This window comes from Egretta garzetta, unplaced genomic scaffold (assembly GCF_000687185.1).
Source record: "Egretta garzetta isolate BGI_Z169 unplaced genomic scaffold, ASM68718v1 scaffold207, whole genome shotgun sequence".
Lineage (NCBI taxonomy): Eukaryota > Metazoa > Chordata > Aves > Pelecaniformes > Ardeidae > Egretta > Egretta garzetta.
Window position 1 is genome coordinate 1,758,319 of NW_009260185.1, and position 72,089 is coordinate 1,830,407.

Consider the following 72,089-nt stretch of genomic DNA (forward strand, 5'->3'; position numbering starts at 1 on the left):
AAGCCCGGTATCTCAGAAATGAAAACTCTCCCCCAGTCCCTTCTTCTGGGATGGTTTTGATCGACGTACGTAGGCATGAGCAGAGCTGATTTTTAGAATGAAAAAAACAAGAGAAACTGCTTGAGCACAAGGCTGTAGCAGCCTCCCCCAGACTAAGTCAAGCGGCAGTGCAAGTAATTCAGCGCTCAGGAAAGAAGAGAAGAGAAAGATGTTCACACCTAAGCTCCCGGGGGCCCCGGGCAGAGGCACGTTACCAGCTCTGGGTGCTGTAACTGCATCAAAAAATCAACCCAATGTACAGCAAAGCAGTGATTATAACACCAGATTTAGCACAGGCACACACAGCTTTAAGCTATTCTTCCTGAGTGTCCTACATAACAAACCCAAACAAATTAAGGAATGAGTAATGAAAAGGTAGGAGGTGGCAAGGCTTGTTTTGGTTCAGGAAAGGATTCCCATCCCATGCTTGGAATCTAAATTAGATTCAATTTAGATTAGAGTGAGGCAAGGCCAAATTCCCTTGATGAACGAGTGGCTGCAGTAGATCACTTGGATTTTGCAGCCATTCTTTAATAAATGTATTTTTCATTTCCTACTTCTACTTTTGTTTCTGATCTTGTCAGCTTCGTACCATGCCCTTCCCTGTTCCTCCGGGTAAGGATATCCCTTATTATCTGTCTCGGTAAGGAAAGAACTAATTTGTTGTCTAGTAGAGACACAATGTACTCTTGGCCTGATAAATGGATTACCTCCATAAACATGCTTTCTAATGCAACACCCCCCCACATTCTCACAAAACCAAAGGAATTATTCACAACCAACGGCGTGACATCCGAAAGTGAAGGCTCCCTCTCCTGCCCAATATGCTAGTGTTGCAGCCTTTTTTTTTTTTTTTTTTTTTCACTAAAGGACAAATCCAGGAAAAATGGACTTCATGCTTACGACAACTGCAAAAGGATCTCTGTCCACCTAATAGACAGCACTCGCGTGTCCAAGGCTGATCTACAATTGCAAGCAACAGGTTTTACACAGGCAGCACTTCCACGGGTTTGACAACCAAATCACACGACGGGCAGTTTCAAAGATTCAGAACCTACCTTCAGATTGTAAATAACGACTGATAGACCGGTATGAATTGCATTGCATGAACAGAGCACTTCACAAAGCAAAACCTCCAGCTAAAGGGTGTTTAACAAGCTGGAAATATAAAAAGAGAAATGATGGCAGGAAGCGCAGTACGGAGAACTCCGAAGGGACGGGAGCGGTGCCAGCCGCAGGGGAAGCGGAGCCCGCCTACCCCCAGCACCTGGGCAATGTTTAGCCATTACTTGGTTGGCTTGCTGCAGCCTGGGCTTGTGATTGTCACTCTCCTGATACTCTCCATCCCACGGATTATCATTTGGGATGTCAGTGATACCAGGTAAGATGTTCCCTCTGACTCACGTCCAGGAGGAAGACAAGCATATGCAAATCATACGTTGATCCAGAACAGGGTATGTGATAGACCTTTATGTGCCACCTGCTTCAAGAGAAAACAGATGAATTCCTTTCATCCTTCTCCAGTCCTGATTTATAAATTGCTCTTCCAGGGTAGTAAGGTTTGTGCAAATCAAAAGGCCATCGACTGACACGTCCTGCAGGAGGCTGGAGTCCTGACAAGCATCTGTGTGACTTAAAAGCACCACCTACAGCAAAGCTGATGGGAATTGGGTTGATTCACCTAGAAACTCTGGACGCACGCCTGGCTTTCCTCTCTCACACACCGAACGTTTTAGCAGTGCTACTCCCACATATGCCAAAGGGGAATCAGCCTTCAGAATTTTTAACTGGCAAACAGTACATCCAAATATTGGGTAGGACAAATCATCTCCAGCTGACAAACTAGATGTTATACTAGATTAAAGCTTTTCTTGCAACGGGCACAATCATACAGCATGTTATCACGAAAGCATGCGAGGCAGCTGATAACAAACAGGGATGTGTCCGAAGGCAGACAGTATTTTTGTCAGCAGAAATGGGTGCTGACCAGCAGCACGTTCAAGCCACTACGAGGGAAAAGCTTACCCTGTTGCTACAGCAGGTTTCATTGAGCCCATGGAGAAAGACACCACCTGACGGGGCAATTCAGAGCAGGAGACTGAATCCAGCAGGTCAAATCTCTGCTTAGAGGGAAAACCTGCAGTGGCTTGGCTCTGGATTTTAATTCCACAGTCAAGTGACCAAGGCAGCTGAGATAATTCACCTGGAGTACTGCGTCCAGCTCTGGAGCCCTCAGCACAAGAAGGACATGGAACTGTTGGAACGGGTCCAGAGGAGGGCTACAAAAATGATCCGAGGGCTGGAGCACCTCTCCTATGAGGACAGGCTGAGAGAGTTGGGCTTGTTCAGTCTGGAGAAAAGAAGGCTACGGGGAGACCTGATTGCGGCCTTCCAGTACCTAAAGGGGGCCTATAGGAAAGATGGGGAACGTCTTTTTAGTAGGGCCAGCTGTGTTAGGACAAGGGGAAATGGTTTTAAACTAGAACAGGGTAGGTTCAGGCTAGAGGTAAGGAAGAAATTTTTTACAATGAGGGTGGTAAAACACTGGAACAGGTTGCCCAGAGAGGTAGTGGAGGCCCCATCCCTGGAAACATTCAAGGCCAGGTTGGATGGGGCTCTGAGCAACCTGATCTAGTTAGCGGTGTCCCTGCTCACTGCAGGGGGGTTGGACTAGATGACCACTAGTGGTCCCTTCCAACCCTAAACATTCTATGATTCTATGATTCTATGATTCTATAATTTTGGGGGAGAGGGCATAAGCAAGGAACTGATCTAGGGATCTTTCTGATGTGCTTCCAGTTTCCTCTGACGGATCAAAATCAAGCTGCTTTATTTCATTGCTCCAGCTTCCTTCGCAAGTATTCTAAATTTTGCCTCTTCCTTAGAAAACCCAATTTCACGATGGGCAGCTGCAAAACCACTAAGCTTTCATTTTTAGCGCTTATTTTTTTGCTTAAACATGTTACCTTTGGCAGAATCAGCCCATTAATCATTCTGGTGAGAAGGAAAACACAGAACTACTTTCCAGAGTACAAGAGAATTTCCACAGGACTGGTAATTTATTAAGACGGATTTTCTTTAGGATGTTATTTTTGCTTTTTTGAACTTTGGTGGCCTTTGCAAAACTGTTTCACTATTGTATTTTAGTCTGTTTCCTACAAGCACAGCACGTAATCCTTCCTTTCTGATGTTTGGTTTCACATGCATTCACTTTGTGATAAAATGATGCTCATTTTGTAGTATCACTTCAGCAGCTGGGTAGTATACTTTTGGATGATACTGCAAGACAGTAATGGTTGAATGCAATGCTGATTTTGCACAGTAACTCGATAAAAATAGACATTGTTCCAAGGAGCTGCTCTCTTGAATGGATGCTCGGAAACTTCTGAAATTATTAACCTTAAAATACATTATCTTAGAGTAATCTATTTCCAAATGATGTAGTAGCCTGAACACCTACACTCTATGGATACGAAGCCTCATTTTTCCAAGCAGTGTAAATCTGCAGGGTTCTGAAATATTTCTTTTTAGAAAGTATTATTATGTGCATGTGAAATATCAAAGTAGCTGACTTCACTTCCAAGGAAGGAAATACTAACTCATGTATTTTAATTTGCCATCGTTACAGTTTCCATAGGAGGGAGAAGTAACACGCGTTTTGCAATTTTTCCAGTCATCCCAATGCATTATCTGTGTATTCTGTGCTGCCTGCCCAAAATGCACTGCAATTTTGAACAATTACATGTAAAGACAAAGATGGAGTTTACTATTACTAAAAAGCATGTGGCTAGCATCCAATAAAGCCCCAAGCCAGTAACTACGCTATGCACATTCCCAAATTTAAATTTTATCCAAGAAGGATGAAAACTTCTCACGTAAATTTAGCATCATGGCACTAAGCACTGTAAACCTCATCACACAACGGCTCACGTTAAGTAAACCAGAGCACGGCTTTTTCCGTGGCTTTTAGGGCACCTCGTGGAATCAAGATCCCCAAACGCTGCACATTACTAACAGTTCTCTAAGCTCAAACGGTTTCACAGCCCGTCTACACATTCGGAGAGGAATAAGCACGTCTAGTCAGAACCAAACTGCAAAAGAGATATTTGATTCAATCCTTTACATTCATACCAAGTGCCTAACTGCCTAATTAGCTGAGCGGGCAAGCTATACAGACAGGCTGGAAGCCGGGCAAGCTATACAGACAGGCTGGAAGCCAACCTATTTATCATTTGCATTTAAGCAATGCTTTCATATTTGCAAAATGCTATGCAAATACCAATTACTGTCATGATGCAGCAGAGCTTATTAACACAAGCACAGCGCTGATGTGATTACGCTGCTTCCAGCTCTGGAGCTCGCTCATCTGCCAGCGCTCCCTGCCCGCCTCCTGTTGCAGGGTATGGTTATGCTGTGACACCCCCATCTCCCTCGCGCTGTCCTGGAAAGGGCCTGGAATAAGAGTATCACAATCCATGAAAAATTGACTTCCGAAGCATAAAGCTCAGGTTCAACCCTTCGCTGCAAGGACAGCTCTGCAGACCGGCTACACAGCCGCAAGGAAGAAGTAATAAACTCATTCGACAGGCTGTCCCAGTTATCCCCTGCTTCGTCCATCTTTTCACAAGGTTATCGAGAGCACGAGCATACCTTGTACTTCACGGCCCTTTCCCTTATTAAATTCAGAGCATCTCCTACAGCTGTGTTCACTTTTGACCCCTCTCTTCCACTTCCAGAGAAACACACGGAGCACACGGCATTTGTCCCAGGAGAGGAACAACCTCCTGCGTCCTAGGAACCCCTTGGGTCAGATCCAGCACCAAAAGGACTCAATTCGTTTTCCCTCTTGTCAAAAGCACAGGCTACTGCCCGGCTATTCCAGCTCATTCGCTTGCTCATCCTAGCACTGTGCTTACCTGCGTGCAACTCACGACAGACCTCAGCCACCACCTACTTACTCGTCACAGAACTTTCCATACTGAGCATGGATTTGGTGACACAGGGAGCCTTTGATTCCTAGTTAGCTTTTTCACAAATCATCTCACCCCAGATGCATTCAAAATAATTGACTCTTGAAGCGAAACTTGATGGGACTTGCAAGACCCTCTTTTGGGAAGAGCATACACAGCAAATATTTCTCCATGGCAAATCAGTGTGACCGACTGAAGCTCAGCTCCTAGCAACATGTGTTAAAAGGAAGCCCCAGGACTACGCATGCTCACGTCTGTGACTGGTTCAGACATGTCTGTGCACAAAAGCCAAATCCAAACAGTGCAAGCTTGGAAAATGCTTGTTTTAATATTCAAACCATGTCACCTAGACTCATCTATATGCATTTGTTCCTAAGGACAGGATTCATCTCCCCTAAAAGCTAAGTATTTCACCAGAAGCATTCTTCCAGGCTGCTCCTTTATTCAGGCAGAGAACAGCATGCCTCTACGGGGTATTCTCTCGCATACGCCTAATGCAAATGAGACAAATTGCTGTCTGGAGGTGCTTCTTTTTTCCTTTTGGCTATAAAGACAACCTGACTCGTGTAGCCTCAGAGCTAAATTAGATGAGCTGTATCCCATCGTAGGCAATTTTGTACTAGGAGATCTTATTATGTTTTGCAGCTATCAAGCAAATTATACCGGGAAGGGACACACACAAATCAAGCAAGCAGAAAACTCAGGTCTCATCCTTCCACTGGGACCTTGCTGCTGCTATTGATTTTACTATGGAAGCGCTCAGATTGCGGGGACCACCAGCTGTAAAAAGCCCTGGAAAAGACTGATGCCCCCAGCAAACTGTGGTCCTCCCTGCACGGCTTTACACAGTGATGCCGCGAGTCCGCCCTATTCCATCAGCGCTTCAGGTGGCAGCCAGTAACCAGAATTGGCAAAACCACTTTGCAGGGGGCTGCGACACCGTTCCAACGTCACTCAGCTAGGACCCCAGATTTATGGGCTGATCTTCTACAAGTCACTGCCTCTCCGTGACTCAGTTTCCCCATCTGTAAAGTGGAGATGATGCTCCTGACCTCCTTTGCCAATTATTATTAGATCTACTGATGAAAAAAACCCAACCCTTAACACAGAGGTGTTACTACTCACTAACTAGGGGCGTTTTACAACTGCCTTTAGGTATGGTACTGAAAAGGCCCAGTTCTGTGACCTTCCTCAAGCTGAGCACAGTAAAACCAGATACCACAGACATGACTTATAAAAGGAGAAGAGCTACAGGGAAACACGCTATCCTGAGCCACTTCCAAAGTCAGACTGTGAAAACTGGTGAATTCATTGCTAGCCAAGCTCCAGTCCTGGAACTTTCTATATTTCTTACTTAACTGACTTTATTCTAATTTGCATCGAACGAGCAGTTGGACTGGTTCTCCACAGCAGTCAAACAATATCCACAGTAAATCAAAGTCAAGGGCATTTTCCCAAGAGGAAAGTAGGTGAAAGGTAAGGCTGGATTTTCCTACGGCATTAACTGCCCCACGACTGAAAGCCCAAGGTGAAACTCGGGACACGCTCAGCGTTGGTGTAGGGGGAGGCAATGGCAACGGTGCAGGCAGAGGCAGAGCACCACACTCACGCCGGCTTCGTGGAAGGCTCCGAGGAGAACGCAAAGGCTCCTTCCTCTATGGCCATTGCTCCCTTCACGGCCACCGCTCCACGCGTACGGGCCGACAGCATGTAAGCCTTTCGCTGGATGGAGCTAAGCGGCAGGGGAGGGTTTTCATCGTGGTTTTCTGTATCACGGCAGAAGCACACGTTAACTTATATTAGCGATCAAAATAGCTGGGCTTTTAGAAACTGGTGAGAATCTGCACTATGACTTTTCTTGTGCTCATCGTGCAAAGGCCCTGTGCCACGGCACCCACACTTTCTCTTCTTCTGCATTTTAGCTTTCACATCCCTCCTGTAACACCTCCGACTGCCTGCGTGACTCCGAAGCCCTGAGTTACCAGTACAAAGGATGGTGTGGGCCCAAAGCAGAGGCACTGGTGGTGAGGGCACGGAGTCTCCGCCAAGCCCCTTCACGTGACTTTGACAAATACGAAACAAGTTTTTCTTGACCCTAAGTATTTTCTGTACAAGGCCGAGTGCAAGGTCTGTAGGGGTAAGATTTCACACTGCTCTGGGCTGTGTATTAACCCACGTGATTTTCAAATTCCACAGGTGAAATGCTGTTTGCAACTTCACATCACAGCACAAACATCCCAGTTGGGTAACACCTTGAACTATTCCAAGACCATTTTCTCTCACCCCAGAAGCCTTCTCTGAATTTTGCTCAAGGACACAAATGTGACCATTGTTGCTAGAGGACAGAGTTTCAGAAGGAAATACAAATGAAAAATTAAATACATACAGCATCTCTGAAATATATATATATATATATATATGAAATATATTCTGAAAAAGGTATAAGGAATTGAACAGAGAATGCTCTCCCTCCATTCCCACCTTTTAAAGCGGCCAACAGAATTCCCCTGCAATGAATTACACTGCAAGTAAATGAAAAAAAAAAAAAAGAAAAAGAAGAAAAAGAAGCGGGAGGGACACAGTATCCTCTATTAAATGCTTCGATAGATGCCTACCACCTTGCCTGTTCTGGTAGCAGCTCTCCACAATCCATCCACTTTTCTGGGAATGGAAAAGTGCGAAGGCAAAATGAAAAAATAGCTTAAACCCAGTCATTTTTAAACAGGGTTTACTCTTTTTTTCCCACTAAGCTGCTGAAGCCCACAGGTTTCAATATCCTTTTCAACTATTGGCCATTTAAACTGCTTCCTGCTGGCAAATCTGCCGGCGTTGTTACAGAGGGGAATACCAAACACAGAGGTCAGTCTGTATGGGAGCAATGGTCGCCGGCTGTCAGCTCTTGTAAACCATGAGCCATCACTTTGTCAGTCTCAGCCTTCGGCTTTGCAAGCTGTGACTAAAGATCCTGACTTGCTCTGCTAGCAGCTGTTGCAAGCTGTGAGCCAGCATCTTGGCATTCTCAGCTGAAACACTCACCGCTCCCGTGTTCACAAACTGCCATTTTCAGTTAGCAGAACCCTCAGGTGACACGGCAGCAATGCAAAGGCACCACAGGGTACAGAAAGGATCGTCTGCCTGAACGCCCCACATCCAACCAACTGACTCATTTTTAATCATTTTCCAATAGAGGTCACCCAGACAGTAAACATCTGGCTGTGGCACCACAGCCATCTTCCAATGAGAATTCTCTTGCTAGTCAACATCTAGCCTCGCTGTATCAGTTGTCAATTACTTGTGCAGTCACATTAGTGCAATGACCTCCTTTTCATCCTTAAAAAACCCAAAAGCCACAGAACCAGAATTTTCTAAGCAAAAGAGCATCTTTGCCAAGTAACGCTTACTTGGTTTCCACATGAAATTAGGAAATATTTCTTGCCCAAAGGGACTTTTGACGAATAATGGACAACACCCTTCCAGAGGCTGTGTCCAAAGGCAAACTGCTGTTTCCAGGCAGCATTACTTACAAACATATAGCGTGCATACCATGTATTTTACAAGCAAGTCTACCCCAAAGCTTCCTCACCTACATTTGCATAGGTGCTTTGGGGTTAACATACCTCTGCATTACTTCCATTTTATCTTCCCTTGTGCCCAGCTTTAGCACAGGCCTGTACTCGCATCCCTCTCTTAACTGTCTCTTTTTCATCCCGCCTTCATCCTGAAGAGTTAGCTTGCCTCTGACACCCAACAGGCTGCGATGCCTGTCAGGAATGAGGTTGGGTACGTTATCCCAGAGGATTGGATTCAGACTGCAAACTACAGGTTGGCTCTGCAAGCTGTAGATGCACCCGTTTGGCACATGAACCAGCACACCAGGTAACATTTTAAAAGGAAAAATGTATTGGTTTGCCTGAAAATGATGAAAGCATCAAGACAGCAGCTGTTTGAAAGAAAGACTCGAATTTACAAATTCCTATGAATCATTAATGATTGCAAATGAAACGTTGGAAATATCACCACTTCTGAAGAAGAAATTACACTGTGTTTCCACACCACATTCTAGTCCTGACTGTAGCTTTGCACAGCCCCAGAAGCTGCAAAGAAGAAGATCAATTTTCCTTACTGTTTTTATACAGCGTTCAATATGAATTCAGTAATGGTTCGTATTAATAGCACTAGGAAGCAGGAAAATAAAAATACCAAGAAGAATCAGAAAGCCCTAGATACTGTGTCTTGCTTGTGGCTTCTGTTTTCTTCCTCATGGACAGAAAATTTCAACAAAAGATTGCTTGTAAGTAATATTCCCCTCCTCCCAAGAAATCTGCAAGTTTTACTGCTTATCTTTTCAACCTTTCTTTGGGCTGGGAGCAGCTAGCTCAGCAGTTGATAGATACCCTGACAGACACACCTGGGTAGCTCAGTATTTCAAGTAATCCAGGATTACTTTCGATATTATTAGAGACAGTCACGGCCTCTTGATGACCCATGTGAAAATGTTTTGAATGAGCAGGCCTCCACAGCAAAAAGTGACAGAACACAAGTGACATTATTGTTGTAGAGATTTAAGCAGAAACTCTGGAAACAAGGGCTAAGGGTGAGACCAGTCCCTGCCCCCACGTCTAACTAGCTCTTCTTCAGATAATGAAGATAAAGATATTAAAATATATATATGAAATTATGTATTTCATCCATGTTTTCTCGTTGTGGATATACAAAACTGACCTCAGCAGCACCCTTCCAAAGGGTGAGGGTAGGCCAAATCTTTTTGTGAACTCAAGATAAAACGTTCACCAAAACGAACTACAGCTGCGGCGACTGCCAAGTCCCACGGGCTCTCAGGTCAGCATGGCTCTTACAAGCGAGGCACACCACAGTTCACCATTTAACACGCCGTCTTAAAAGCTAGGAAGCAAGCCTATTACTCCTCATAATTTCCTACTCGCCTTTGGTTAACAAGAAAGGAAGATGAGAAAAAAGCACAGAAATATAGCTTTCCATGAACCCCGTACAGTTCCACGTAAAACAGAGTGTGCAGTTCCCCGATCACGGGAAGGTGAATGCTGTAGGCGCTCAGACAAGGACTGGTTTGCAACCAATGCCTAAATTACCAGAGTCAAAATAGTGCCTAAGCCTTTGTTTTAATTTGGCTCCTGAGAGCTCTATACAAGTAGTTGGTTCATTACTTGTGGCTTGTGAATTATGGTTTAACATCTTTGGGTTAAATTAAGAAGGAAAAAAAAGGTAAGGTTTAGCAATAGCTTTTCACTCTTCTGCTGAGAGGGGTGTCTCCGCTGAGTAAGGAAACAAGGAATCCTCAAACTTCCCACCTTCGCTTAAGGGACGGGCCCAGAACACATTCTGAGCCCCTTCTGCTTGCCTTCATTAATAGGCTGTCTGCTACTGGAGACAGCTGGCTGCAAGCCTTGTTTTAAAGGCTACTTAAAGCACAAGGAGACGATACAGCTCATGTACCCACCTGCCAGCATGTGCCTAGCTCACCTGCAGTTCTACCCCACCTTTGAAGGAGGATTTCAGCACCACAAACCTATCACCTGAAGTTCAGGGTTTGCTTTACACTTGGCCTCAAAGGAAGAAAACCAAACCCCTTCTTTATCGCCGGAGATAGGCCCGTGCTAGGACACCAAGACAGACACACATTCTGCTCTCGGAAATCTTATTTTTGCTGGTGTGAAAGCAATGAATGAACAAGGAAAGCACTAAGCACAGAGGCTGCTGCGCTCCCTCTGCTGGCTCTCCCCAAGGCAGCACGCCTGCACCATGCCTCGTAAAAGCAAATTAAAGTATAGATCTACCACCCATTCCTGCATCTTCAGGTACTTCTAAAGCTGCACGCTGCCGTTTTGGCTAATGCAGACCCTGCTTCCTACAAGATAGGAGGCATATAAATAACACAAAGTTCAACAGGCAAATTGCAGGCAAATACAATACGTCCTCCTTACTCCAAAAGCCCTTACAAACATTTACACCTTTGCTTCACAACCTGAACACATTTGAGAATCTGAGCACAGGTATCAGCCAACACCAGTCTCCACGCACTACAGGTTACACAATGCGGTCTTTGTGCGTGAAATAACAGCAAAGCATCCTCCTGGCTGCCTTCTTACAGGACTTATATGCAGACATAGGATCAAAATACGTCTGAATTCCGGTGACGAAGTGCGAGAGACAATAATTCAGAAGGCACACGTTATTTTTCTAGACCGGTATTTAGAAATCAGAACAATACTCATTTATTTTACCTTCTAAACAGGGCTCAGCTATGAATGTTGAGACACACTGGAAACACACATGACGACTACAGCTCTCTGGCACGGACCCAAGTATATTCCTCTCTACCTATGCTACGTCTTGCCAAACCAAGGCACGAGTGCTTCCCTGGCAGGGTTCAGTTGTGTACAAGCACTTGTCCAGAACTGCAGCCCAGGTTCTCACGTATTTCTGGTACCTTTTCAGCAGGGCCAAATGACAAAACACGGATCAGTGGCAAGGATACTGTTAACAAGGATAATTCCTCCCAGCAGTGGGATATTACACCGTCCAGCCATAGTATGTCGGTTCATGGGGATCAAGAGATTTGTCTTTTTACAGTGCTTCCCATCTTCGTAACTCACAGGAAAACAATCCCTTCAGTGGGCAAAATTAATGAAACTTCTTCGCACTTTGAACTTGAGTGCTCAATACAGATCGTTTGTCAGCAGCAAACCCGGCTCAATACTTTGTAAATATCGTTAAGCTATGTTACCGTCTATTGGGCTTTCTCACGTTAATTAATTTGCTACAAAAAAAATACCCTTAAGAAGCCAGATGCGTCAGTGCAAATATTGCAGGCGGACCAAGGTGTATGGGGCGCTCTGTTGCCAAACTATTTTCTGATTTGCATTTCTAAGGTTTGTCCCCAGGCAAAAGCATTCGTGATTTATAGAAGACAAATGCAAACACTGCCCAGGTGACCCAGATAACATTCAAAATCACAAACCATTACTAAAAAGTACAGAGTAGTTGTTTTTACAACTCTGTGAATAGCAGTATATAACGAGACACAGTCTTGTTTTCCATCTTCCAGCTCTTCCTTGCCACTGGATTGGAACTCCCAGTTCCCAGTTAAAAACTGTAAATGAACAAGATAAAGTATGCTAGCCCTGTTTTCACATTTTCCAGTCCACTGTCTTTACCAACAGATCTGATGGACAACACAACTGCATTCCTGGAAGGTGTTTCCCTATTTCCAAGTCCATGCTTCCTTCCACATATCCCCCCATTTCACCCTCAAAGTCGAGTTTGATGTCAAATACACTCTCTGTACCTCTCAATCCTCTTGCTCTAGTGTCTTTTCCAGCAAGAGAAGGGACAATCCCAGTAATGGGTAAGACATGACAGCTGCAGATTTACTGGATAGAGTCAATATACTACTGCTCTTGCGTACAGCACATATTGTGAAATCTCCAATACTCACATGCATATGAAAAGGTTTTATATTAAAGCCCCAGGCCACAATCCAGTTCTCAATACAACAAACAGCAGAAACTGAACGTGAAACCTTTCCAGATACACTTCTGTATCTTGCATAACCTTCCAAGATTAAAGAATTCCATGGAAAAAGACCAAAACACATAAACTGAGAAGGGGAAAAAGCTTTGCTTTTTAATATAAGCAATGTTCAAGATGTAATATTTAAGATATGATACTTGAATCACTGGAAACCTGTCCATGAATTGAACATGAATTTATTCATGCTTCTGTTGAAGTAGTAATGGACATTTCTTGGTTGTCTTCGCTACACTAACAGCTTCTACATACAGCTTGAAACGGTCAACGTTAGTTATCTCCATTAACACGCTGTATCTCTCACCACAGTTTGAGTCATCTGCTATTGACTGTGGTACCTCACAGCATCCCAAATGATGCAATTTGAAGCTCATGAATTATATAATGTAAAAGACCAACGGCTCAAATGCTATGTTGTTGAGTGTGACCAGTTCTGTCAGACAGACGAAAAACAGTCTTCCCCCAAAATTGGGCTAAATTATAGAAAATTTTTCACCATCTTTGACTTGGTTTTTCTCTGTTAAATTTCAGGGGCGAAGAAGAACTTTAACTTCCCTTTTGAGCGACGAGATATGCCAGATATCAAAAGTGTCATAAATCTCAGTATCACTCCTTTATGGAAGCTAGTAATTGGTGCAAGACAAACAATTTAAATAAGCTGCTCAGGTAAGTGCTCTTGCTGAAAATGCACCACAAAGCGCTTTTTTTCAGCTAAGCATGAAGGTTAAAACCGTTATCAAATGCAATGCAAGAATTAAAAGTGAAGTCCAAGCTATGAGGCTTGAAGGTGTACCACTCCACTAAATCCCTATTGGTACCTGAACAAGGCAGGGATCTGACTTTCGGGGACCCTAGGCAGCAGCAAACAGGGGAGACAAAATGTGCCCAGCCTTCCTTTACTCCGCCGTATGTTGCCACAACAGCTGGAAATCGTAAGGGGAATCCAGTGCTGGAAAGCCTCTGAAGGAAATTCTTTGCTTCTAGCAAGATGAATAATATACCTGTTCCCTAGTTGTGAGCAAACACTACAAAGGAATAATTAGAAACTATCTGACCTGAAACCCACATGCCCATTACTGTGGTATTTTTCCACCTACTACAGGTGAAACAGAAGATGGGCTGGACCTGGAAGGGGAGGGGTGGAGTGGCAGCACAAGATGCTGATTTATAAAGCACTAGCAAACAGTGCTCTTTCTCCACAGGCTTTGGACAACGAACTCGTCCTGCCTGAAGGATGCCAAAGTGCAAGCAGGATTCCAGCTAACGTCTGCTTGCCAACTACAACCTGTCAGCTTTTGCACTCCAGTAGCCAAAACTGCTCTGAGCTACTTCATTCTCCAGTTGGGCTTTTGCTTTTCATCCAGAGCCTTTAGCTTGGGCTGTTTCACTCCATCAGGAAAGGAATAAACTCACCAAGATGGTAAAGGTGAGTACACTGTTCAGAGAATTGCTGCTACTGCATATGCGTTTCTTCTTAACAACAAGCATTAATTTAAGTTTTAATATACATACTTATATTATAAATATGAGCTAAGTGAAAAATGGAACGAATACTAGACACTGTGGGGCATCCAGCATGATGACTAAAATTTTCACTGTAGACAGGTATGCACCTCTAATCCTAAAAAGCAAAGAGATTGGATTGGGTAGGGAAGAATTCTAGGACTGGCTAGTTTCATAAGCAGCAGTTGCAGGAACACTATGCAAACACCAAAATCTCAGATTTTACAAAAATTTGCAGGTTAAAGGTTATAGATAGGACATAGATCTGTAGAGGGATATAGATCATGCATAGAAGTGATCAATAGGTTTTACTAACTTCATTAATTTTCATTATTATTCTCCTCTATCTGCTAAGATCTCACAACAGATAGTTGTTTTCTTTCTCTCCTGGTCTCTCTACTTCGTGGGGATTCAAAAAGCTGAACAGATTTTTGGGTGGGATAGTTAAAAGAGAGGAGGAAGAGGAGAAAGAGGAGGAGGAGGAAGGTGAAGGAAAAATCCCAAGAGATAAACCAGATTGTGAATCTTCGGCAAGCTAGAAAAAATAGAACTTCTTGTAACAGACATGTCCTTTATCTGGGATATGCATCACCAAGCAAATTCAAGTGCTTTAGGAAAAGGATTTCAGACTTTTAACTCCCCAAACTACTCCCCAGCTCTTAGCTTTTCCCCTCCTCAAGATACAATGTCAAGACTTCAACATTCCTTTAATTAAAGGGCATCTGAGGATAAGATGCCACTTTTGAGTTCAGCATAGTATTAAGATGTCCCAATCATTTATTTTTTTTTCTTGTTGTTTCCATTACTTGAGCTCTCTGGTTTAGCGTGTAGTTAATTAAGATATGCCTGCTCTCAACTCATCTGAAATATCACCTCTGCAGGAGTCCAAACATTGACAAATGCCCTGCAGAACGTGTATGTACTCATTAGATGGCCAACAGCAGCAGCAGCCTACAAGCTCATCTGTCCCACTAGTAAAGCACACCATCAGATAAGATCCAGTATGACTCTCATGACGGTTAATCTGTAAGGAAGTCTCTGAAATGGGGTCAACCAATAGTTCGTCCAAGGCATGGCATGTAGTTTACAAGATAATTAGGATCTGGAACGTTATGATTATAGAAGCTGGTAAATTAGCAACACAGGAAGTTTTGCCCTTCGGACTACAGTATTAACTTAAAGTTAGGAAACAGCACAACCCCCAAGCTGTCAAATAAAAGCAAAAATTGCCAGAAGTTTAGCAGCTTCCCTAAGTTAACAGTTCCCTGTACCTGACACTGGACTGGCAAAAATGCTTGAAGAGCTTGCTAACTCCCTGTCAGCTCTGAGCCCTACGTGGAAAGACAGACTTGCTTCTCCTTGGCTACCAGTATGCTGTTTGCTCCATTTTTCACTATGAGATTGAGTGTAAATGTGTAAATATACAAGTTAATTAAACAAGAAAAGTAAATCTTGAAGTCATGTATCTGAGAAGCTCCAGGAACAGGCAAGTTCTCAATGAATACTTCTTCCCCTCCCCTTTCCTTTTAAAAATCTTTTCTTTTACACTAACCTCTTCTTGGAGCTGATAAATGACTTAATGGTTTTCACTAGCAATGCTGAGATCCTGGGCAGTATTCCTACACTTTATGTTAGACCATAAACTACTAAAAGCGTTGCACATCTATAAAGGAATCACTGTAATTCACATCTGCTGAAGAGCTGACCATGGTCACTGTAAGACACGCTGGAGAGACCTCAGGATAAGACAGAACTAGTACTTGAAGCTGCCAGGAGAAAGAGACAGTAGGAATCTGCAGCTTGTCTAAACAAAGTAGATTTGTCAGAGTTTGGCTTGTTTGTGGTATTTTTTACTGCTTCCTTCAAGTCCCAGCAGACATTCACAACAATGCCAAAACCTTATTTCTTTTACAGAAAAAGTCTGATGTTTACTCAGTTGAGATCTACGGGACAAAAGATCTAGGAAAAACAGATACTGGAGATGAAGGGGAGAAGTACAAAGACTTGAAAGGCAACAAGGAAAAGAAGAAGACAGAAGACCTTAAGAAAGAACTGGACCTGGTGAGTGTTGCTAAGCTCCCATTACACCTGGCAGGACAGCCTCTACCCACGGTCTGAACGAAGTCTGGTGAAGGGCAGCGAAATGCCGATGCGCTATCGTTTTAAGAGAAGACCTAATGCACTGAAAACCCTAAGGCAGGGAAGGATTCGCTTCCTCACGCCCCTGAAGTGTGCCAGAAAAAAGTTGTGCAGGATTAATACCTATAATCAAAGAATGATTCTGGCTTAATTAAGCCACCAATGGTACAGAATTTTATCTCCCCAAAGAGGAGTTATTCCCCAGATGGAATAACTGCAATCAGTATTTCCTCTGAACTGCCACTTGCACAGTCAGCCAGGAAACAGGGGGGAAGGTAGAAGCACAACATTTTGCTCTGTAGATTTCTAGTAGATCTAAAAGCATGCTTCAGCTTTATGCAGTTTTTCCCCCCAAACTGCACTGTACTTCAAGGACAGCGCACTAAGCTCAAGAAACCTGTATTTTACTTCTGGCTTGCTACTGACCTGCTGGCTGATCTTGGAAAAGTTGCTTCCTCTCTACACGTTTCAGTTTCCCAATCTGAAAAATGAAGGTAATTATACTGACCTCTTTTCTGAATTGCTTTGAGAGCAACTCAAAGGAGAGGCTATTTCAAAGGTAAGGAAACCCCAAAATGGGCCATCAGTTTACCCATCAGGCTTCCAAGATCTACCCAGTACCACCTAAAAATTTCTCAGCGTATCTGATCTTTGCTACCAGGGGATGTAACATTACTCTCATGTTTCTAAAGAGAAACCAAAGCACAGGCAAGTTAATTGACTCATGCAAGTACCAATGAATCATTCTATGAAAACAACTGTGAGATCTCTCAAATTCTTGGCTTCTAAATCTCAGTTTGGCACAAGATATAATTAGGTCAACGATACCACAGAGGTGTCACTTCAGGGAAAGGAGAAGAGCCTTGAGATTTCCTTCTCCCACACCCTTTTTAACTGTGGTTAGAACCTGCTGCTTCTTTCCACAAGACTGTGGCGAATAATTTCACATACCCTACCTTGTCAGTCAAGTGCCAAGACTGTTGTCACGCATACTCCAACACCACACCCTCTCTTCTGCCAACATATTGCCTATGGTACTGAATGCCTGAGTCCCGTAGCCTATAGAGAGGAACTTTTTATCTAAAAGCAGCACAGACATTTGTGGCGAGCACTATTAACACAAAACCACCGCTCTGTTCTTGTGACAGATTTGCTGGAGGAGGGAGCTGTTTACAAAAGTACTCTCAAAATCAAGAGAGAAGACCATCTTCCAGTGGAAGATATTTTGCTTATCAATATGCAAATTGCACATTGTCTGTTCATGAAAGTGGGACCCATGGTCCCAGATCCAGGCTGCTTGAACATTCTCCAGATCCTGAAATAAAAATTTCAACAGTCTGACATTCTGCTCATGGCTATTTTCTCTTTCTTTTGGAATCCAGGAGGACCACAAACTCAGCACTTCAGAACTGGAGGAAAAGTATGGTACAAGCATCGATAAAGTAAGTCCATAGGGCATCATTAAGAAACTGCCTGAATCAGCTGCCTTACTTTGCCTCTGACTTCCCCAAAGCTTCCCAGAAGCAGTAGGCAAACATTCAAATCAACAGGCTCATACGTGGATGTATGTGTGGATGCACGCATGCACAAGTATGATGCACTAACTCCCAGTAAAGCCTAAACCAGCAAGTCAATGTGCAGCAGTGACCTGGATTTAGACTGGAGTTTCTCTCAAGTCTGAAGAAGTCTGATCTACGGTTTTGGAATCAAAATCCCTGCACAAAACGCGACCTCAGAGTTTGCACCAGGACCTCAGCTTTTCTGAAGTTTTTATCGGAGATTTCAATTTTGCTACGATTCATTTTTCACTGGCAGTGCCTGTAACAATCTTTAGCAAGAGAGCGCACTGACAATTATTTTACCTTGAAGAAAACACTAGATTTGAGAAACTACACACCAAGGTCCCTTTGACACCTAGCATTTGAACATCAAAGCACTGCAACATGGCCAGGGTACAGACAAGAATTTCAAGGAACCCATGAACTACAAACATCTTGGTGGAAACACAGAAAGAGCAGCAAAAGAACTGATGTCTCTTTTTTTCCCCAGCTTTCCAAAGACTTAGTACAGGTATTCTTGACAGATAACCAACAAAATGAAAACTCCCGATGGACACAGCCCCAGATTCAATGCTCCAGTAAAGAAATACCTGTTTCTTCATAGGAGATAACTAACAGTAGTCAACTTGAAATCAAAAAGGTTGGAAATCAAAGATGCAGGTTACTGCAGCTGATCTGTGACACAAACGTTTAAGGCAAAAGCCAGCATGCCAGTTGTGTTCTGAGTTGAGACAAAAGTCTGTTTTCGGTGACTTAATTTTAAACATGTCATTTACTTTTGCAGGGTCTCTCTAGCGCAAGAGCAGCAGAGATTTTGGCTCGGGATGGTCCCAACTCACTCACTCCTCCCAAAGCCACTCCAGAAATCATTAAATTACTCAGGCAGATGGTGGGAGGGTTTTCCATCCTCCTCTGGATAGGAGCTGTCTTCTCCTGGATTTCATTTGGCATTCAGCTTGCTCAGGGAGCTGAATCACCCTTTGACAATGTAAGTATTTGAATAACCACAAAGTGAGTATTTAACCCTTTGACAATCTAAGTAACTGAAATACTATTTCACAGTTATTAGCTACAAGGAGGCCTTTTATTCTTTCAGGACTCTCCCTCTGCTACCAAATATTTCTGATAAATGATCAAATACCTGATATACCACTTCTGTCTAAGAGTGCCTATCCAAAGGTTTTATAACCACTACCCATAATTGTAATACTTGAGTACCCTCAAGAGCAATACTGAAGTCCACAAAGTCCTCTGGAGTCTTTCACTCAGATTCCCTTGTGAGTTACACCCTGCTGGGACTATAATTTGCTTAGGTTTGTGTCAGGTTTAGTTTAGAGAAGGCTTTTGGAGAGATGGGACACTTGCAATTAAAAGCCCTTTTCATAATCAGAGAGCTTTACTTGATCACTAGCAGGGCAAAACTTGAAAGTTCTTTTCTTAAACTGTCTTTTAACCTGACCAATACCTCATTTAAGAGTCTCCTGAAACAATATTGAACTATGATTTATTCTAGCAGAGGAATTGCTGAACACTTGTTTTAATTAACCGATTATGTCTGTTATTAATTAGCTCTACCTTGGAGTAGTCCTGGCACTGGTTGTCATCCTCACTGGTATCTTCGCTTACTATCAAGAAGCTAAAAGCACAAACATCATGGCCAGCTTCAGTAAAATGATTCCACAGGTAAGAATAAGCAAGGCACTTCGTTTGAGACGAAAGTTCGTTCTAATCACGCACCGTGAAATGACAAAAGCACAATAAGCCCCACTTGAATTTACCTCTTGCTAGGCAGTTTAGAAGATGACACAACGCTCATTTTTGTCACACTTCCATCTTTCAGCATGCTCTTGTCATCAGAGACGCAGAAAAGAAGGAACTGCCAGCAGACCAGCTGGTGGTTGGAGACATCGTGGAAATAAAGGGCGGAGATAGGATCCCAGCGGACATTCGCCTGATCTTTACTCAGGGTTGCAAGGTAAACAGCACTTTGCAGAGCACGGGGGAAAAGGAAAAAGATGGTTTAGAGATTTTTGTTACATATAAAGAATTTCTGTGCACCCACTATAAATTAGAGCTTTAATTAGACATAATTTAATTAAACCATAAGACTGTAGCAGCTATACTGTGATGCTCAGCTCATCTAGGACTAACATCTCCACTCCCTGTACATTAAAAGAAGCCATTAGGTCCACACCATGTTCTAGCAATGCTCTTTGCCAGGACAGGGGCAGAAATACCAATACAGTATTAAGAGTTTCCACAGACCTGGAGGCAGATCTCCAAACCATGTTTTCCTTCAGGCTGCTACTGAAAATCCTATTGGCAGACACACGACGTTGACTGAACTGAATTTCTCACAGAAATAGATTCTCCCAGTGATAATGGCAACTCTCTCAGAGAAGAAGCACTAAGAGATTACGGCCCTGTCACAGATTACTAAATGTGCTGCCACCTTACCTTCCCGGCTAGACATAATTGCATATTACTAACTTTAACACAGGCATGTCTCCGTTTCATTAAAGGTGGACAATTCTTCACTCACAGGGGAATCAGAACCACAGTCTCGTTCCTGTGACTTCACCCATGAGAACCCCTTGGAGACCAGGAACATTGCATTCTACTCCACCACCTGTGTGGAAGGTGTGTACAGAGAGAAGGGCGTCCAGAAATGGCACCTGGACAGGGTGCTACATAATACTGCTAAGTCATTTTCAACAGTTGTGCTTCAAGGAATTCCAGAAAGGCTTAAACTATTGTCCCAAGCACACCAACATAAAGCCTTAAGCACAGGGCTGGTCATATTTAGTATCAACCAGCAAGATGTGGTTTAACACCTAGCCTGGTTATGGGTGTAACAATCAATTACTTGCGGTTTCCTTGTGGTCTTTCCATCACTATCTTTAGGAATGTCAAGTTGCAGATGCCTCTAAGTACTTGTGGATGCTTCTGTGTAAGGGCTCTGCACATGTAAAGGTGTTGATCCTATTCTCAGGGCTAAAAGGTATGTGTGCCATACCTAACAGACCAGCTGCCACGACATTGTACAGTGCCCAGGATAACACTGCGACGCAACCAAAAAAGACTAATTAATGAAAATAGCTTATGTCTTTCTTCTTTTCTTTTCACTGACAGAGCTATAAGATTTCTAAGGGAAGAATGTAATTCTGGGATGAAGTCTCAGTCACGTTAAGGCTGAGAAGGGTCTTTGTCAATCAGTACTGGGTACAGAAGACAGGATGAGTCTTCTCTGCTGGAGCTGACAGTCTTTTGTTTCTTTGCAGGCACTGCTACTGGCATTGTAATCAGCACCGGGGATCGCACTGTCATCGGGCGGATTGCCTCTCTCGCATCGGGAGTAGGAAATGAGAAAACACCCATCGCTATCGAGATAGAACATTTCGTCTACCTGGTGGCCGGAGTGGCCATTTCCATCGGTGTTCTCTTCTTCATTATATCTGTTTCTATGCGATACAAGATTCTGGACTCCATCATCTTTCTCATTGGCATCATTGTGGCAAACGTGCCAGAGGGACTGCTAGCCACAGTAACGGTGAGTCTGTGCCTGAATCCACTGGTTGCCGCTGTAGTTCCTTCCGTCATTACCACAGCTTGTCACTCATAAGTTCGTTACAGAGGAACACTAACTTGGCTGAGTTGAGTTTGAAATAGGGGTGGTTTTTTCCACAAAACTGAAAGGACAAACATTTCATTTGGGAATTCTGGCATAACTAAGCCATTAATCTTAAAAGCTTCTGCACAACAATCCAATTTGAAATAAGGTTCTTCGAGTACCGTTCTCCCACAATTGCTAACCAACAGAATGACGTGACTCATTTCCCCACAACCTGTTCCTGTTTGGAAATGAGGCTATTGTACCCTAAAAGTCACATGAAAATTCCACTTACTAACACATATGAAGCATCACTGAAGTCCCTGGCTGAGAAGCAGCACACCTGCTAAGCCCTGCTAGCCCTGAAGTACACTAACAACAACCAACCAGCAGCACTGCAATAATGAAAAGAATAATTTCAGGATTCATTAAGTTGGTGATTAGGATCTCCCCCTGCACTGGAAGTTTTTCCATCTAAACCAGCCTTTTAATTGATATGACATTCGTATTTCTATCAGCAGAAAAGCAGGTTCCTCTCAACAGCAAATGTATCTGTGCTAGTTGCAGCCAAACCTCTGACCTTAATAATCCTATTAAAAAAGAACAAAATGCACTGCAGTCAACCAAAAGATAAATTTTTAAAAGTGTTCTCTTCCTAAAAAAAAAAAAAACCAAACATGAAAAACCTAGCAGAAGCATGTAACCTCATTGCATCGTTCTGTAACCGTACCTCACTAACAGTGAGCTGAACTTCTTCACTTCTGCCAGGTGAGTCTGTCTCTGACAGCCAAGCGGATGGCAAAGAAGAACTGTTTGGTGAAGAACTTGGAAGCTGTAGAAACACTCGGCTCTACCTCCATCATCTGTTCTGACAAGACAGGGACCCTCACACAAAACAGGATGACCGTTGCTCACCTCTGGTTTGATAACCAGATCTACTCAGCTGACACCAGTGAAGACCAAACAAGTAAATATGGCAATGGGGGATCTGGGAAGGGGCAACTACTTGGATCAAACCTGTGGTGCTTCATACCTACCAGCTGCCAAACTGCTGTCAACGGGAATATCTTTTGATAGCTAAAAAGTGACATGTTTTCCTTCCACATGGAAGTGTCTTGTGCAACAGGAAAGTCCCTTCTTATCCATGTAGAGATGTGGAAAAAAAAAAGTAGTATTTGAACTTCGAATTAGTATTTTAACGGTTGGACTTGATGATCTTAAAGGTCTTTTCCAACCTAAACAATTCTGTGAACTCCACTCACAGAAAGTTAAGTCTGGAGGAGGTTCTAATCCAGATCCTTTTGCCAACAGTAAACTTATAGTAGGGAAATAAACAGAGAAATATCATCTAAGCAACTTTGCCAGAACCACTGACAAATGTAACAGTTTATGTCAAATTGTTTTTTGGTTAACAGCACCTCTCAAAAGAGCAATTTTCTTCTGCAAATAATTCAATCCTGTTGTTTCAAACTTAAGCTGCTTCTTCCATCACATAATATGCTAAGGGATACCATATTTATTTTGCTTCCTCTCAGCCCAGCCTTTTGATCAAAGTTCTCCATCATGGACAGCATTATCAAAAATTGTAACTCTCTGCAACCGGGCAGAATTCAGACCAGGACAGGAGAATCTCCCAATAATGAAGGTACTGCCTACTTCATATCAGCTTATTTCTCTTCCTCTGAAAGAACGATACATATAACTTGTTTTGTTTGGCTTTAGTATTCTCCTTCATTTTACCACGGCAAGCTTCTAAGTTACTATTTATAGTAGCATTACTGCTATACACTCACAAAAAGTTTAAGGCAGGGGAAGAAAAAAAAACAAACCACAAAGCCAAGATAACTGTTGCTATAAGGAACAAGACAATTCAGGTAGCAAGAATTTCTATGCTAGTAATTACTACACTATTAATTTAATATAGTAAGAGAGAAAAGGTAAACATGCCTTAATTAATGTCTTTACACATAACTGCTGAAGGTAGTGAATTCTGGTGAGCAGACTGCCAGAACAAATCCCTCATTTCTACTGTTTACTCCATCAGTGCCTTCCTCAAAGTCACTCGTTTCTGTGCATTAGTTACCATACATGCCTGCTGCTACCCCGGAACCGCGTTACAAAGCTTCCACACAAACCTGAAAGCGATCACAAATCTTGCACTTTCGCAGCATCAAGCACTGATTTCATCTCTTGGCTGTAACTTAGTTCTAGCAGCAAGTGCAAACCAGATGTCCCAAGTCTTTACTGTAATAATTTTCCAGGATAACCTGGATGTAGGAACATTAAGATTCATTACTGCTTAAGGATACAACAAGTTATAGAAGCACGCAAGCTCTCCTGGTGGAAGTGCAGGAGTATACGTGCCATAAATTGTTTCTTCTTTTGCGCATACAGAGAGTTGTGGTAGGTGATGCCTCTGAAACAGCGCTGCTAAAATTTGCAGAAGTCATTTTGGGCGACGTCATGAACATTAGAGCGCAGAACAAGAAAGTGGCTGAAATTCCTTTCAACTCTACTAACAAATTCCAGGTGTGTTTCATTTGTGGAAATTATGCCAGATTTTTTCCAACTTAAACTGTCTATCACTGGGTCCAACGCAACTATTTGTCACCTCAAAGTCTTAGTGGGACTAAGTCTTAGTGACAGAGGAAATCTAAGCAATAATAAATATAGTTCATTCCATTTGATGGAATGTATGATATCCTTATGGAAAAGAGGAAACATTACTTCCATGCAAAGTGATCAAAACTAGAAACAAATGCTCACGAATGCTCTTTCAAATAATTTCATATTTGTGGCACACAGCTTTCCATTCACGAGACTGACGATCCCAACGACAAACGCTTTCTGCTGGTGATGAAAGGTGCCCCAGAGAGGATTTTAGAGAGATGTAGCACCATCATGATCAATGGCAAAGAAGAACCCCTGGACAGTGAAAAGGCAGAAGCTTTCCAAACAGCATACATGGAGCTGGGGGGCATGGGAGAGAGAGTGCTGGGTGAGTCCAACCAGAGGGACTAGCAGAGAATGGCGGCTTTAAATCTCTGAACTTCATTCCTCTTGCAGTGGAGGGAAAAAAGGAAAGTGTACTGCCTCCTAAGCGGTGTGTTAGAACCACACTGATGTGCTGCAAGCTCTCTGTGGCAGGGGTGCCCTTGCTGCTCTGTACTGATGTTAATCTGCCACACCGCACAGCCAAACCCCCCCGTAAGTAATCCACAAAGGAAAACCCTCCTCCCTGCTGGCAGCATCACCAGCTTTTACGCTGACTCTCTATATAAAGTTTGATGTGAAGTTTATAATGGCAGATTAAAAAGTCCTCCATGAAAAGCTAATGGTTAAAGGCACTGGAGTTCTAAGGACAAGAGCAAAGCCTGATGCTATACAGCAAGCTTTCCTCTTTCCCCCACTGTTTCCTGTACATTACATTAACAGAAGTTTCTTTTCAGGTTTCTGTCATTTGTACCTGCCTGAAAACGAGTTTCCAGACACCTACCCATTTGACACAGATTCCATGAACTTCCCAACCTCCAACCTGTGCTTTGTTGGGCTCTTATCTATGATCGACCCACCTCGGTCCACAGTGCCGGATGCCGTCTCAAAATGCCGCAGTGCTGGGATCAAGGTAGGAATTTTTACAATGAAAAATACATTCTACAGAAAGGCTCATGATAATATAACATTTAAGATCTTCCACCACATCTTTCTAGCAATGACTACCAAAAATCTAAATGTTTGTTAATACCATTCTACCATTTTAACTTAAAGAAAGTACTTGAAGGCCCTGAGAGGCAAACCAGTTTAATTTAAGTGGGAATGAGACCATAGGAAGTGCACAGAACCCCAAAACTGGAAATCCAAATTTAGAAAAGCTCAGATACTGTCTCATCAGATCCATTTCTAGAACACAGAAACCACGCCAGCTAGAATTACTTGCTTGTAAACAGCGTAAGGTAACAGAAACAGGTCTTGAGAAGGCAGTAGGACACAGGGCTACACCTGGTATGAACTGTTCCTATGCATAGGACTCGCTAATCTCAAAACTGTTCAAGTTGAACCTGAAGCAGTAATTCTCCTCATTTCACTTCCCATGGTCCCCACAAGTAAACTTTCGGCTCTAGGCAGAGAGGCAGTCTAGCTAAAGAAGGGAGAATCAGTAACCGGAATTACTGATGTCAAATGAGGTGAATCCCAAGTCCCAACCCCAATGAAGTTTTCTGAGGACAAATCTGGCAACTGGCAACTTTTCTTGTAGAAAAACATGAAAAAACTGTGTCTCATCTGCCAGGACACCTCAGTCACAAGGATCCATTTCAAGATGCAACATTCTAATGAACTCTTACCTTTGAGTATACCCAATATAAATTCTTATATAAAAGGCTTTCTTTATTCTGTATTATTCTAACCTTGCTGCCTGTGACGTTCTTCCTTTAGAGCCCTGATAAAATAGCGCCAATAAGAAGAGGTAGAGGCCAGATGTCAATATAGAGCTAATTAAGTAATAGTCTTAATCAGTCGCTGTTATGTACATAGCGCAGCTTTCCAAGTTCAGATTCTAAACTGCTTCCTGCTCTACAACAATAGATACGCCACCTTATCTCACTCCAGCCGTTGCATAGACATTTGTCACTCGCGCCGAGTGCTTGTCCCTTCCCCAGGTTATCATGGTCACTGGCGATCATCCAATCACGGCTAAGGCCATTGCCAAGAGCGTAGGCATCATTTCAGCCACCAGCGAGACTGTGGAAGATATTGCCAAGCGCCTCAACATTCCTGTTGAGCAAGTCGATAGACGGTAAGAGCAAACGGAATATAGGGGATACCTACGGGGTCGTTTTCCGAAGGCTATGCCTTCTCCCTCCGTAATGCTTTTATAGCCTATTTCTACCTCGTGGCTGCTTTTTGCTTTTCTGTTTCTTGATGCGTTCCCAGCCACTGCATCCATCCAACGTATCATCTCTACCTAAATAACTATGCATCTAGGACTTCACTGGCCCTTGAAAATAACCTAGCAAAGTATACTTTGCAGATCACGTTGGACTTCGCTGTCACTGCCCATTTAACAAAACCCACGCATATGAAAAGCAAAATTCAGAATCACGTGACCTAAGGACCGTCAGTCCAAATGCCTCTTGCACCCATTAAATGTGGAAAAAAAAATAACATCATAAGAGAAAGATAAAAGCTCTTTACAGAAAAGATGTCTTCCTCCTCCACTGTCCCACCCTCCCACTCAGAGCCCTCTTTAAAATGCATTTTCTGCTGTTATGTCTGCGCAGGAGGAAGCTTCAATTCCTCCCCTCTGCATCTAGGCAAGCGGACTGCACTCTGGATTTCTACAGTGGCTTTCATTCAACACCTGCTGATTAACAACTAATACTTCTGAAATTAACTCAATTTGCTGCTTTCCTTACCATCAAGCCTCATACATTCTATGAGTGCACTATTTTTATCGAAGCCTTTTGATTTGAAAATTTACCCAGCTTTCCCACGGCTCTTGCAGAGAAGCTACCGCAGCAGTAGTTAATGGGATGGAGCTGAAGGATATGAGCTTGCAGCAGCTGGATGAAATCTTGTGTAACCACTCGGAGATAGTCTTTGCTCGGACATCACCCCAACAGAAGCTGATTATAGTTGAAGGCTGCCAAAGGCAGGTGAGTGAGAGGTGTAAAGGTTATACACGGATACGGCTACATTCGGGAGGCAGTCGCGTTCTACAGATATCATCCCCGAGGTGAGAGGGTGGAAGCCAATTTCCAATGCTCTCTAAGCTCTCTTTATACTCTTTTCACTGTGCAAGAACATTATCTAAGAGATTGCCACAAACACTGCCTGGACAGCATCCAAGCTACTCAAATTCCTGTTACAGACTCTGAACTCCTATTGACAAAATGAGCTTTTCCTAAGCTTGACTGGCTTGGAGCTGTACCGAGGGTCTGGCTTTTGCATAGAATTTCGAAAAGCTGCTGCTGTGCTGCACATAAAGCCTGCTGGGCAGAACCTGTACACTGTTTGGGAAGGAGCCTTCCCTCAGGAATTCTTTAAACCCAGATAAAAGCAACATGTTACCACATCCTCTCGTCTTATCTCTTGTGGTCATTCAGACCTATGCACTTTCCGCCCGCAGGAATGTTTAAAAGCAAAATAAGGTATGAATCCTGCAAAATGTCACAGTGTGATTTACGTAGGACCAAGCCTTATCTATGTTACTTTCAAAGACTGTAAAACAACCCACAGAAAGCAGGATTTAAAGAGTTTGTCCCATTTATGGGCAATATCATGTAAAGGAGCATGGAGTGCAGCCAGCATGAAAGGCAGAAGGGAAAGAAATGACATATATAGAACTCTGGAAAAGGATGCAAATTGTCCTCAAAAGATCCTCTCCTCAGACATGACATCTTCCAAGTCGTTGCTGTGAATTGAAAGCCACGCTACTGCTACGCCTGAACTTTGCAGAGAAGGAAATGTGGCACAAGACGTCATTTCATTTTTGTAATTACGCCAGAGCTAAGCTTTCCAATCAGCATTATCAGCTCTTTGGGTTTAAGACTGAACTGCTTTCAGGAGAGTAAAAAAAAAAAAAAAAAAAAAAAAAAAGAAAAAGAGAAGACTTTTCAATTTCATCTCTTTTTTTCTAAATTTTCTTTTTGAATAGCCTTTGGCAGATGTGGGGTAAATGTGTCCTGCACTGCTTAGACACCCACACTCCCAACAGATTTGGCTCTTCAAGGGATGAAAAGGAACACCTTCCCCCCCCGACACAAGCCAGCCAGTCTACATGCTATGTTTAGTACTCAGAGCTTATAAGCCCTTCTGTACATGGCATTATTTATAGGTAGTGACACTGTGCTAAATCCTCACAGGGACAGGACATTCAGTATTAATCAGTTTGTCAGGCTTTTTCCTGCTCTGAACACTCTGTATTGCTCTCAAGCCATGAACTTTCGCATCAACTAGAACAGGACCTTTAGCTGCAGTAGATGGTTTCAGTGGAAGATCACAAAGAATAATCAGAGTTTTCCATCTTTTGGATTACTGGCACAATTCTAGCATATGCTGGCAATGATCAGAAGCTGCTGGGATAGGATGAGAATGGTGCCTAACTGAACAGTTACATAATTTACAGTTAAGATGAAACCTGACTGATTCTATAAGCACTTCACACACAAAAAAAAAAAAAAAGGACAAGGACAGAACATGTTGTGCCGACTGGATTTCCCACAGATGCCAGAGACGAGCCTGGGTCTGCTCAGACAGGGATAGACCCTATACGTATAGGCAGATGTCTAAATTTTTACGCCCCCTTATATTCCACAGAAAGAAATTATCAGATTAATTGCATTTTAAGTGCATCTAATTTCAATGTCTACTCTTTAGGACGTAGTAAATCATATCCCTGAATTTCCCATTTCTCTCTACTATGAAGGGAACCTAGATGACAAACTCAGATACAGACATCGATCACACACAGGTCTGAGATTGCTGTGGTAATCCTACCTAGCGTCTTTCTGATCACTGGCTTTGTTTTCTGTGGGTACAAAGAGGATTCAGAACTTCCTAGTAGCATCTTTCTTCTAGAGATTTAAAGACAGGGAGACTGTCCTTAGGGGAAGGTAGCACCATCTCCTCAAAAACCCCACATCTGGATCCTTTTTTGTGTTTCAGGGAGCAGTTGTTGCCGTCACTGGAGATGGAGTCAATGACTCCCCCGCTCTTAAAAAAGCAGATATTGGAATTGCTATGGGGATCGCTGGGTCAGATGCAGCTAAAAATGCAGCTGATATGGTACTGCTGGATGATAACTTCGCTTCTATTGTCACAGGAGTGGAGGAAGGTAAAAACAACATTGCTACCCACTTTCACAGCTGAAAGCTGCCGACAGCCACACAACACCAGCAGGTCCTCCTCATCCCTCCTTCCTGTGCTCTCCCCCCCTTTTTTTTCTTTCTGGATTTGGAAATGTGATTTTGGTGTTTGGAAAAACTGGGAAGTAAACCCATTTACAGATGCATGACAAACAGACAATAAGTAAATCATACCCTTCCCCCCACCCCCACATCGGTCTGCTATCACTGCTCATGCATGCTCCAGACAAAAGCATTTCCCATCTTGTTCCTACTCAGTTCTGAGCCTCACAGAGATACAAATTGTTTCCTCTACATTTTCACTGTTACTCGCTCGCACATCACCTTTGCCGTGCTCCACCTATGACATTAACACACATTCCACTATTCTTTCACCGTAAAAAGCTTGTGGTTTCCATTAAAACTACAGCCTATTGTGGAATGGGACTTTCCCCTCAATCTTTCTCACTGAAAGAGATTTATTTTCACTCAAATTTTCAGAAGGCTCTAAGGGAAGGTAGCTTAGTAGTTTAAAAAAACCAAAATAAAATGCGTGAGGGAATGTGTGAGGAAAGCAGGCATAAGCAGCACGTGTTTTCACTAAATTTAGTTAAAAATGGAACTTTTTTCTGTTGACAACCAGCTTTTACAGAAGTGTTTCCTTTTCCTCTAGGCCGCCTGATCTTTGACAACCTAAAGAAAACAATTGCCTACACCTTGACTAAGAATATTGCTGAGCTCTGTCCCTTTCTCATCTACATTATTGCCAGCATTCCAATGCCCATTGGCACCATCACCATCCTATTCATTGACCTGGGCACAGATATTGTAAGTTGGGGTCTTTTAAGTTATTTTCTGCTGAAATACAATGACAAGTGAGAGGGGCTGGGTGCAAAGGGACGTGCAGAACGCTGGAAAACTTAGTTGCCTTACCCTGCAGCTAAATAACAAGCTAGTGAAAGAGCAGGGGGATAGTTTAAAAGCAGCCAGGTATTAAGAAGAGCAGAAAAAAAAAACCTGCAGAGGGGGAGTAGAAAGAAAAGATTTTTGATCCATGCTGACAAGCAAAACTCAGCAGTGTGCAAAATAACATTGTGCTTCTATCAAGAGATCATACAGATTGCTGCAGTTGCTATGGGGGATGAATACCAGGTATTTCATCAGAGCTCAGTCCAAGGGATCTGAAAGACCCTTTAATGTTTTCAGTATCCTCCAGCTCTTTGCATTGTCATACGATCATCACACCTAAGAAACAGTTTCAGACTTCCCTCAAATCCTTTATACATGTCAAGAGAATGCTACACGGATCCTTCTTTCATTTGCTCTGTGCATACTGAAAAGGCAGGGTGTGTCAACAGAACCAGTTGAGAAAAGAACTTTTCTGATAAGCGTCTGAGAAGCAGACAAATGTTGCCAGCAAGACTCTGATGGTTTATTTCTGTTGCAGATCCCCTCTGTTGCATTAGCCTACGAAAAAGCTGAAAGCGATATTATGAACAGGAGACCTCGTAACAAAAGGAAAGACAGGCTGGTGAACGAGCAGCTCGCTGTGTACTCCTATCTGCAGATTGGTAGGTTGGCCTGTTCTCTGATCTTGTATCAGCAACTCAGGACAGTCAAGTTGATTCATTTTTTTAGAAAAGGGGGAGCTGAAACTCAGCTCCTTCCTACTACCTTTAGACTCACGGCAAGCTTCATGCCATAGGAGACAGATCAACACTGATATCCAGCACATTCCCCAGTGCTCCTAAGTTTTGCTTCTCCCTCATTTCTACCTCTTTGATTTTGCAGGTATCATGCAGTCAGTGGGAGCCTTTGTAACCTATTTCACCGTGTATGCTGAACAAGGTTTCCTCCCTTCCACACTGCTTGGCGTGCGAGTCAACTGGGAAAACAACGCCATTAATGACTTTGAGGATTCATATGGACAGGAATGGGTAAAGAAGCACTGAAACATCCTTGCACTGTCTCTCACCCAACAGTTTCTTAAAAATACTATGCTCTTCTCCAAAATAAAGGATTAGAGAGAGAGATTTAAATGCAAAAATAATTAGTTTTCATCTAATGGTCCCTCAGGATAGACTCTTTAGAGCTTCCTGCCACCTAGCTCTTCCATTCAGACTCCATTCTTTCATGCATTCTTGTACAATTTGCCGCCTTCTGATCCAAAGCCTCTGGAGATGCGCCGCCTTCTCTGGACGTTATGTGAAGACCCCATTGTAAGCTCTCAGCCCTGCTTCTGAACAGCACGACTGTAAAGTACTTTGCAGACTGTCCCTCCCCCTTTCACTCTTCACTCCCCCCACTCATCTGCAGAAATCACAAGACACAGAAGCCATCAATAAATCAATATAAATACCTCCTTACACCAAGCTCATGCTTCAGCCTCATGACTCATCCACAGTAACTAGCGGACAAGAACAACTGCCCAAAATCTGATCATTATGTGTCTCAATCTGGAGTAACTCTGCATTTACACCTTAGTAACTGAAACCCTACAGTCAAGGGTCGCAGTCACTTGCACAAGATATGAGTGCCTGATATAACACACTTTGGTTTTTCCTTTGCTTTGCAGACTAAATACCAGAGGACATACCTACAGTGGACCGGCTATACGGCCTTTTTTGTCAGCATCACAATTCAGCAAGTTGCTGATTTGATCATCAGGAAAACACGAAGAAATTCCATCTTCCAGCAGGGTCTTTTCAGGTAGGTTTTGCAGATTCTTTACCTGACACATGAGAGGGTAAGTTCGCCAACTGCTGATTTTAGAAGAAGGTTAGCTCAGTGATTTAGCCCACTCACATTCAGTCTTTGCACAAAGACTAAATCTGGCTTCAAGCAATCGCAAATCTCAGACAAACCTTTTATTCCATCTCCCCCCACCCCCTTTCCTACTTCATGATAAGGGGTTTCTTTGAAGACAGACATTGTACTGGTTACTCTGAAAATGCATCAGCTTAAAATGAACTCTCCATTCATTAAAATGTTTACTACAAAAAAAATGGGAGTTTCCTCTCCAGATTATTTTCTGAAGTTCTTTATGTAGTTATCAGTAGATAGCCCATTTGGCCTTCTCTGAGATAACTTTAGCCTCTGAGCAAAGGAGATACCGTCCGGTCAAACACCTTAAGATAATGCTGGCTGCCCTCTGCAAAACACTCTGCACCCTTCAATCCTATGGAAGCCAGGGCGGTAAAAATATCAATTGGGATGGAGGCCACATGTAAAAGCTGGCATTTAGTCAGAGTATTTCCAATAGGAAAGCAAATTGTTTTCCTTTATCTGCAGGTACAGAGCCTACACCTATGTATATTTCCTTCTTACATTTACACATTTGAGTCACAATGCGCGCATTCACGGTGCCAACTAGGAGACATGACTAACGCTCGCCGCGTGCCTACCCAAAGCTTGCTTTACTCTAGGTAGGTCAGGAATGCTACCAGGAAAGACACGGGAACATGCAATGTAAGACAGTGCTACAGAGTCTACCACTTGTCTCACACTACTGCGTCGGCACTGCTCATCGGCAGATGCAGATCGTTCAACCTAGATACCAGCGCGCAACCACAACTCCGAAAGCGGCACTGCCTTTGCGTCGTGCTGCGGCATCAGGTTTTTATGCACGGGCAGAGGCATGTAACCCTTCCTCTTTGGTTTTCTTGTAGGAACAAAGTCATCTGGGTGGGTATATTTTCCCAGATAGGAATCGCTCTGATTCTTACCTATGGTCTTGGACACGTTACAGCCCTGAACTTCACGCCGCTGAGGTGAGTTTTGATGCTAACGTACTTCCCGTGCCCTCCACATACAAACAGACATGGCCTTACCATTCTGCCAGAAACAGACAAATGGGAGCAGGGTGCCCATGCAGCACAATTCAAGGATCAATATTTAAGAATATTAATTACGAAGAACAGGGTGGACAATTTCTTGACCAAAAAAAAGCACTACTTTTTCTACTAGATTTACTACTGAGGATCCAGAAACCTACTGGCGTAGAACAAACATGTTAATATTTTTTCCAGGATCCCCAATACTTTGGTGAGATTAGATAGCATTTTACTTAATTTTATGCAAGCAACTTTTATTTTAAATACATCACCATCAGAAATGTTCAATTTTTCTGCCATCTTCAGAGACACTAATACCACCAGCAGTATTTCCTTCTGAATATTATCTGGAACAAATGAATCTAGTAACTACTTGAGACTGGGAGGCTTACACGCACATCATCATATTTCTAATCATTTGAGTGCTTAAATTAAGTAGGAAAAAAAAAAAAAAGCCATAAAGGCCAGATTCTCTTTTAGTGGCACCAAATAGCATAGACAGGGACGCCAGAAATTCAGCTGAGCGGTTAGATGCTTCTGAACGTGAACCTCTTCTCCCACTCCCAGGTTTCAGTATTGGTTTGTGGCTGTACCATTTGCCATCTTGATATGGGTCTACGATGAAGTCCGTAAGCTGTTTATCAGGAGATACCCAGGAAGTAAGTAGATTTTTCCAGTTAATATTTAATATAAGGTGTCCTTTCCTACCCTTTCACTTATACACCTACCTTAGCTGCCACTGACAGGGGGGCTGGTAAAAAATGGACCATTTGTTCCCAATGATTTCCTTTCTGAGGAAAAAATAACTGATTTTTCCACCCCCTCCCTTCTTCTACTGCAGGCTGGTGGGACAAGAACATGTATTATTGAAATAGCCCTTATCACTGGTCTTCTTCCTCCACGTGGAGAGCTTCTTCCCCACCTGACACAGCCTCTGCTGCTTTAATGTCCTGTCTGTGCAATATCAAGCATGGGTTCGCCCCATGAAGGGGTGAAGAAATTTCATGAGTTTCATGAAGAAATAAGGACTTTAGAGGTTGATAAATTACCTCCCACTGTACTGTAAAGCTGACACTTGTCTAGAAATTGAAATGCTACCTATTTTTGTAACAAGCACAATTTTCCCTCATTCAAAGATGAAGTTGGAGAACACTCTGAGAGGAAAACATGCATAAAGGAAAAAAAAAAAAAAGAGAAAATCCATATAATCTAAGGCATTAATTTGCACTAATGGTGTTGTTTGCTGATTTTCTTTTTTTTGGTGGAACTGAAATTCCAAGCAAGTGCATACATAGATCTGTATTACCTTACCAAGGGTAAAAATGCTGTATAGGAATAATTTGATAATAAAACTTTTTCCAGAAAACAGTTCTCCATCTTATTTTCTTATAAAGACTAAGAGAAACTGAGTGGAACAGCGAAGGACCCAACCTCTGCCAGGTCAAAGAGGAAAGAAGTGCACACTTGCGCTTTTTTGCCCCCATTAACAGACTAACATGCTTCAAATACCTGTTCAGTTTTGACAAACTCATCTTGCAACCCAAGGCACAACCGGTCGATTTGAACACTTTGAGATACCAAATGCAACACTGGCTTTCCAAAGGCCACAATCTCTATGGCAAAACAGACCTCAACATGCATCAGATAGGTACTGTTAAAGCTCACATCTTTAATACGGCCGTTTTAGCGAGAACCAGTAGGTACCAGATCTTGTAGAGACAAAGGCTTTACCGGTTTTAAAACAAATGATAAATAATGTATGCTGATATTTCACATTTAAATACAAGCCTAGGTGAGCTTTAGAGAAGAAACGGGGGCAGAAAGAGAACTCCTGTTGCAGCAAATGGCAAGAGGGATTATCAATGAGACAGAATCCAAGAGAAGAATTGAGGGGGGGGAAATAGAAAAGAGTGTTTTCCAGGCTAAAGCCTGCCTGTTCCCAAAAGTCCACACCCTTCCATGCTAGAAGCTACTTTGCATTTTGTGATCCTCCCTCCTCAAAACCCTTCCTTACTACCTGGCTGGGTATTACACCGGGTATCAATTATACTGGATATCAATGTTTTTCATACATAGACATGAAGAAGAGGAATCACAAAGGAAGAGCAACAAAAAATAAGCCTGTAAACAATGGGTGAGTCCAAATACCAGATACATGTGCTGCTTATCACTTGGTAATGCAACCCTGTAACACACCAAGAAGCATGTGAGGTGCCAAGCTGACTCATTTCAACACCTTGTCAGTAGTCAGGGCTGATTTGTATCGTCTTCTGCTTGAAAGACAGGAAAAATATGAGGAGAAGCTATATGGGCGAGCTACATAACCCGCTTTCCACCATCTACAGATTTGCAGTACTTAGCCAAAATGACACATTCAAATATAGACAGGAAGAGGAAAGAAAAAAGGGTGGCAGTGTTTGCACAATGTGGGAGCAGTTATTGCACAGAACCAGGAAAGAATATAGCTACGCTTGCTTTACTTCAAAAACAAAATACGCTTTCTTGAGAAAACTTGTGGGAAAGATAACTGGACAGGTTGTTCACTCATAGAATGTACAAGACTCTAAAAGCACTGAGAAATGCAGTGGTTGCTCTGCAAAACCATCTAAAGAGTTGAGTCTGTTTCCTCTGGCTGGTCAAAGACCAAATCTACAACAAATTCTTAGAAAAAGAAACTTCTCCTTTTGTGCTCTAACGCCCGATAGTTATCACCTCATAAACACATCACTGGGAGAACAGGAAAGCACCGTCTCTAAACACTTGCCATCGGGACTGCAGTTTTGTTTCTGGCCTCCCTTTCTTGCTTGGAGCACCACAGCACCTCTGACTACTTTCACAGTCAACGTAACATCTTGCTGCTAATGCAAACGAAAAACATACGAATTAAATTGTATACGCAGAATCTCCCAACATAGCAAAAGAGAGTGACAAAACCACAGAGCTACAGCAGAGGACTTTTCCAGGATTTCAAGGCCAAGTGACAGTGTTACAACTCTTTACCCCAGAAGCTAATCCGGCTTCTTCATTATTTTTCTAGGCACATTCTTTTGCCATATCACAAACCATTCAGGCTGTGTCTGACAAATGCATCCTCCCCAGTATGAGAGAGAACTTTGACACATGCAAGTCCTTGGCCTGAAGAAGAGTCAAACAAAGAAATCAGTAGGAAACAAGGTAATGCAAGCTAGAAAAAAAAATCAAACAGCGGGGGGGGGGAAGAAGTTTCAAGAGGAAAACTTAAAAGATGGATGTGATACATCCATTTTGGCATCAACATATGCTCCTGAGAGAAAAGCAAAAGAATTCCGTCATAGTAATGTCTGGAAAACTAGCAAACGTATGTCTCCATGTTCCCTCTGTGCAAAGTGAGCGGGGAGGAATTGCAGCATCGCATTTCCTGCGTGTATAACCATGTTAGGGGAAAAAAAGCTACCTAGAAGATCAGAAACAGAAGAAAACAAAAAAGGCAGCTGATGCTCTGGAGCAAAACCCTCAAAACCAGCAAATGATTCTGAAATAATCTGCTCTCCTACTTGTAAGGGTCAGTTTTGCTTTTAACAAGAGTTGCCAACAAATGCTCCTTTGCATTTCAAATGTTGCTTTAGCGGAAAGGTAGCATGCCACCTAACAGCTCTCTAGCTTGGCTGCCTGTGACTCCATCACACCAACACTTTGTTTGAGAGGACAAGATGTACTTTGCAATCTGTTTTACTGTACCAATGCCTGAGCAGAAAGTCCAAATCAGAGGTTTGCAAAGCAACTGTTGAAAAGACAAGTTAAGAAATCAGAAGATTAATGTAATTTCCAAGAAGGGCAAAGCCCATGAACGCCTAAAGACAGATTCACTGTTTCTAAATCTAAGAGACTTTCCAGTATTACAAAAGATCTCAAAAACACGAAGGCAAAACAGACAAAGAGGCCATAGGCGCGGAAAGAATGAATCCCACATTCACTCACTGGCATGCATGCTGTTTGCTGGAACTAGCAAGCCTGGGAATTACTGCATAAGACAAGACAGGTCATTGCATAACAGCTTGTGCGGGGAACAGCAGGTAGGACCTCCCAGTCCAGTATAACCGTCCTCTGCTGACATCTAACTAAGGCATGAGGTTATGGTATCTGATGCAAGCGAATGTGGAACCGTCCTCAAACACAGGCCTCGTTTAACCCAATAAACTCAGAGGACGTCGCCGTACCCATCAATGTTAAGACTTCACAAGGAGAAGTGCAAAGGTGGTGGTAGGATCCAGCTGCAAACTGAAGCAACTCCAACACACACAGAGGCATCCTCCCTCCAACCTCGTAAGGGGTTTTTAAGTGGCAATATCACACATCAATTCTCACACTTACTGTTGCATCATTTATTCCATTTAATCTGTTTTGTATCCTGTTTGTGAGCAGGTTAAGGATATTCAGCATAGCATTGCATGGCATCTTCATGTTCTAGTACCTCCCAAATCAAAAATGTTACGGACATTCAGTCAAATTCCAAATCTGGGCAGAACACACACACTGTTAACGCAGAATCTCAAAAACTGAGCTGGCTGGCTCTTTATGTTATATCTGAGAAGGAAGGTAATGTACTTTCCTAGTCAGGACTACGTACTGCTTTTTCATTTAGCCTTACATGGTCTTTACCACAAGGAGTCTTCAACCTTGCGTAGGTTTCTTGCTACTACATGCATACCGTCATTATTATCATCATTTGAGGGGTGAGAAAACAGGTAGGAACCACAGCCATGGACCATAAGAAATACTCCTGTGCTAAATACTAAATCAAAAAGAAAATGCAATTCCTCCACACAGTTCTTACTTGTAAATTCCTGCAGCCAGTTCTGCAGACTCAGGAGGAATAATCATCGCTCTCCCTCAGCCAAGCAAGTAGCAACAACTCAAAGACATGCAATGGAGAAAAGCAGATTTCAAACTGTAAATTAATCTACCTTCAAGCAGGCTGTTTCTTTTCTGCCTACAACTATGTCGCAAGCACACCAAGAGTTAATTTACTTAGCTCATAAACTGAGAAATCCTTCTTTAACACAAAACTGTGCTTTCTTGCTCCAGCCTCAGCCAGACTAGACAGGTCAGATGTCCCTACTGATTACGCTGAACTTCACAGCTTTCCTTTACCTCCTCTTGCTTCTTTTAACAACAGCTTCTTAGCACAGTTTTCTCTAGTTTAAACTAGCTCTCGCCATCTCTCCCTCCCACCTCCAAAAAACCCGAACACCTTTCCCCTTTCACCTGCTGTGTTACCAGACAATTCCTGCGTTCTGGTCAAAAGCCAAGCAAGATGAAAAGGGAGAGTTGGCTTAAGGCAAAGTGCTACTCTGCAGCAAAGGAGAAATGGAGAATTTAAGGATGGAAAAAACTGCTGTGCAATGCAGTATGTAAAAAGCTATGCAGGCAGGCAAATTGTACCAGTTTCTCTGTCGTGAGGTCTGACTCTTGGCCCTGTATGTTGCTTAAAAATTTATTCATAACAAGACTTCATTCTAGAGTCAGACAGTGGGTTTTTATATTGTATTTCCTAACATACAGATTTTGAACATAGTTACGAGCAATTTGTCTTGGGGTTAGCCAAGCTTCAAGACAGCAACAAATAATACCTACCTTCTACCACAACTGTGGAAGAGCTAAAGTTCTTATGTGTGGCAGGTCTGAATTTTGCCTTATGCTCAAATACAAAACTGATTTTGGCAGTAGCAGAAGAGACACATGTAATATCTAAGTGTAGTACGTAGACTTTTCAGCGATGTAGAGCACATTCCCTTCCCTGTAAATCAGTTTTGTAGACCTCATGTAGGATTTTCAACCCCTCTCAAAATGATTAACAACTAGGAATTCTCAGTATTACATTTTTAACCACATAATATGATGCAAGAGCTGAAGAACTGTTTGAGATTTCAACACGTGATGGTTGAGATCTTAGTGAAGACTGGAGGGATACAGTGAAGACTTGTATTCCTATGAGGTGGAGAGTGCCTTCACTGTCATTAACTCACAGGCAGGGTTCACATTTGAAACAAAATCGGTAGCCAAATTACACAGTGAAAATTGTTCTTCTTAGCTTTTCTGGCAGCACCACCTGTAGAACGCAAGGAAGCTCTCCAGCAGACACCATGACACTGCTGGCCCATGTATATCTCCACTAGAAGAGGAAAAATACAGAAATTAATCTTCTGCAAACATTTGCAGCTCGCTGCTGTTCTCACTACAGCATCAACGTTTACTGAAAATAGAAGTGATCACAACAATGCTAGAAAAACACACTCAACCCACAGTCCGTTCCTTCTTGTAATTCAAGGGATTACTGCTGGTGCAGCACCACACAAAGAACCCTGGACTGGCTGCTCGTGAGGGTAACAAATTCTCAAGGGCCTTACTACAGATCTGTGATGTAGCAAATTCACGTAAACACGTTTATAAGCGTAAGGAGAGAGACAACACTGCACCTACAGAGTATGATTATGGTGCCACTCCTGGGCCTTGACACAGTCTCAGAAATGTCTTTAGCGTTACACAATCTGGGCATCCTGAGTTACAGAGACCCCCAATGATTTGTTCCAGCCCCATCCCCTGACAAAAATTCTCAGACATTGTTAAGCTGGCTGCATTCGTTTCTTCTGATACTAGAGATTTTCACAGACCAAAACCACCACCTCCTAAGTCACGCCTTATTACACCTGCTTTAATCAGGTCAGTTCATGAACTTTTTCCAAGACATTATTTTGCAATGACTGAAAAACTAGTCCAGACCCACCAGTGTGAAAGCCCCCCTGGGAGCAGACATTTTCTGGCAGCACTGCACACCCCATAATCACTCAATCCATCTAATTCCAGGTAACAGCACCAGAAAGCACAATGTCGTTTGCATTCATAATGACACTTGATTTCTTGCTCAGAATGTAACAGAATTTCCTTCGACTCCACATGGTGAATTTTATTTTTAAGCTGAGAGTTTTCATTTGAAGGTGCAAAATGCGAGGCCATAAATGAAGAGCAAATAAACACAGAAATACTAGATGCAAAGGTGTTTTACCCCCAGCACTTGTCTACCCTAGCAGATTCTCTGGACTCACCATAATCACCGCAGCAACATGAACTACCACTTGTTACCTGCCAGATGCTATCTTCAAAGCTCATTTGGCATCATTTAAATGCTCGCCTTACAAAGCATGCTATTTAGGAAACAAAGCTCAAGTGGAATCAACTTTAGCTGGTTTAGTGCTGCTAAGTGTTTTGCTAGGAATTTCAGAAAGCCCACTGGCCTCATCAGAGCCCCACGGTATGCTGGGTTTAAGGACAAACCCATTTTCTAGCAGACCTATAAAGTGAAGCAGCAAAGCCCCTGAACAGTCTAGAACTATGTCCTTTAGTTAACAACCTACCCTGAAACACCACTGTTTTTCAACTAATGCCACTTTAACTGGAAAATGAATTGCAACAGGCAGTGATTCTTTCTGAAAGGACTAAAAGACTAATTCCTTCTGTCCCGTGTTTCATAAACATTTCAAGCAAAAACTTAAAACAAAGGAGAGAAAGCATTTTTCTATTTCTTGAAAACAACGATAACAAGACCTCCAACAAGACCTCTAGGAAAGAGAGCTTGAAAGCGTAACTGCTAAAGCTTTAAAAACCGCACTAACCCACCTTCAGGAGCTGAGCCCGAAGCCACCCATGCCTCAGGGAGCCACTGGGGAGCCTGGCAAAGCCACAGCTCTTCCACGGAAAATATCCCGACCCCAGGATCATCAGCGGTACAGCTGGCTGGTGGCAGCCCCCAGCCAGTGTTAGCCATGGGTGAAGACAACTCGCACTCCATTTTTCCCCACATTCACGGGCAGGCGGCGGAAGAAGGGGCCCAAGGTCGCAGCCACGGCCGGTCCCTCACCAAGCCCTCTCCGAGGTGACATGCAGCCTCAGCCCCCCGCAGGAGGCTCTGCCACCCGTCCCCCCGAGCCCCCAAAGCACTGCCTGAGGACTTACCACAACCACAGCCCAGAAAGCACAACTTCAGCAGCACGGCCAAATAGTCCTTGCCTACTCAGACGTACAGGATGAGTGAGGGGCACCACACGTGCCTGGACAACAGCCCCGCACAGCTGTGCCCAACGCCCGCTAACGAGAGGGTGCACAGCTGCACTTTAGGGTGGGCTGCCTGCCACCCACCCCCAGGGAGGCACCTGTGGGTACAACCCGCGTGTACCACCTGCATATACCACCCATGTGTACCACCCACATGTACCACCTGCATATACCACCCATGTGTACCACCCACATGTACCACCTGCATATACCACCCATGTGTACCACCCACATGTACCACCTGCATATACCACCCATGTGTACCACCCACATGTACCACCTGCATATACCACCCATGTGTACCACCCACATGTACCACCTGCATATACCACCCATGTGTACCACCCACATGTACCACCTGCATATACCACCCATGTGTACCACCCACATGTACCACCTGCATATACCACCCATGTGTACCACCCACATGTACCACCTGCATATACCACCCATGTGTACCACCCACATGTACCACCTGCATATACCACCCATGTGTACCACCCACATGTACCACCTGCATATACCACCCATGTGTACCACCCACATGTACCACCTGCATATACCACCCATGTGTACCACCCACATGTACCACCTGCATATACCACCCATGTGTACCACCCACATGTACCACCTGCATATACCACCCATGTGTACCACCCACATGTACCACCTGCATATACCACCCATGTGTACCACCCACATGTACCACCTGCATATACCACCCATGTGTACCACCCACATGTACCACCTGCATATACCACCCATGTGTACCACCCACATGTACCACCTGCATATACCACCCATGTGTACCACCCACATGTACCACCTGCATATACCACCCATGTGTACCACCCACATGTACCACCTGCATATACCACCCATGTGTACCACCCACATGTACCACCTGCATATACCACCCATGTGTACCACCCACATGTACCACCTGCATATACCACCCAATATACCACCCACGTGTACCACCTGCATATACCACCCACGTGTACCACCTGCATATACCACCTATGTGTACCACCCACGCATACCACCTATGTGTACCACCCGCGTGTACCACCTGCGCACTCCCGCACACCCCCCACGTGGGCAAGCTCCTCAGCAGCACGTTTTGCTAAATAAATACACTTTGGGATGGTTACATTTCAGTATCTACACTCCTAAAACATCCAGGTTATTAACCGAAGAAAGATAGGCTTTTCCATCCGGTACCAACAAAGAACTTCCTAGAAGGAGGGAGCGGTACACCGAAACCCACTCCCAATCGGCAGTAACGAGGCAGCGAGATGTGCAAATGCCGCAGAGATGGGCAATAAGCAAATGCAGCCCCCAGTTCTGCGGGGGATGTGTTTAACTCCCTGCAGGCAGACAGCTCTGCTGAAGCTGTCTCCAAGCACAAAACCAGAGTACGTGCACCAGCAAGACTTAACAGCCGTAAAGTAGAAGCTTTTCTCTGTTCCCAAGAGCTTCTAAGATAAATGTGAAAAATATATTTCAGGACAAGAAACACGCGCTTAGGTGTAAAATAGGCAGAAAAGACAAAAACCAGTAAAAATGGTAACAGATTTCTCTGCTGAACGAAGCGGGTTTGACAACTATGAAACCTCTCCCCTGCAAGTCAACCAACCCATGTGCTGTCATGGTACCTATTCAACTTAACAGATCCTTTTTAAAAAACTTTTTTATGACAACTATGATACAAATAGCATGGCTTTGAAGCTTCACTCACAACTCAACTATGGCTGAGCCTCTGTTCCTCCAAATTTCACCCCAAGAAAGAGTCCTTTTGTACCTTGTAGTGGAACCCCACTGTTAAATTAATAACCATTTGGCCCAATCTCATTCCAATCTCAAGCAAAAGGTATTTTATCAGTCACCTACTGTCAGCAGGCAAGAAATGCCCTAACCTGAAACTATCTCGACAATAAAAATATTGGAAGCGATTGCATTATTTATTTTTCCAACCTATGAATTCTTCGATCATTCAGCACTTCTGCTCCATCCCACTGTTCCAGCCCTACATAGTCTCCATACTTCTCCAGCCACCACTCTCGTAAAACTGGAAAACAACTTTTTGGGCCACCCAACTGAGAAACTACAAGAAAAACCACATTGTTCTGTAGAAGCCTAGCCTCTTCGGCACTAATTCCTACGCTGTCAGTTTGCCAGCTCTGAAGCCCTGTAAGACTGCTTCCCCATCCTAGACCAGGCTTTCCAATGGAGCAGCCGATACCCACACACGTTGCTTCCTACACTGCTGCAATAATCTCTGCTGCTGGCCTTATTTAGACCAGTACAACAGTTTGCCTTACATACTCAGAAACTATTCCAAATTTTCTTTCACAGGTAGCACTTACGGCTTTCAAGGCCACTTTCCTCTGGAATCTCTGCTCGGCCTCGCACGAAGCACCACTGTATGGTATTCTGTGAACTCAAGAAGATACCTGAAAACTGTCAAGATCTACCACCGATCTGCAGTTTGGTGGCAAATTGCACAGCAGACTTTTGAAAATGTTGCATGAGTACAATACCTACTTGCCTGCCTTGAACAAATGGCTTACAGGATCAGGCTGCTACCCAGGTGATTGAATCAGAAGGAAATCATAGAATCATAGAATCACTTTGGTTGGAGAAGACCTTTAAGATCATCGAGTCCAACCTTTAAATACACCATACCTATCTTTGTGAAAAGATCTGAACACCTAGAATAGCCCCTGGGCAAAAGGAAAATACACTTCCAAACAAGAACTAATTTTTTAGCTAAGAAACTTGGCTCTCTTCCTCAAGACTGTCTCAGCTCCTCTTTTCCGTAGACACATGGGCCTTCTGTTGGGTCTGCATGAGGTGAGGCAGGCTGGTCTCAATCGTATACTAGTCAACAGCATACTGAAAGACTCCCCTGTAACTGTCCCTTCTGGCCTTTCTGTGACAGGGACAGAAAGGCGACACAGCTCAAAGCCATGCCTTTGAAAAGGCTTCCACTAACAGGTGTCCCTCGGCTGTAAGAACTGGTGTGACCTTTGTTTTAACGATGTAGAAAACCAAATTATTTTGTGCAAAACAAAAAAAGCAACAACAACAACAAAAAAAACCCAACAAAAAAAAAAAAGCCTCAAGAAAATTATGGTACCAGCCTGAACCTGAGTAAGGAGAATGCGCTGGTACCAGCAGGGAAGGAGGAGAGGCTGCATCCAGTGATAGGTCGTGCTCTCTCTCGCCTGCTGGTACCAGCAGATCCTCTCACCTCCATGCACCAGTGCTGCCCTGGGCTCTGACATCTCTCTGGTCCCTCCCTGTCACACCGGCAGAGTCAGCAGAGGTGAAGTTCCAGCGGCACAGAAAAATCCTTCACAGCTACAGCTGGCAGACCCGAAGACTTTGTGCACTAAGCAGGGAGAAGCAAAATGGCTCAGGTAAGTCTGTAGCACTTCGCTGTCTGCCTCCTGTATTACGCTCGGAGGCTTAGGGAGAGAAGATGGAACATCAGTTTTATCACACTGAACTGATGCGAATGGTTCACAGATTTTAAATGCCAGAAAGAACAACTCGGAAACAAAGATAATTGCAATGAGAAGCTGAAAAGCAGAACTGAATCAGGAAAATACAGAACAAAGGAGGGAGACACGAACACGTGGCAAGTGACATGAACTGCGAGGAGATGGAAGGAAATGAGAGAAAGGAAGGAGAGAATGGAGTTATCCTTCTGTAACTTCTCTGAAGGGTTCACTGCTGATGAAAATCCCATGAACAATATAATTTATCCTTGTGAGTAAACTTACTTCTAGTAGAATTCCTGGCATATCTTACCTGGTCTCTACGCCTGTTTTCCAGGCATTAAGTCAAAATCTCAATGACTTCCCTGTCTGCAAATCAGAGCGTGCACGTAAACAGGAACAGTCCTGATCTGTGAATCCCAACCTAAGCGTAGACATGCATTTAGCAGAGTCACGGTAACAATAAGGACGGGGAAAAAGATGGACAGAGGGAGGAAGGCAAAGGTGTGCTGAATGGATGGACTATGTGGAACAGCTCAGCAGCGTATCAGAAGTTCTGCACAAATAAAAAAACAGAGTTGAGTAAGAGAGCAGATAAGATCCACAAGACAAATTGTAGGAAATTCCCCCAAAGCAGAAAGCCCAATCACCTGAACAAGCTACCTTTGCTTCTCCTGGGGGCAAAAGTGGTGCCAGAGAGTCGGGGAAGAGTTAAAGTTCAGAGACCACTCTGTGCTTTGCATCTATTTGATTTTGAGCTTAGTTCTGCTGCCTGCCTGCAGGGAGGGCTGGGAAGAAGAGGCAGCCACGCAGAAGCACTACAGTTATGTGGCAGAAAAAGAAAAATACACACAGAGCTATTTTTAATTTTGAAGATGCCTACAGCACTAGTTCCCTGTAGCATTCTCCTTTCTTGAAGGAAAAAGGAAAAGGCTGGTTTGTGAGAGGAGAATTTCAGTTTGTAAGTACTGCCTTATCCAGACAAGAACTGTTAGGACAAGGCTATGCAGACCCGAACAAGGACAAGAGCCAAAGCAAGGGCAAACTAGGCCAAGAGGTACACAGCAACAGGTCACGAAGATCATAATAAAACCTTGCAGAGAACAACTTGGAGACAGTGACAGCTTTTGCAAACTCCCTTGGTCAAAAAGAGTGCTAGTAGGAGGGTCAGGTTATTACTTTAAACAACAGAATACTGAGACAACCCAAAAAAGACAGCGCAGGGACATTCTCTCAGATTATTCCAGCCTCAAGGTGCCAGTTCCTAAATGGCAGCAATTTAGTAACTTCCCTTGGATCTGATTTGATCGCTTTGTTTGACCATCTTCACTGTCCTAGCAAACAAAACTGCCTATCCATGAAGACCTTCTTTTTCCCCTTGCAGGGTTTTGTTTTGGTGGTGTCGTTCCCCCCACACCCCAAAAAATAAAGTCACCCCAAAAGAATGACTTAAGGGCAAAGTACATCATTTCCTATGGGATTGTAACAGGCAATAACCGAAGTCCAGACAGGGAATTTATCCCAGGAAAACTGATCTGTTTCTTCCCGGTACATAAATAAGGTGCCTTGGATCTGAAAGGGCTCAAACCCAGCCTTTTTATTAGTTCTGAAAGTTAACATACTGTCACACAAATAGTCACTGGATGTGCTGATAGGAAGACTGCTAACATACCGTGCTGCTCTGCACGAGGTCTTTAGTCTAAGGAGGTCCACGTGCTTTCTAGAATCGGAGGCCTGAATTCCTCCAAGACTTGGAGAAGCAGCCTGATGTAATTCTGTCACCTAAGAAACAGTTGTGGAGAAAGGAGAACCTAAACCTCTGCTAATAGTCCAAACCACCTCAGTTCCAATTTTCCACCAAGGTTCAAGAGAGTCCCAAAGCACAAACATTAACAGATTTACCCCAGATCATTTACTAGCAGAACTGGAGAAAGCAGCTACTTGTCACAGCTTCCCTATTCACCCAAGCAAGTCCGCACGGGAGGTCAGAAGCAGGATGCTGTTGTATCGTGACTTCATTTCAGGCATGCAGGTCAGTCATTCTACAAAACACATAGGGCTTTCTCTGTCTTAACTCTCTCCACTCCTTTGCCACGCTGGGGAACAGCACAACCCTGGCTAGAACCAGTCTCTTCCCTTCGTTGTGGCTGCAATGAATTTTGCTTTAAATTCCCAGGGAGCTCAAGTCATCTGTGCTAGATAAGGCTTGAATTACTCTGTACTTCTGTCTGGGATAGGTATGAGCTATTTCAAAGGAAAGTTCATTACATCTTGAACAGACAGAGTATTCCCAGAACAAGCCTCCTCCCAGTTCCCAGCTGGCCAGCTGTAACTGAGCTTTCTTCACAGGGTACACACCAGGGCAGGTCAACTGGGGTGCAGGAGAACTGCCCCCCGCTCCCCCCCAGCACCACCCACTGAAGTACGAATAGTAACTCCAAGGGGAAGGAGCCGCTTGGCTGCACAGCCAAGATCACGGCTGGATCCAGCTTGCTTGTGGCTGAGGTTAAACTCTTCCACAAGGTGAGTTTCTCCTTGAATCCAGGATCTACACAACCCAGTCTCAAGTTTCCTCCCAGTCCAGAAGGTGAACATGGCGGGAAGAAAAAAAACCATGAATGAATAAAACCTGAGGGGAGTAATTCTGCTGCACGAATACTTCCTTTCTGAGCTTGCTAAGAGCTTTGGAACTGCAGTTTGCTAAAAGATGGCGGCAAAGCCAAAGTGTAAGCAAAGGATTTACAACATGACAAAGTCTTCATCATTCTCAGCTACCTGAGCACAGGTAAATACACTGCAGGAAAACTCCTTAGGGTGGCAAATCATTGATGGGGGACATTTGCTGATGGACTTACTATGGATCAAATAACATTTACATCTTAAATTTAAAATTATTTCTCTAGGAGAGAGTTCAAGGACTGTTCACCTAGTGTGCAACATCTCTTTCACTAGAAATGAAAAGATTAACTCTGGCTTCTCTGACAAGACCTCTGACAGGTCCTGACCTCATCTATAGCAAAATACATAGAAAGTTCACATAAGTGGAGTAAATCCAACTTCACAGCAGCGTGTAATAAGAGGATCATGTCTTTTTATAGTTCCGATTTCTAACTTCTGCAGCAGTGTTGTAATGTAAATCCAAACCAAGAATATCCACTTTTTCCTCTGATCTCTCCCCGGTATCATTTGTGAGCACATTCATTACCTGACCCTCTTCCAAAAAGCTGTTAGCCCCGGATCTACACGTAGGGCTGTGACAATTCACCCTTCCTGCCTTCTAACACTGCGATATAGCTCAGCCTGTGGGTCCTGAAGAGCTTGGTGCTTCAGGCAAGCTGCTTTAAAAACACCGTTTCTTACACCTGCCAAAAAGTGACTGGCCTCAACACCCAGCGTTACAAGAGGCCTTCGACCCGTACAACGTGTTGACTTCCTTGTTGACCACAACCCAGTTATCAGCTCGCACCTCCCCTGGCACCATTTACAAAGGCCAGCCTGTCAGACCTACGCACAACGGCTCTCCGTAGAATTTTGTAAGAGCTGGGCACCTGGAAACCACCAGCTTTTTCAATGCCACATTTGTCACTTTATCTGTGTTTGGCTTGGCAAATTTGCTCCAAGAAGTATGCTTATGAGCGGCTTTTCTCCCAATAAGAGTACCACAGGTGCACACTTGGTATGGTTTTGGAACTACAAAATATAGATTTGTTTGCTTTGTTGCTCAAAGGTGTAGGAGTCATGGGCTGCAGCAGATTTCTCACAGAGAAGAGTGCATATTTTCTGCTATTTTGAGCTTTGATTTCTCAGAACTTACACTGGCTGACAGATGGACGAGGGGGAGATTGGGAATCAATGCCTGTTGCTTTTGGTAGATAGAAGTAAATTTTCCAGGTCTCTCTTTTTCAGGGTCTAATACTGCCAGTATTAGAGGTAACAAGGAAAACCAAGCTTCCTCTTCCTCAGTTCAAGTTCCTTCAAGATCTTCTAATGACTGGATGGGATACCTGACTTGCTTTAAGACAAGATTTTGTCCTGCTTAATTTATGAAGTCATCTTGTCTATCTGCTACTCTTCCAGGGTTATAATTTTCTTCCCAAGGAAAAGCTAGCAGGTGTAACTATTCCCTTCATCCCATTTTAATTTTCTCAGATTTTTTGTAAGATTGAATTCCCTAAGTTCAAGAGAAAACAGACTTCCCCCCGAAGTAACTGTTATTTCTGATGCTACCTTACAAAAATGCTGTGTCTCAACACATTTTAGATCTCCACAAATCCCAAGCAGACACCACTTTTGCACCTCCCCAGTATCAGCACAATCTCATTTTGCAGCTCCGTTGCTTCGTGCCTTTTGCGACTGCAGTCAACAACGCAGTGAGTCAGTAACACGATCTATGGTGACCGTTCCCATCTCACTCAAGTATTACACGTCATAGCACTTCAGCAAATCTCACAGAAGAGAGATGCTACCTGCAGAATTCCAACCATACATTAAAACGTCAGAACAAATGACACACATAGAACAAGTGTTATACTGAATGGATTTGAAGTGGAGGAATACGTCATCTCCATAACCCCAGATTTCCTCCTTGCATTTATTAGAAATTAGTTGCTGCTTTTACTTCCAAAGCCAGGAGTAGGAATTTGAATTGCTGGGTGACTGAGATCTTCCCCTGAGCATTGGTTCCTGGTAGAAAATAGAGAAACTACTTTCCCACGACATGAATGCCTAAATACGTCCAAGATTGCCACAGAGTTCTCACACAGACACAGGCGAATTTCACTGTATGATCACCAGCATGTACGGAATCTTACCGGAGAGTTCCAACAGCCCTTTTCTTATTTGGGTGCCACTGTTAAAAAATACATTTTGGAGATCTTTTTGTTTAATTTGAAAGATTTTCAGCAACGAAAGAGTTCCATAAAAACAAGCGTGGCAACTTTAAAATGGTTTGTGAATTTATCCAAGATCAATGTACCACTGGGTGTTGTACAGAGAAAAGTTATGTTCTCACTGATTAGGTTTTACAGCCTTTTTTCTTTTTTAAGAGGAACCTTGAAGAAGAAAGGTTAATCTATAGCTTTTACAAGATTATCTATATTTTTAACCATAGTTTTAATACCTTTCTCACTGTGCTGCATATATACAAGTACCTAACACAGCAAATCAGCAGGACTGCTGATTCAACAGGTATGTGAAAGATGGGACAGGGTCCATTCCATGGAGATATGACCCACCTGAGCAGTTATAAAGTTATTTACAGAAGCTGGTCAGGTAAAAGTTGAGATAAAAGTACCAAGGACTTGTTGACTGAATACTTAAAACAATTCCAGAAATAAAACTATTGAGTTAAAGATGAACCACCTGAGGGCTGCAGCTTGCCCTTCTGCCAATTTCTGTGATTCACCAGGTAAGGCCAGTGTCTGCAAGGATCAAGGCTTCAATTGGCAAAGTTATTAAGCATATGCCTGGCTTCAAACTGATTCACTGATCAACTAGCTCACTGAGACTATTCTTCTCCCATAGAAATGAAGCATTTACTATTTCAGGCTTCTGGAAACAACCCAACAAATTAAGTGTTTCATCAAGGAATAAACCAGCAAGCATAAAGATGGCCTCCAGAACTCAGAAGCAAGAAACTCCTTTGATTTGCCATTATTAGTTTCCCGGTTTCTTTGGAAGGGAAGCCACAATTTTATTGTTGTTCCCACGGTGAATGACTCCTTTTACCTGTGGTAAAACACAGTGTGCTTATGGATAGGTGCTGGGGACCCAAAGAAAGTGTAAGTATTGATTTCATTCAGGTCAGGGGCTCACCTTCTGTGGGTGGAACTTCCAAAAGCAAGATTGCTTGTTTGCCGTTATTTTCTGGATTTTACTCTGGTAGGTGATGCTTTCGAATCTTCCCACTTCCCCAGTTTAGCTGCAGAGAGGAGAGAAAAAGTAGCTGATAAGAGAAGATCAAACGTAATTCTTGTACTTCCATGGTACACACCGCATCATCTATGACTCCAGCACTTCGTGCACAATGGGAAGATATTACAAGTGTTTTTCTTCTTTAGTTAGTTTTAGTTTTCTAGTTCTGGAAATAAAGACTTTGCATTTTGACTATAAATGAAAAACCTTCTTCTTTACTTCAGGCTTTTATTGCTCCCCTAGGAGCACAACTAATACAATATTCCCTCCTCTCAGGTTTTAGAACAAGATTATAGAAACATCTACTTCAGGCTACCTACCCAGGAACTTTGGAGTGATAATGTTGTGATCTTTCAGCAGTGGTGTAAAAACAGCTTCTTGGGAACCTTCATGTCCTGTGAGGGACAAAAGCACAGTATTAAAACCAGAAACTTTTGAAAGAACACTTCCTGGAGGTAGAACTGGGACTATCAGAAGGAAATCTCTGTCCTACATGGAGGCAATCCTGACTTCCACCAGACCATTTTCAAAAGCAGCCTTAATTTCAGTGTCCAGTTTTTGGTATCTTAGCTCTGTCTTCAGCAAGTGTTCAACATCATTAGGTCCTATTGTCTCCGAGTGGAGCTACGGATGCTCAGAGGCTCAAACTGGGAACCCAGAACAAAAATCCTCTTTTAACTTTCAACCTCCACCTGTGTGTGGGTATTTCTTTAGCTGCAAAGGAAAATGAAAGCACCTCCAATACAGAGATTTGCAAATTTACGTACGTGTGACTTTGAGTAGTACACAAAACTCTCTCTCTCTCAGGAGCTCCGATGCATAGCGGTCCTGGTTCTGGAGCAAATTCTTCACTTGGCCATTCTCATCTGCCAATTCAATTTCACCTGCAACACACAGAAGTCCAGGTCAGGAAGCTACTAAGCGCTATAGCAATTAAAACTCAAACCGTGTCTCAGCTATGCAAAGGTAATCCACATCTGAACAACAGCCCAAAGTCTGGGTGCATTTTAGTTGAGTGCTACGGTTCAGGACCATCTCAGAAAAGTTATTTGCCTCTCATCCTAGCAGTCAGTCAGCCAAGTTACATCGATGCGTGTACTTTTAGTCGAGGCAAAAACTAGGTCATACAACGCGGTGAAAACCCCTTTTGCTCTGGGATGAACTGGCTTACAATACACTGCACTTGCTATGGTCTAGGAGAATTCATGGATAGCCATTATGGTGGCAGCTTGATAGGTTTGATTAGCATGACTGTATTCAACGACTGAGTGAAAACCTGCAAAGAATCTGCCAGTAGATCTGGGTTGTTAGCACGTTTCATTGAGTTGGCATAGTAATGAAATCCTCATTGGACATTTTCTTCAGATGGACATTTCCATTAGCCATGTTCATCGGACCTTTTTTTCTTCTAACAGCATTCAAAAGCACTGTACCTAGCTGTGTATGTGTAAGAGGCAAGGATTAACCAGACATTGAGCACAGCCAAGGGCAGCCTCGGTAACTACAACAAACCCCAGGAACTTTATCTGGCTTTGTTAACACAGTGGGAGGATTGACAACAGTTTCACACTCAAGACAGAATCAGCAGAAACCACACAGCTCATTTCAGAGCTCAGAGCCCCACACAGACATAAACCAAGGAGGTTCCTTTTTGGGGAACTCAGCCATACCTTCCTTCTCACAGCCACAGCAGTGTTTGATGCTCTCCAGGAGAAGCTGAACTTTACACTGAGTGTTGAAAACGGCCTTTTCATTTTCTGTTAAGAGAGGCTAAGTCAAAGCAACCGAAGAAAAAACCACAGCCCTGTGACCCTTCTCCAAATTCCAAATCAAGTGACCCTGCACTCGATTGCTCTTATCAGCGGTCTCAGGGAAATGGCACCCTTCTGAATGTGAGGGGGCTTCACAGCTACTCCAGACAGCACTGGACTTCCAGAAGATTCCATAGACCACTAGAAAAAGAGCTATCAACAGTAAATACTTCAGAAGTAGAACAAAAACAATGGTTGCACCACTCCTCTTTTTATTTGTTCTTTCCTTTCAAAGGAACTATTAACAGAGCATGAAAAGAAACACTGTGAAACTCTGGTCTTTTCATTGATATTTTTTGGTTTTTTGAGAAAAAGGAACACAAAACATTCCGAAACTCACAAACCTTTACTTATAACTGAAGTGTACTTGTTAAGAAAGCCACAGTGGGGAAAAAACCCAAACTTCTAGCAAAATTCCATATACATATCTTTGTTTTGAGCTAAAGCAAAAAATTGTTTTCATTAGAAAACTGTTACAATGAAAAATTTGACAAATTTTGTTTACTACTGCTTTCCACCCCGCCTTTTACAAATGTAACTTGGAACCACAAGTCACAGAGATAACTTTATCACCTGTCTGGGCACCATGTTTCCCTGTGGGTATTAAGAGACAGCAATCACCAAAGATGCTTACCTCCATGTAGTACTGTTATAAACATATCTGCTGATAACCTAAAAAAGAAAGCAATGAGGAGAGCAATGACAGTTTTTTCACTACTATATTCTAGAACAGGCAATCACAGAGCATGACCTACAGGTGTTTTGTAGTGTTTGCCTATATGTTTTTGCTTCCTAGAATCTTCCCATTTTCTGAAATTCCCTTCAAAGTGTCAGTAAGTACCTAAATTCTCCCAAGGTGAAGCTGCAAAAGAACCAAAACAAACCTTTTGGTTTTGGGAGCAAGCTCAGAGAACGTGGAATGACCAAAATGAGTAGACGAGGACAAAAGACCTTGCAGTTCCTCTGGATCCACCAGAGACAGCAGTTAGTGGAAGCAAAACTGAGAGCTTCTGTCTTGGCTCCTGGGCACTGAAGTCTTGCCCTCTTGAAACCCACTATGGTTATGCAAAGGCAGAAGGAGTAAACAGAGATTTGTGTCTAGGAACCAGGAAGGAGTGGGTTCACAAACCTCTTCACACATAAGCAATTCAGTAAATATTGCAATGAGCAGAGAACAGGCTTTGCTGGTGGAAACAGTTGGCTGAAGCCTACCTGTGGGAGTTGCCAAGGTACTGTGCTGGCTCACACTCAAAGAGATTTTACGTTGCTATACTTCACCTGGAACTAAGGAATATTGTGCAGAAAGAGAAGGAGCGAGTGTTCTGATTCCGCTCCTATTCCACAGGAGCAACGCCCGCTTCACAGCCAAGCTCTCCTGGCGTCATACAGACAGGCCAAAGAAGCAAGAACGGTAGGAAGGATATTTTCAGTTTTAAAGGAGCAGTGGACACCAGCAGCTACACTGATCCCCACAGTCACCACTACAAGGAATAGTTTAATTGTACTCTTTGATCAAAAATCACACCTCTAGAGACCTTCAAGGTCTGTCAGCAGACTTTACTGAGATATATTGAAAACATGCACAGGCAATGTAAAGACGTAGAGATTTAAGCAAGGCTTAGAAGTATGGCTCTAAACCATACTTGAAAAAAACTGACAAATATCCTCCGTATCAGAGATCATAAAGGCTATACAGAATGCACTGAGAAGCAGGGGCTCTTACGCCACCCGTGGCCTCAGGTTTTCTGCTTTACCGACTTAACAATGAAAGCTATAAAATTGGTAAACAATGTCAAGAACCTCAGTTTCCTTCTCCAGCCTACAAATTATTGCTAATCCAAGGCAAATGTGAGCAAAAGGTTAAGGAAACAGGATATGGAGTATTCATTACATATTTGTCCAAGTACATCTCTAAATACATATCTATTCTGATACTTCAGGTACTGCAGCTCTGTCTGCAGACACACACACTCTCCCATAATCCACCTTCAGCCATTGCCAAGGATAAGCCAGGTTCCTCAAGGAAATGAGCTGGTGGTTATTTTACTTTGCAGAAGATGAAATAATTGTGCCTCTTCGATCCTCTGAGCAATGCAGCTTCTCTTTATTTCCAGCAGCAGGGCTTCATCCCTCTTTGTGGCCCAGCAGCTCAGAAGAGGGCTGAGCTCCCCACACTTGTTTGATGTTTGCTGTCTGTTACAGAAATTCAAAACAAGCAGAGTGCAAGTTCAGTGGACGGCATCAAGGGACTGCTATGCTACCGCTACGGCAGCCTAGTCCAATGGGCGAGAAACCAAGAGGATCTACTGCCAGCTCTATACACTGACTCCGTGACTCTATAGGGTACGTGGCAAGCTGCACAGTGCACACCGATAGCATATTCAAGCCTTTGCAGAGCTCGCTGTATCTGTATTTCAAAACAATGCAAATGATCCACCCCTAAAAACACACCGTTAATTATTTCAAACTCTAAGCATTACAGTCTAAAAATTCAGCAACAGTTTGAGGCAAACGTTCCGTTCAAAAGACATCCTGATTATTTTAACTATTTATTTACTGCTATAAACCTGGATACATGGAGAGACCCAGCTGCCTTATTCTCTTGCTGGTAAACTGCTCCCCAAGATCTTGGCTGTATTACAACATTTTTCCCAGAAACCTTTAGTAATGAACAGAAAAGCTCTACAAACTAATTTATAAGAAACAAAAATCTTCTGTTTGTGTAAGCATCTGCTGAGAGAAAGCAGGAAACAAGTCGACACATGTGAATTAATCAAGCACTCTGGTCTGCTTATTGACCTTCCAGTGACTTCTTTTTAATGACCTGCAGCCCAAGAGCAGACATTTGTGTGCTTTTCACTACAGCATCAAGGATGAGAGACCACTTTTCTTGTAATCTTACATCCTATCCACTACAAGGAAAGAGAAACTGCAATACAGACTAAGACTTGTTACCTGGATTAACAAGGTCTGAAGGTGGCTGCAGATTCACCAAAGCTTGCTTGATCTCACACAGAGGCTTGGCAAGGGGGGGAGCTGCTGTCAGGCCCCCCACCTCCGACTCAGTCAGATAAGCCAACTGGAGATCTAAACCTGAAGAAAACAAGGGGGCACTTTTAAGCCTAAAGAAGAGGCTCTTCATGGCTGGATGGCTGCCACACACGTGCTGCCACAAGGAAATACTGTATTGAGCAGAAAGAATGGCTACCCAGAGGCTGTGAGGACCACAGAATTGATGGTATAGAATTTTCCTGACCACCCCATATTAGCATTTAATTAACATAATGACACCCAACCTCTCGTAGTTGCTCAGTATATAGGTGTACAGGGTCTATGGGGACGAAAGTTCCTTGAATTCCTTCTTATGTAAGAATAGGGGAGGCAGAAATGGCTTTCCCAAACTGCAGAAATCTCTGTTGTCCACCTCAGCAAAAACATTTATGTGCAAGAAATAGCATAAATTGAAAAAAAAATTATATATTTGCCCTGTTAGCAAACAGATATACTCTCTCTTAACCTAGACTTCACTGAATCAGCCTTCTACTGTGATCTCTGAAAAGTACCCATGGCACCCACAACTAAGTCACTGCCCTTACCATGTTCTTCATCTCCAGAGAGGCTGAAAAAAGCATCTTCCCTACCGAAGGGCTCACATTGCTGAGGCAGCTCATGATCCTGTGGGACAAAAAGGGGCCCAAGAGTTAAAGAAACGGGCAAGTGGAAAAACTAGCAGAGAGGTGAGAGATGGCCCAACAAGACATCTGCAACGCACCTGCCCTTCCACTTCTTCTGATTTACTTTCGCCGGCCAGGCTGTTCAGTGAAGGTACAACTGCCACCGCATCCTGTCCTTGGACCTTCTGTTCCATCTCTTGTTTCACAGCTACGTTCTTGTACAGAGCGTTCCCAAGCAGCATATCCAGAGCTTTCATTAACTCTGTTGCCTCTTGCCACGGAGCACCTAATGGACCCGACAAGCAATTTAAATGGACTTCTACAGAGCCACATGAAGAACTGGAATTACCTCCAGAGCAAAACCAAAAGCAGGAACCTTTCTTTGGAAATTCCACAAGATGGCTCCAAGATGCCTCATGCTGTAACATTTCCAAATAACTCTGTGCATACGCATTCCTAAGCTGACAGACCTGACTTCTCACTGAACTCACATGAAGATGGGCTGTCAGCTCTTGCAGAACTACAACAACACTGGAAGACACGACCTTGCGTGATCTCTTCTCCCATGTATGAGCCGTGCCTTTTTTTAACCAGGCCACTGATGCTACCCCTTACACCCTGCTTTCCTCTCTTGTTCTGCACTCTGCTTCTCTCACCTGCTTGGAAGTTGTTGCTACAGTGTTCATCACATTGTTCAACACCCACTGCTGCCCAGCCGCTCTCTGTGGGTTTATGCCCAGAAATCCTTTGCCTGGCAAAGATTTTCAGGCCTTCAGAGTCCAGTGCTTCCACCATGTCCTATTTACAGAAAACAGCAGTATTTTACTCTGCAAGCCCCACAATCCCCCCATTCCGCGTTCTGCCTCTCATAATAAACCAGAGATTAATATAACTTTTATGCCAAGTAAGGTACTGAAAGGAGTAAGACCTCTCCCTCCACAAACTGCCATTTCAGGGGAACCATTTATCTTACAAATTTAATGGTTCCAAGACTCCCTTCCCTCAATAGTTTCTTCACACTGACCACGAGACTTTGAATCTGCTGGCTGATTCCGTTGTAAAACACCAACACATCCATCCTGTGCTTTTCCAGCTGAGATGCCAGGTGCAAATTCTGATCTTCCAGCTTATCGTACAGGGTGCGAACACTGAAATCCTCCAGAACCCTCAGTGCAAAACGCTCTTCTGAAACACAAGGGAAGTCTCACACTTAGCTTAACCACTGGCCACAAGTCTATTCTATTTCCCAGAAGGAGCACTGCCTGTCCACAGGAGGCAACAGCATTTTGTGTACTGTGAAGAAGGAAAATGGATGAAGCAAGAGATGTGAGAGAAGGTCTCATTCCTTAGTGAGGGGGAGGATGACAGACCGTTACTATCAATTCCTAACTCCAGTAACCTGCTACTTCTCTGAAAGCTGTTCTCAGCATCACTAGATGGTGCCATCTGCCGGGCTCTGGACTTGCTGTACCCTGTGAACATCCTGGAATTCCCAAGATGAGGTCATCCCCAGAAGACAAACAAGGCCCATGAGTCGTGCCTTCAGAGAATAGAGTGACCACCGGGAGAACCCAAGGAAATATTTTTAAAGATCTTTATTTTCTTCACTAGTCATTTGAACTTGCTGTTGTTTTAAAGGACTTTTCAGGGCTGGTCACTTACCTTCTCACCTCCTAAGAAGAAAACACTAACCCATTCCAATGACAGGAGGTTACATTCCCCAGCTGAAGAGATTAAATGAACCTAGAATGCAAGTGGGTGTGGGGTAAATGTGCACACACGTGCAAGTGCAGCCAAAGTGCCTGTGTAACCTCATGTGTGTGCACAGATTTCTGGGTGAGTAGGTATCAAAATACCATACCAGAGAGTTAGCAGAAGACAACGGAATGGGGAGTTAAGTGGGAAGAAGCCAACGGGAGAGGACCTAGGGTGGGCACAGCACTTCACCTGCATTATGCGCAGCTCCTTTCTCTCCAAAGCCAGCATCTTCTCCAGAACCATAAGGACCAACCATCTGATAGAACTGAAGGCTAGAGGGAATGACAGAAGAGGGTGAAGAGCATCTCATTCTTCTCAGAAAAATCAGATAATGCAGTATCACCAGCCTGGCTCAAGCAGAAGGATAGGTTTCTTGTCTAGGTTTTGAAGCCAAAATGTGCAGGGGAAGCCTACGCCAGCTAATTCAGGTAATAATACTCTGTGCAGAAGACACTACACTGGAAAAGATCTGGAATACCACTGGGGAACTCCTGGGTGCAGCTAGAAACTCAGCATACTGTAAAGCTGGGAAGAAGCCCAGCATTGGGGACCGAGAGAGTCAGTACCTGCAACAGGACATGCTTTTGTACTATCAAGGTCTGAGCTCCTTATACCTACCATGCAAAGGAGGTTTACCTGTCTTTAAGAAGGACGTACTCTGGTGGGATGTGTGGCTCACCCAGGCTCCTCCATCGTGGCTTCCAGCTCTTCAGGGGGCTAATGGTGGGGACAGCAGGCTGGAGCACTATAGCCAGGGTCGTCAGCACCACAACTAGGAAGCCCAGAACAGAAAGGACCGCTGGGGAAGCCAAGAGGGATGGCAAGAAGTGAGAAACACAGGAAGCAGCGTGTATCCACAGCACAGCCTCCCTTTTACACTTTACTAAACACTCTCCCTCCCACACAAACCCATCATTTAGCAACTTTCATATTCGTTACATGGGCTTCTGCTTCTCCCCTCGCTGATCTGGTGCATGCAGGCAAGGACGCAAAACGTTTTCAGCACGGGTAGCTGGAGGTGACAGAACCAAGGATCACGCTTGCAGACCACACTTTCATTTCTATTGCTTTACTGTCCTCTCAGTGACGGACAAGGGACAGGTATGTGCACAGCACTTGCACAGGGTGGCTTTGAGGAAAGACCTTAACTGCGCTGGTGTTTAGCCTTTAGTGAACTTTTAAATTATATACTTAATTTCAGTTTAGTTTATCAAAGAAATGCACTGGCACTTTCTGCTTTAAAGCCAAGGGAAACAAAGCCCTCCAATTACTTGAATTCTTCAAGCAGGGTGTGGGGGGAAACACAACTGCTCCTGCCTGCTCTTCCCCCTTCAGCTCTTACACAGGCAGGTTCCTGGCTAGAGAGCAGTGAACCTTAGGAAGGAAAACTCCACATGAGAAAGGGATTAAAGCTGACAAAGCCAGTGGTTTGATGGTATTTAAAACCCCCACACTTATTTAAACACACCCAAAGAGGTACAATACAGGTCATGGCTAAGCATCAAGGTTCAAGGTAGGTATCACCATGATTTGGCTGTACCTGTAATAACAGCCCAGTTAGGAGCTAAGTTCAGATCCCGTTGCTTCAAAACCCCATGTCTGGCCAGCTGGAACAGAGAAGAGGGCTGGAAGGACACATCTCTGGGGTCACAGCCCACATTTGCTTCATTCACAGTCACAATCAGGAAGTGTTCCTGAATGGTCCTATCCCTGAAAACGTATGTCCCAGGCTCCAGGAAAACATGGGCAAACCTGAAAGGGAGAAGTAAGGAAGGCACTGGTTGATCCAAGCTTTCTTTAGCCTCCAGCTGTAATGACGGTTAAATAAATGCACTTGAACACACCAAACCTCAGTGTTTTCACATACTGCTCACTGGCAAGGACCTACCTATTCTATGGAATGGTCTCCCTCAAGTCCTGCCCATAACACATGCACTATTAATCGCACCAGATATTACCACGAGATGTTGAGGTGAGTCTCCTGGATGAGGTGGTCTAGCCTTCGGAAGGGTCCAAAATCCCATCTTGGGTTGCTGTTATATAGATGCTGCTTCTGATAAACAGGGTAGTGGCTGGATGCACGATCTGGGAACAGTTCAGCATGGTATCAGCAACTCTGATGCCTTTAATTAGGATAGCTGACACTGGTCTAGCAAAGAACTATGTAACTGCATTTCTTTTATAGGGCCATGCAGCGTCAACTCATTTGAGGTATGCATTACTGCCCAACAAAGACTTATGCTTTCTAACAGAGGAAAATTTTCTCTCTAGTCTACAGAAATCCAGTCAAAAAGTAAAAACCACCATGCAAGTCACTGGTAGAGCCTAGAGTAAAGTTCTGGAATCCCCTGAAGGCAAGAGAGACAAGGTGGTGAAGAGTCATTGCTCTAAATGGGTCTACACACACATATCTGCAAAGAGCACACAGACCCAAACAACACTCACTGTGGGAATTGATGCTAAGCTGGAAAAGGATGGTGTCTCCTGCTTCCAAACATACTACTGGGTTAGGAACAAGGGGCAAGGCATGGGTATGTTTGGAGAAAGTCCTCTGGACTTGACGACCTTTCTGCAGCAATTGATCTGATGAAAAATCTCCTGCCACAGGCAACAGAACAAAACAGAATTAATTCTGCAAAATGAGCAGCATGCGAAAACGCCTAACCCTTGGCAATGAAGAGCAATTTCTTTTGTATCTGGGCAGTTACAGCTCACAAGGCCAAATCCTGCTCTGTCACACCACCATAAAGGAGGAGCAACTGGAATCTGGAGCCAGCACACGCTTGTCAATAGATTTGTCTCCAAATGGAGTTTCCTTCTAGGTCCCTGGAAGGCCAGAATCATCTTACAATCTTCATTTGACCCATTCCCAGGGAGATAACTGTGCAGCCAGTGCAGGGCCACACTATTTGCTCCCAGACAGAATGAGATCTCTGCCTGCTTTGTAAATAGTTTGGAGTGTCTGACAATAAATTCCCTTTGTGCCAACTTGAAAGGAGATGAATGGCTTAGTCTGGTTGAACTTAGGTTCACTTTCAGGGGCTTTCAAGCCTTACCTGTGAGAAATGCATCCAGAACATCTATGCTGGAGACAATGAAACCTAGCACTCCACTGGGACTGAACAGAACCAAATGTACCCGCTGGCTTTTCTGCACATGTTCATCCGGGCCCAGAACGTTTGCCACTTCCTATTAAAAAGCAGAGGGGAACACTGATCACTGATACAATCAGACCCTGGCTTGTGATCAACCTTACCTTCAGCTGCGCAAGACTGCTCTAGTGAGGCTTTTCCCCCACCATTCAGGAACCGTCGCTTCCCAGTAATGCACCAACCTCCCGCCTGATGCGTACTCTGGGTAATGAGACATACTGAGCCTCTCCCTCTGCTCACAGCTTCGTATCCTTCTGTAACCTCACCCCCCGGGAGTCCCTTTACCTGACTGTAATCTATAAGGGCTCTCTCCAGACTCGTATGCTGAGAAAGCAGTCCCCCACTTCATACTGACCCTCACTTCTCCTTCATTCATCCTCAGAAGCAGCTCTCTATGGATGCCAAATCCCAAGGAGATCCGTGGGGCTCTCAGCAAACACAGCTGGTCACAGAGCTCCTCAGCAGAGACATACTGCTTGCAGTGACATCTAGAAAGCAGACAAAAAGTCTTGATTACTTATGATCCCTGAGCTAACAGCTACAACATACTCATAGGCAGGCTAGCCCCAGTACAATCTACACAATGAGTGGGCCTGCTCTAGATCCATGGAAAACAGGACAGAGCAAACACACAGTCCGTCTCATCCAGTACGGTGTCTGCTATTCAGTGTATGCGAAAGGCCAAAACGTGATACCCCACTCTCTAACAGGCCTCTTGGTATCTTACAGAGACCATCTTCAGTCCTGTAACAGAGCATTATGCATCCTTCCCAAAAGTTCTGCTTTAAGATGGTTGAAAGCAACCAATTATAATTTTAACACAGTAGATTTCTGTGCAATCCATCTCAGGAGGAGGTTTTGCAATGCAGAAGTTCATTCACAAAGAAAAAAGTAGGATCACGTGAAAAGAAATAGGTTCAATGTTTTAGCATTAAAAGTGTGGGGGGGTAGGGAATGAAGATTGATTCCCTCAGTTCTAGTCTAAATCTAATAGAGCGATCATCTGCTTTTGGGGGCCTCAACTTGAGGTACATGGAAAAGGTCTACCTCAGAAAATGCAAGCTCTGTCCACCCTCACCTTGTCATTCAGTGTTCGTTCCGGTGTCTCCACCCAAGCATACAAAATCACTAGGTAAGGTTGAAAACACAGGCATACTCTCCAGGTAGAGGAATGAGGCCAATGAATGAGGCCTGAAGGCCAGTATCTCCACAGAAAGCAATTCTAGCAATGGAAAGTTTCTCAAAAACACCTCCCATGGCCCTACCCTGGAATGACCTCACGGGATCAGTAACTCAGCCAGTCAGAAGTAATTGTGCAGTGCTTCTTAACGAGAGGCTGGGCTCAGACTTACATGCCCAGCTCTGCATTAATCTCTCCACCTGCGGGCCCACAAGAAGGAGAGCAGTCATATCGCTCAGGAAAAACGCACTGGCGTGTAGATGCTAGACGGACCTCTCCAGAAGCACAGAGCTCATCCACCTAGAAGAACAACACCCATCCAACATGTGAAACCAGACAAGCTCTAGCACTTCAACTGAGATGCAGCATCCCTAAAATTCTCTTCCTCCCCCACCCGCATGGCTGACATTCAACATAAAGGTAATCCAACAAGGGCCATTAAAAGACAACTTGGAAAGCATGGAAGAAAGATCACAACAATTTCACCTCCCATCCAAATTCCTCAAGCAGATCTGATGAAGAACTCCATAGCAACAATACCTGAGGTTGGCAGTCCTGATCGCTATTGCTGTCAGGGTCTTTCTTGCCTCTCTCATCATAGTAAACATAACCTGCCTGGCAGATACAGGAGGCATCTGACTGCTGGAAAGCCCGGTTCAGCCCATGGCAGGTACAGCTGGTAGCACCTTAGAGAAAAGGTTGGATTTAGAGTGGTGATCAGGGTAATATAGTTCACAAAAACTGTGCTTGCTGAAATGGAGCAGTTCCGGTGTTGAATACTCTTTGGCCAAATCACACTGCTCATTTCAGTGACACTCCTGGAGTCTGCTGCACAGCTTTGGAAATTGAATCCTCCTTCCAGGTGGAACAGAGGCAGAGCAGCCTGGCATTGGTAGCACATGCATCACCAGGAGGATCACAGAATGGCAAGGGTTGGAAGGGACCTCGTGAGATCATCTAGTCCAACCCTCCCACTAAAGCAGGATCCCAGGGCTTGTGGTCCGTTGTGAAACCACGTGGGGAAATGGCATTTCTAGATTATTTCCTTTTTAGTCTTTCTCTGAACAGAGGCAAAAGTTTCACTCACAAACAGCGACTCACCAGGCTGAGAGGAAGAAGAGCTGCCACAGGGGAAACAGGCAGCCTGAGCAGGAAGGTGATTGAAGGAGCCAGCAGGACAGGCTTGGCAATCCTCTACGTGCTTGGCAAAGTTGCGGCTCCCATGGGTCCCCGGGGGACAGGGCAGAGGGGCAGATGCCAGGGGAGGGCAGTAATGGCCCCTGGGGCAGGGCTTCTCATGGTAACTCTCACTGCCTAGAGAAAGGGTTGGGCTGTCTCAGACACAGATATTGCATTGGGACCCAAGCAAGTGCTATGGCATAGCAGAGATCACTTATTTATTCCAGTTATACATATACACACGCCCCCCTATATATAAGTACATACATACAAACAAATACACATAAATACGCACGTTTATATATATAAAGTTAATCAACATTCAACCTTTTTCAATTTAATGTGTTTATATTTAAACATCTTTCTTTCTTTCTTTGTCCCAGCTATTTCACTGGACAAATTCAGTGGCAAGAGTGGGTAGGCATGATCTCCTCCACGCTATCGAGCGGGAGCTAACACGTCCGTGAACTTAACATAGGACCCCAGCCAACAGGGACTTTCAAATGCTTGCAAAGCTATTCCTTCTGCATCCTAACCCCACAGGATCCAAGCAGCACTGGCTGTGATGTAGAAAACTTTGAACCTCTAGGTTCACTCTCCTATTTCTGGTAATACATTAACTCTGGGCCTCTCGGCTAAGCCACAAAATTCGAGAAAACAGGGCTTGCAAGGGCATGAGAGGTCATCCCCTGAGAGACAGGACGCCAGTATTAAGCCACTCTTGACCCATTTCTCTACACTCTCACAACAACCTACCGCAATGAAAGTTCCACAGACTAATGTAACAGCCCCCACCAGGGATTTGTGACTGTAGAGGACTGAAAGCTTTGTCCACACAGAACTTAAAAACTTCCTGGTGACAACTTCAGCTGCTTTACCTTGTGGGCAGATGAAGCCTGCTGGGCAGGGCTGACAGGGTGCCATGATAAGAGAGTCACTACGATAGGTGCCTGCGTCGCAGATTCTGCAGAATTTCTCAAATGAATCCCTTGGACCAGGCAAGCTGAGGGCCATGTATCCTCCTTCACAAGGCAGTGGATGGGCACTGCCTGCGGGACAGTAGTAGGGAAACACACACCTGGAAGGCAAAACCAGGCAGGAAAAGGGAAGAAAAGTCACAGAATCACAGAATCGTAAGGGTTGGAAGGGACCTCAGGAGATCATCTAGTCCAACCCCCCTGCTAAAGCAGGCTCACCTAGAGCATGCTACACAGGACTTCATCCAGGCGGGCTTTGAATATCTCCAGAGAAGGAGACTCCACAACCTCCCTGGGCAGCCTGTTCCAGTGCTCTGCCACCCTCAGAGTGAAGAAGTTCTTCCTCATATTCAACTGAAACCTCTTATGTTTCAGTCTTTTTTTGATTTCTGGATTCAACAACCAATGTAATTGAGGGCAAAATTAAAAATGGTTCTCATCTGGTTCCAGGCTCAAGCTAACTAGCAGAAATCATAAATCACCCTCTTCGGTCTTAGTAATCACCAAATCCGTAACTAATTACAAAGATAGCTTTGCTTTTGCACAATGCAGAAAGACCATGGTTGAAGCATTAACTCAGGTTTTATCACAGGCATGTTTCACAATGTTCAGAATTTTTAGAAACTTAAAACTGGCTGTACCAAACATACTGGGTACTCACAGCTGCTCGGGGCCATTGTATGTCGATGATCCTTCCGGACAGTAATACCCAGCAGGGCACATGGAAGGCACGGCTGTGCGAGCACCACAGTATAAGCCAGGCCTGCAAGGCTTTGGATTTACAGAACCTGGTGGAAAAATGGGGAAACAGTGATCGATTATATGACATTCCCAGAACAGGAGAGCATGTGTTGCGGAGACAAGTGAGCAAGGGGGCTTTATTAAGTGTGACTGTCCATAAACACTGCACTTTTCCTATTGCTCACAAAAGGGCACCGATCTCTTGGGAATCAGTTTGCTATTTAGCATGAAATGCTAACACCTGAATGCCTGGCCCTGGATGATGAAAGATACCTGCTCCTTTTCTAGGCCTGGACCACTTCTTTTGGGAACCTCAGCTAAACAAGAGCAGGGAGGGAGGGTGGAGAAACAGGAGATGGGAATTCAAGTGCCAAAAGCCAGGAAAAGGCTTCAGGGTAATAAATCCACTTCTAAAGCCACTCCATCAGTGACCATTTCCTAGGAGGGTTTCTGCAAGAATGAGACTATAGCCACTCCTACATTCTATGACAGTGCCTGCTGTGCTCTGTTCAGCCATCTAGACTCAGAAATGGCTGGAAATGAAGAAGACAAAGGAGTGTGGTCATGTCACCTGCTGGGCATTCATAGCCAGGTTTACAAGGTACTCCTTGGGTGTTAGGCAGCCCCGTCTGTGCTGGATCCGGGCAATAATATCCAGGTGAGCAGGGATCACACTCTTCTGAGGATTTTGCACCAGGCTGGATCCTGGAAGTGCCAGCTGGACAGAGAAAAGCATCCCCTTTACCAGGACACCAGTATCCAGGGGGGCACGGATAATCCTCAAACCTGGTCAGACCTGTTAGGAAGAGAAAGGAATGAAGAAATGGAGGCCGAATGCCCAGAGGGGTTTTAGAGCAGGACTCTTAGCTCACTGTGAACATGAATTACCTCTCCCTTTCCCTATCATATCTTAGGGAGTTTTGTAATCAGCTCTAGAGGTGGGAAAATGCTGGCTTTCTCCTGGCACTTACCTGATAATGGGCAGTGATAGCCTGGAGGACAAGGCTGGCAATCTGTCAGGCTCTGGGCTCCTGGGTGCTTGCGGTAAGTTTGTGGAGGGCATTTCTGAGGTGCCAGGAGACTGCTGTGGTTGCTGCCATTGCCTCCGAAGCAATAGTGTCCTGACGGACATGGATAGGCCTCTGAATCCCCTAAAAACCAGAAAGCAGGGCCTTAAGGAGTCATCTTTTCATTGTAATTGGAACACCTTTCTTCTGTGTTCTCCCTAAACTACTGCACATATGTGTACAATCCACCTCCACAATCTGAGCTCCCCTTGTGACAGATGGCACACAGGGATATTTGGAGACTGGTTGTGATCTCGGGCTCTCCTACATTTCTGATGTTTGCTGGAACAGCACATTATATTAACAGTGTTAAATGTCTCTTTTCTCTGCAGACACTAGAACTCATCACTAGAGACAGAGTCAAGGACTGTTCCACAGTGAGGTATCTGGTATCAAAGCTAGCCTCACCAGGCTCAGGGATACATACAACTCTCTTGAAAAGCAACTCCCATTCCCTCCTGTCACTGTTTACCCCCGAGTTCCAACCTGCTTTGCACCAGTGGCCCGGTGGACAGGGCAGGCAGTCTTCTCTCTTCACAGCCCCTGGAACATCTCTAATAGTATTGGCAGGACATGGTATAGGTACCTCAGATCCCTCCAGGCAGTAGAAACCTACAGAAAGGGATGGGAAAGAGATGAAAGTAAAATATGAAAGCCCTGCAATGGCAAAATGGCTCAGCAAGAGCCTTCTGTTGTTATAGAATGAACATCTACACAGCTGTTGGGATGCTGCTGTGCATATAGGGAGCAAAACCAACAGCCTTCAAACTTTTCTGCTCTTTCTAGCACCAGAAATTCAAGCTGTCCTTTTTGGTCAGGCACACCTCTCTGCTCAAAAGACGTGAAAACAAAGGAAACCAATGAGCAATGACAACTTCAAAGAAGGGATCACAATACATTATGCAAGATAACAGATGCTCTCCAGTTGGTTAGAAGTGAGCCAATATTTGGTACCTTAAATACTACTGAGGTTCTCACTTACCTGCAGGACACAGCCCTGCACACACCTGACCCCAGCGGCACCCAGACAGGAGGCGCCAGGAAAAACTGTGGCCCTGGGGAGTAGGCTGAGAGCTCCCAGCAAGGCAGAAATATCCAGCAGCACACTTCCCCTCCAGCCGTCCGTGCCTGGAGCAGAGAGGACAGTAAGAATTCATATACGACCTACTGCTAATGATTTGGTGCAGAAGCAGAGCAAGTATTGGTGCAATGAACTCTGCGAAGTCTGCAATAAAAAATAAGAACTCCTTACGCTGAGACGAGAGAGAAGACAAACCCATTTTTTTCCACTTACAAAACCATGCAGATTACTAAAGTGAGCCAGGTACTTTTGAGTTCAAATTCCATGAACATGGGCAAATTGCTTTAGATGAAATTGTGGATGACTTTCCACTGGGCTGGACTTTCTGGATTATGTCTACATTTTAAAAAATGCTACCTATCTGTTTCAGGTGCTTCTTTGTATCGTGACAATGATGTCAGACTCCTTTAAGATGTAAGACGCTTTGAGATGAGACTCCCAAAATTCCGAGATCCAACACCTCTGTAACCAAAAACTGTATTCTAAGCTTCTATTTCTTTTCTTTGAATGAGAGAGATGTGGTAGAGAAGCTGGGATGAACTTAGCATCAACTTATCAGCACAAAACAAGGGTGCCAAACTGCTTAAGACACAGTGAAAAAATGTGTGATTGAAATGAATCATAACCTGCAGTAGTGACCAGGTAAGCAAGGCAGGCATTCCTTCTCATTCCAGAGGCCAGTCATATTTGCAGGAGTGAAGGTGCCTTCAGGACATGTGAGAGGAACCCGTGTGCCTGAAAGGGAGACCATAGAGACAATAAAAAAAACTAGGAAGACTGTTGAGATCTGACAAGACTCTAGAACTGTATCAGAGCATAACAAATGACTCTCAGAAAGCAAGGCGGCAACTATGCCACATTTGCTGATTGCCACCTCCTCATCACCTGGCCTACAGGAAGACACACATCAGGTGTGTACAAATCCGGGATCACAAAGAGGCATACAACATTTGAATTCCTTGGCATAGCTGGTATGCAAGTTTCAGTGTACCTGCAGGACAGTAAGAATACGGAGGGCAGCGCTTGGGGTCTCCTGCCACCAGCTCCTGGCAGTAGAATCCTCTCTGGCATGGAATGCAGGACGCAGAGCCCCTGGCTGGCTGGTATTCCCCAGCAGGGCATGGCATTGGGTGGGCTGCCCCTGACCGGCAGAAGTGACCCTGGCAACGACAGAGAAGGAAAAGGATTGCATGGAGATGGTGGCAAACTTAAGGTCTGTGTAGAGGGTGAATCCCAGAAGCCTAGGACAACATTCTGCGTGGATGTCATCAACATTTCAATCAGGCGTGTGTGACCCTTTGTCACCGGGGAAAACAAACACCTCCTGCCCAGAGCTGAGACCCACCTCTTTCACTGCCCGGCTGTCACTAAGCAGTACCTTAGGGCAGAGGAATGCTGTGGGGCTGACGGAGCTGAAGTTTGCTGGGCAGTAAAACCCCTCAGTACAAGGTCCTGTTGGAGAACTCAAACCAATGCTTGCACAGAAAGACCCAGGATAGCATGGCACACAGCTCTCTGGGGAGGTACCACCTGAGGAGGAAACCAGAAGTCAAGGTCAATGAGAGAGGGAAGTACACCCAGTACAGTCACAGCATCATCAGCACTTATTTGAATTGATAACACATTGCCACCACCAGGCCTGGTTGAGCTTTCCAATACCCTTCAGTGACCAAGGGGCACCCCCTCACCATGGCTGCCAGCAATGAAGTCCCCCATCGCTGTGGGCCACAGGAGAAATCTGTGGGTGAAGTCACACTCACCTGTGGCATTGTTCAGGGTCCCAGCTGGGCAGGCAACTGGGAAATGAGTACCCTCTGGACAATAGTGCCCAAGTGGGCAGGGCCCACTGAGTGGGAATGCAGGTGTCCCATGTGGAATGGCGTCAGTGGCTCCTCCTTCGCAATAGTACCCAGCAGAACACAGACCTGCCATGGGAGAACAGAGAGGGTGGCAATTGCCAGCCCATGGTCAGTGAAGAGGCACCCCCTCAAACCCTAAGAAGGAGGCAGATAACTCAAGAGAAGAAAAGCCGAAGCCCATCCTTGTCCTGTTTTATCACTGCTGATAAACCCTTGCTTTGCCTTCCCTCTTCCCCATCAATCTTTGACCTCTATCATTTCCTTTCTTTACTTGAACTGACCTCATCCAGCATTCATTTACCTTCTCACTTCTCTAAGTGGTTCCCCGTACTTTGTTTTCTGTGGAAAGAGTCCTGCCTCTCTTCTTTTCAGGTGTCTAATCAGTGACAATTACTCTGTGCTTAAAAATGGGAGGGGGAAGATTTAGAAGGACAGAAAGAAGAGCAAAAAAAAAGTTAAAAGCAAAGAAAGTGGAAAAAAAATAAGGGAGACAAGGAAAGTAATGCAGTAACATAAAAGTAATATCAAAATCAAACACTCAGTTAAAAGAATGAAACTGAGAAAAGGCATGACTGATAGGCACAGGCATAGGGTAGAAGGGTGCCCTCTGATAGCCTTTACTACCTCTGTTCACTCGAATATGTTTTCTACTCCCCTGCATCCTTCAGCCCTGAATCTCCAACCTCTCTGTTGTGGGTGCTCTGTTATTAACCAAACTCACCATCAGGTTCCCAGTTAGCATCTCCTCTGCAGTACCTCCCCACTGGGCACAGCTTGCAGGCAGCGGGGGCCACTGCCCCCTCCAAGGTGTTCAGCGTCCCCTCGGGGCACGGCAGGGGGACAGCAGTCTGAACTGGACAATAGTAACCTATTGAGAGAGGTGAATGAGACACTGCTCAAGTAAGAAAGGAGAAAGAGGTGGGAATGCTGAGCTTGCTCTAACTAATGCCAAATACCCCATCCCCTGGAGTGAACCACTGTTATGGCTCAGCCAGAAAGAGTTGTGCAGGCATCCATCACACCTCTTCCCATTTGTGTGTTAGGGCTTTTGCTGCACGTGTGTACTGCTCACCTCTGGGGCAGCTGAGTGGCTCGACAGTGGCAGCATTGCCACAGGCCATACCAGCTGGGCAAGGGAGGCAGACGCTGGCCCCAGGCACAGGGCTGAACATTCCAGGCTCACAGGGCACTTCTAGCCCAGTGCCCGCAGGACAGTAGAAGCCACTGGGACATCTGTATCCATGAATCCCATCAGAAGGGCAGGGAGCAGAGTTTCCTTCCAGGCAAACATACCTGTAGAGACAGAATTCAGACCTGAAACAATGAGCTCACAACCCTGTTCAGAGGCAACAGGTGGGCGAAGCACTTATCAAGAATCAAGGGCCAGCACATTAAGAAACATCCCTTGAAAATGCAGTTTATTTCTGTTTTGCTAACAACTTCCCCCTCCACCTGTAATTTAGTGCCCACGTGAAAATCCTGGTAAAAGGCTTTTTTGCACTAAGCTGACTGGAAAGCATTCTCATTCTGGAAGGAAAAGCCTTTGAAAACTAAAGTTTTTTACTTCAATAACACAGGGCCCAAGCGTTCAGTTCCTGCTGTCTTTGCTTAGCCTCCTTTTATCTCCAGTCTTCATGTAAACCTCTGCTTTAATGCTGTATAGATCTACGTTGACTCTTTCCTTTACCACTTCCCTCCCACATCCTCACAACAAGTAAAGATGGGGAAATATAAAAGCTATTACAGTGAGAACACAAGAACAACAAGGAAATGAGAGCCATGATCCCACTGCATACTGTAGACAAGGATTCAAAGGATGTAGTTTCTGAAGAAGAAACAACACATAGTCCTTAAGGCAAACAACTGGGTACAAAAGGAAGCATTGAACAAAGAACAGCAAAGCTGTGATTTTTTGCCTAGAAGGAAGACCCATTTAGACTGAACAGCATGCTATGAGAAGTGAGGGATGCTGTGTGCTAGAGGTGTTGAAAAGCAGCCTGGGCAAAGCACAAATTGCACCCCGTTGGAGGGCAAGACCTTCACTGACTTTGGAAGTTGAGGGTCATTTATAATCATGCAATAGCCATTACCACCCAGCCCAGAAAACCTTCATCAGTAATGTTACAGCCAGGCTGTAAGATCTTTCTAAGGTTAAAGGAATTTTTGGGAAGGCTTAAAATTCAACTGGGACACGGGCAAGTCCCTCTTATTTCCAGGAAGTCTGTTTCCGTGGCTAATTATTTTTAGCCGTTCCAAATGTAGCCATCACTTGTATTCTGAGCTTAGCTTCAACTTCTAGCCAGATTTCATTGTGATTTTCACCACTAGATTCAAGAGCCATCTGCTATCAAAAATCTTTCCTCACAAAATCTTGTTACTACGGTGAAATCACGTCTAAGATTCTCTTCAACAGATAAAATAAACCAAGCTTCTGTAGCCTCTTGCTATGAGACATGAGACGGAAAAATAATTGCTAACGGCATTTTGTGCTTGCATTATGCAGGCTGGAAACACTACCTTGTCACTGGCTATTGCACCACCTTGTGGGAGAAGAGATAAAACACAGAAGGGAAAAGGATGCCCTGGTCAAACTCTCAGCAAGCGTGATGATGAGGCTAAATAAGGGATTTGTAATACACTAAACCTACGGTGAAAACAGTGAAAAACCATGTATAAGGCTGGGAGAGAATGTCAGGCATAAAGGGAAAACGAATGGCTCCGAAACATCTACTGAGTTCACCAAGTAGATGCTATATAGCAGACTTGAAGGGCTAAGAGCAAAGTCTTTGTGGTTTAGTTAACCTTGAGTATAAATATTTAGACACAAGGCATTCGACAAGAGATATTCAGGCCCAGTATCTTTTAGTCTGGATGTCCCTCTACGATAACCTATAGCCATCGTGCCAAGCTGTACTTTGCCACTAACAAGCGACTGTTCTCACCGCACCCTGCGTTACACGGCGATGTCTGGGCCAGATCGGACAATCCTGCCCCGCTGCAGTACCGCCCAGCTGGGCAGGGCTGGCACTGTTCCTCTGCC

At 44.1% G+C, this 72,089-nt stretch overlaps 1 protein-coding gene across 1 annotated transcript; it reads left to right on the top strand.

Moving 5' to 3' along the window:
• The first annotated feature begins 8,766 nt into the window (after nt 1–8,766).
• Nucleotides 8,767–33,933, top strand: ATP12A (ATPase H+/K+ transporting non-gastric alpha2 subunit). Its single transcript, XM_035897495.1, has 25 exons — nt 8,767–8,885; nt 12,776–12,909; nt 13,107–13,178; nt 15,946–16,139; nt 17,600–17,659; nt 18,561–18,764; nt 19,346–19,459; nt 19,617–19,751; nt 20,299–20,416; nt 21,058–21,326; nt 22,155–22,353; nt 22,922–23,031; nt 23,781–23,915; nt 24,192–24,384; nt 24,836–25,011; nt 26,045–26,181; nt 26,890–27,040; nt 29,052–29,220; nt 29,904–30,058; nt 30,678–30,801; nt 31,022–31,167; nt 31,806–31,939; nt 32,899–33,000; nt 33,631–33,722; nt 33,905–33,933. Exons 1-25 carry the CDS (start codon nt 8,767–8,769, stop codon nt 33,931–33,933), a joined length of 3,471 nt encoding a protein of 1,156 aa, XP_035753388.1.
• Nucleotides 33,934–72,089: the final 38,156 nt, after the last annotated feature.

Coding starts and splice junctions, on each gene's coding strand:
- ATP12A (XM_035897495.1), top strand. CDS start 8,767: ATGCCTGTCAGGAATGAGGTTGGGTACGTTATCCCAGAGGATTGGATT. Junction 29,221..29,903: donor TGTCACAGGAGTGGAGGAAG/GTAAAAACAACA, acceptor CTTTTCCTCTAG/GCCGCCTGATCTTTGACAAC. Junction 31,940..32,898: donor TTCCAGCAGGGTCTTTTCAG/GTAGGTTTTGCA, acceptor GTTTTCTTGTAG/GAACAAAGTCATCTGGGTGG.